Here is a 72089-nt window from a genome sequence, read left to right as displayed (position 1 = left end):
TTTATTAAGAGCAGTAAACCTTTTTGGTATTTTTTCAATGTACTGTATTGTGTTTTTATCACTGTTTTATATATATACCTGATATTTCTAGTATCTAGAATAAATCTAAGCATTTCCAGCACCAGCAAAACACCAGTAACCATTCTTTAATGCCAGTAATCATTCTTAATTTTCAAGAAGAAGAGTTTAGACTGCAAGCATGCAGCACAATGCTGGCCCCACGATGGCGCTTGCTTTAGAAATGCAAAAAAGAAACAGATATTGCCCGCTAGAGCAGGACGTTTAACACTGATGTCAAAGGTTTCTTTTAAAAGCTATACAAAACTATTTTCTTACGTACACGGTACAATTGATTACATATAATCGCCAGCACAGCTACACAGTTTTCAAACCGAGTTAGGAACTGCGGGCTAGAAACTCACAAGTCATTATTTTAGATTATTTTTATTATTATTTAGTTTATTTTATTTTTTCATTATTTTATTTATTTTAGATCTGACCAAAAAAGCGGGAGATTAATGGTAAAAGTAGTAGTTTAATCTGAAGCCTACATTTCTTTGTGAAGTTTTTTTTCTTCATATAGGAGGCCCTTCTACGATTTTACTCAATGTTCAGGTACTCTACTATTAATGTAAGGTCATGGTTGTTTGCCAACAATATATCGCAGCTCCATGTATAATCTTTGTTTATTGATAAAAACTGCAGAGAAAATCGTCAGACATCAATGTTGCTAAATCTAAATAGCCCAGGTTTTATGGCAAGCATACGGTTTAATAGCGATCTGTTTCATTGTTGCTAATTTTGTATGATGATGCAAGCTCACAACTAGTAAACAAAAGGGAAACGACAAGTAAAAAATTTAAACCACTACTTTTATTGAAAAAGCTGTGATTTTGTGAAAAAGGGAGACTGACTTAAAATACTGGGGGGTCCCGGCCAAACCGGGAGACTTGGCAAGTATGGAGTAGTAATCATATACTTGCTACTAATAAACAACTATGTATAAACTTATTTGTGGCATTCTCATCTATCAATAACCTCGACGACATGTGGTTTCTATAAGGAGTTATAGGTATTATCTTTCGCTGTGATGGTTTTATACGCTATGAAAATTTACCCCACTTATCAAATCCTCGCGTTTTCATTGCCCCCCCCCCCCCCAAATAGACGCTCACTCCAGGGTTGGCAGGTCTGGCTATAAACATGAAATAAATTGTGTGGCAGGCCCGAAATTCATTAAGTAAAAGTAAGAAGCTTACAGCTGATGAATTTTTATTTGTGTAACAGGCTAAAATACGGTTTTATGCTACATAGTTGATCTGTAAAGAGTATCGGAAGGTTCAGATTTTTTAAGAATGAATCGGTCGATACCGATTCAGATACTTGACACCCATATCGGCACCGATTCCGATACCAAAATCGGGGCAACTCTAAAAATCACTTGTAGCCGTAATCTCCTGTAGGCAAAATCACTTGTAGGCGTAATCTCTGGCTCCTCCTAATGAGACTACCGTAAGTCCTCATGCTCAAGCCGCGCGGCTTGTGCTCAAAAACGGATGACTCACGAAAGAAAAAATAATCCTTCAACAAGCCGCATATGCCCATAGACCGCGGCTAATGACTGAGGTTTTGTCGTCCTTGACCCCTTCGGGAGCGAGAGTGTTGAGACGGGTTTCGCTATGCCCCCGTCCTCTTAAATAAGAAAACAGACTACACCAGTACATGTGAAAAAAATTTTCTTTTACTTCCAAGTTCGAATTAAAATTCCTAGACCCTTGCATCAAGAACTTACTTTCCATGTCTCAGCTAGATTTTTATTGCGCTGTTAGAGAGCTTTGCGTTTATGGAAAGATGCCGGTCAAGAATGAATAAGCTATGACTGTGTTGAGTTGAACATGAGCGATAAATTCTTCTTTAGTCTAAAGTATTCCATAAACATGACCTTGAAAATAAACGAATAGGTCGCCAAAACACCATACATAAAAGTGTATCATGACTGCGATTCTATGGTTATAGCGCAGAACTAAGCAAAGACCGCATTTATCGAAAAGCCGCCTTGAGCCCCACGTAAGTTTTAAAAACTTGGCTTTAGCCGTGGCCTATGACCTTGAACCAGAAGCCGCGTCTAACGACAAGCCGCGCGGCTTGAGCATAAGGACTTACGGTACGCTTTCGATGGAATATTTTACGTAGTACAGGCACAACAACTGTGTTGAATTTGCTTAATTTTATTTATTTTGACCATGTTTGGTTTGTGCACTTTTGCTTAGTTTGTGGGAACTAATTTGGTTATTACTGGTTCAGGTACTACTGAAGGTGTTAAGCTATTATAAGCAATAGGCTACCGATATTTACCAGTAAAAGTTACTTTTTTTGTTTTATAAGTCAAACAATTAAGATACACAACTAACAGAATTCAAAACAATAATAACAATGTCGAAAAGCTAAAATAGCCAATAAAAGTTACACCCTTACTCGAACGATTGTCCATGTTTGCTTGCTTGTTTTCGTACGGCTGCTAATTTGGACAGTCAAACAACAATCATGGCAGTCCTTAAATATGTAGGCTCAGCAGTTGAAATAATTAAGCAAAAGAGGATCAGCAGATTAGGGCAAAATGAGGCTTCTTGGGGAAGAGAGAGGGAGTCTCCAAAGGAAGAGAAATGCGCCTCAGTAGGCAGGGGCAAGAGGGAGCCTCAGCAAACCCTTGAAAGAGGGGCTGAGTCATTTGAGTGGTTCTCTTTTATAAATATTTTCTGTTAGCCTGTGAGAAGGGGTTTAGATGCTTATGTTCTGTTCTATATGTTGCAAAAAATCGCAATTCACTGGACTTGTCTTAAGTACATCATGGAAGATTACTGTTTGGAAATGATGACTAACTCCAATTGTTCTGTTCGTTTCTAGTAGAGTTTTAATTTCTTTTTAGTGGTTTTCTGTCACATCAATTGATTTTTATTTTTTCATGGGCTACTTTCACGAGAGGTTTTTAAGCTTCTTGTAGATGACTATATGATGACTGTTTTATAGGTGGTCTTTTAATGTATTTGGTGTCATGTTCATTGTAATATATCTTCGGTGTTTAGGCATTTGTCTATTATGCTATTTGCTTTTGCTAATACTTCTATACAACAATATGAAGCAAAATGTCACATAAATTCTTTACGTTATCTGGAATTTACGTTATAGGAGTTATACGTTATATAAGGGTCCACTGTACATATCAGTTGCTTTCGTGATGAATATCAACAGTATATCTAAGTCTTGGTGATGTTCGAACTTTCCAATACATTTATGTGACCAAACGTTTAGTGAGAGAGATATATTGTGACAAATCTATACGTTTATCTATTCAACTGAATTCTCGGTAGGTAATTCAAGCAGCATTTATGTTAGTCGCATTGAAGTTCTAGGTCATTTTACTGTATTTTGTAAAATAATTTATTTTTTGTAGTTTAGAATGTGTATTAATCAGTTAATCAAAATAAACAGATCGTTTTTTTGTTTCACCACCAACCACAAAATCTGAACATAAACTATTTATTTACATAAAAGGAATAATCTATATTGCCTAACCAATATATTAGCTTGTGTTACGCTAATTAGTCAACAACCATACAAGTTGAGTGCCGGACTTATGCTACTCGGCTTGGTTGGATATTCAATTATTATTATATTATATTGTATTTGGTTTGTATGATTATTCCGCATACATCTGAGTTGAGTTTGCTTTGTAATCTTACATCTAATTTGTAAATGTAATCTTGCTATTTTTTAATGAGATAGTTTGTGCCCTTTTGCTTAGATTGTGTGAACTAATTTGATTATTACTGGTTTAGACATTAGTGAAAGTGCTAAGCAATATCAATATGTACCAGTCATAGGTACTTCTTCATGTTTGTAAATCCAACACTTAAAATACACAACTAGCAAAATTCTAAAACAATATTACTAATGACAATAGGTAACAATAGCCAATAAAAGTTACACTATTACGTGAATAGGGGTTCATGTTATTTTGCTCAGTCCCTTGCGTATATGAGTCTCGATAGTCAAAAGAGAGACACGACTGTCCAAATATAGTGAGGCTCAACAGCAGGGTTGGAAAAAACCACGGTTTTATGAAAAAACCGAAAAAAACAGGTTTTTTTGGTTTAAAATGGTTTTTATGGTTTAACCGGTTTTTATGGTTTTTATAATTTCACTAAGGTTTTTGCAATTTTATGTCTCATTAACATCACTTACTATAGCTGCATGATTGAATATTGAACATACATGTGGAATCATCTGTTAACGATGGTACTGTGGGAGTTTTATGGGGAAAAAGAGAGAAAACATGGAAATTTCAGAATGAGTCTTAAATCAAACATGGTCGATGAAATACAGAGCAAATATCTTATCACATAAAGTGAATATTTTACATACAGCTCTATGTATAAGTAGGAACCTTAATCTCAGGGATTAGTCGTGTGGTAGTGCAGAGCATAATGCAGATGCATTGCTAGTGTTTGGAGCAGTGGCAGATGACCCAACTTCTATCAATTGAATAGTAGCATCACTGTCTAAATTGGTGTTTTCCATAGATATATAAACGTAGATTGGCCAATAATAGCTATTCCCATCGGTTGCCTTGTCAGACTTGAATAGCATGACGTAAAGTCATTGTATTCTACCTCACGCTTGACTGCGCTGTTGTTAACAATGAAGCTAATGAGGAGAATTTGACAAAATCACATTTATTTTCACATAAAAACCTTCTTGGATACATAATCCAGTAAACTAAAGCAATTCTGTGATAATATCTGATAACCACCTTAGATTAAAACTCTAAAAGCTATGAATTGTTGCGAAAAAATCATGAGCCATCAGGGCTTTATTTGCCACCCTCTCCTATCCCCATTCTCTCTTTTCCCCTTCTCCAAAGAAGTGAGAAGGGGAAAAGAGAGAAGGGAGAAAGGAGAGGGGTGGGGCAAATAGCCCACCCACTCAAAGAGCCAGACCCTGGCTAGGTAAATAGACTAATATCATGTTGAACTAAACATGACTAAATATGATGAGTATGCAAGTATGTCTTAAGTCAAAAATGAGACAGAATGATTATTTTACAGCTGGCTAGGTCACCAAAGCTGAAGTGTAATGATTGTATCACTAGTATCGTGGATGTTACCAACTATGATGTAAACCAAGCAACGAATTCCCTAATCACAGTTAAGAATCGTAGTGGCTTGACTTTGTCTTCGCCTGTGAAGATTGAGGTTTGCAACCACAGTGAGAAAGCGACGAGAGTGTTGCTTAGTAGTGCTGGATTGGTGAAAAACTTTCCCAGGCTAGCACTAATTACTACCATGGAGGAGTTGCTGAGGTTCAACATCATGTTATTGTTTAAAGGTTGACTTGCAATAAAATTCACATTACAGTTATTTGGTATCAAAAAATTCATGTCTTACTCTGTTGTGTTGTAGGTGCCAAATATGTGAAATTGTGATTACAAGCTCTTAAAAGCTCAAAAACGAACAGTTAATCACAGCTACACGAGACCGCCGTAGTTTGGATTCGCTTTCCAAAACGGTTCAAATGGGACGTAGTTGTTACAGGATGGTTTCTGTTTACACTTTCATGCAACCTCATTCGTCAAAATATTTTCATAAATATACTTCACGCATTCAATAAGACCATGTCTATCGTTTTTACGCGTCTGTTGTATCGTCATTGTAATGCTGTCACTTTTAGCACTGATATCTTATAACTTACTGTAAAAAATTGTTAAACTTTTTAACCTTAGCTCGAAGGAGTACATATCATTGTTTGATAATCATGACAAGCCTGTTGGTCACCTGTGATAATCGAAAAGTGCTGCAAAATTATTTTCGAAGTCGCGTGACCAGATTACGACTGGACGATTGAATAATGCCGTAAAGTAGCGAGCATCTATATTTGATACGGGGTATTCGGTAAAACCCGAAGTGTTTGTCATAAACTAGTGCTACGATAAGTTTTATATTTAGCTTTTTATTGGCTTTTCAATTCACGTGAAACATTACGTGACAAGACGATAACCAAACTGTAATGATTCCAATCTACGGCGGCTTTTCGTTTTTGAGCTTTTAAATGCTTGTAATCACATCTCCACGTATTTGGCACCTACAACACAACAAAGTAAGACATGGTGAATATTTTGATACCAAATAACTGTAATGTGAATTTTGTTGCAAGTCAACCTTTAAGCTACAAAGAACGGTCCACCTCAATACTATTAAGGCATTTACAACGGGGGCATCCTGAGGAACTTAAAAGCGCGTCTAAGAACCTTCAATCCAGCAAATTTATTTTATTTTTAGTTTCTTTCACTAATCCCAGAAGTTTTAGGGAAGTGATGGATTTTTGCTTTCCACTTTGCTGGGTTATCTATTTCTATATTTGTAAAGTATTTCTTAACTAATCTCATGTTGATTATAATAGCAGTTGAAAATAAAATCTGTAATAAAAGCACTAGCCAAATCATGCCATTAATCTATCACCCATTGAATAGCATTGATCCACCAATGTCTAGCCATAAATTGTAGATTGCATCTATAAACCAAGCCACAAAATATAATGATTGGTGTGATAATGGTTTCTTTTATCTCAGTTTATTGATGTCACAACATTAGGCTGTAATGGAACTATCTTTTAACCTTAAATGAATAAAAAATCGTTTGTGCTGACCCGGTCCGACCTAATCTTGGCCCTCATTGCTGACCCTGAGTCTGGTCCGACCCTGCATTCCTTGGTCTCGTTCCAGCTCTAGCTAAGAAAGCCATTGATTCCATTTCCCTGATCAGATCAAAACTTCACAGGCTCATCATATTTAGTCATGTTTAGTTCAACATGATATTAGTCTATTTACCTAGCCAGGGTCTGGCTCTTTGAGTGGGTGGGCTATTTGCCCCCCCCCCCTCTCCCTTCTCTCTTGTCCCCTTCTCACTTTTTCTTTGGAGAAGGGGAAAAGAGAGAATGGGGATAGGAGAGGGTGGCAAATAAAGCCCTGATGGCTCATGATTTGTTCAAAACAATTCATAGCTTTTATAGTTTTAATCTAAGGTGGTTTTCAGATATTATCACAAAATTGCTTTAGTTTACTGAATTATGTATCCAAGAAGGTTTTTATGTGAAAATAAATGTGATTTTGTCAAATTCTCCTCATTAGCTTCATTGTTAACAACAGTGCAGTCAAGTGTGAGGTACAATACAATGACGTCATGCTATTTAAGTTTGACAGGCTTTTTCCCTATTGGCCAATCTAGGTTTATATATCTATGGTGTTTTCAGCTTGATATTTGGCTATGTGAGCTTTAAGCCTATTTGAGTGACCTCGTGTTATGACAGCACACCTATTACGCTTTGCCTTACAACCTTTGCCTTTCAAAACTTTTCAAAACACAACAAACTTGATAAACTGAATTCTAACAATCCAACGACTTTGGCTTGTGACCAATAAATGAAATATTAGTTTGCAAACTTAAAGCTTTTGCCTAAAAGGATTTTATTGTTTTAATTTCTAATTATAAGTAATCCTTTCTCACTGGCCAGACTTGAGAAAGTATTCATTCATTATTAGAGACGATGATTGGATTAGTATATTTCACATGGTTTTTATATTTCATCAGTAAAGAGATCATCATATCACTTGATAAAACCAATTGAAAATGAAATTCACCAATTCATGGTTGTGCTAGGATTTCATGTAGTTTCAACTTGAGCTCTACCATCAATTTACTACTGTGTCCTAAATAAACTTCCACAGCTGATAATTACATATAATTGCATTTCTACCGCACATGAACCACTAGGAGCTTAGAATATTATGTTTTTCACAAAAAATAATGAAAAAACCATAAAAACCGGTTTTTTTCGGGCCGGTTTAAACCAAGCCAACCCTGCTCAACAGTTGAAAAAAAAAAGGCTGAGTCAACGGAGCTGGCATCTTTTGTAGATGTCATTGTTAGCCTGTTAGAAGATGTTTAGGTGCTCCGGTTCTGTTCGTTATGTTGTAGAGGGTTAGTATTTGAATGGCCTTCTCTTGAGTCTGTCGCGGGAATGTACGGACTAGGAATAATGACTAACTCTTGTTATTTTGGTCATGTTTAGTAGAAGTTAGCAAAGCTGTGTATGTGTCTTTGCCTTTAATTTCCTATGGTTTCTGGCCTGCTGGCTGATAATTTTTTTTGATAGATCTCTTTCACTTGGAAGTTTTGGTTTCTGGTTTGCTAATATTTCCATACAACATTTTCGTATACTGGAATAATACCTAGTTGCTAACAGTGTTCAAATTCACCGTCCTATCTAAGCTTATCTCTCAACATTGCATTATTCTCTCTCACTTACTTTCATTCTCTCTCTTATTTTCACAGAACCAAAGAAATCATATCTTGTTGGAAGGAACCAAACCACTTCTTGAGTATAAAGGATTTATATATTTAAATGTTTATATATTCAAGTATATATGTATTTGAATTTATATATTTAATTATATATATATGTATATACAATTATATATACAGTATATGTATATATACCGTAAAGCCTCTAATTGAACAGCACCTCTATTTAACCACCACTATGAGACATGGGTCGAAAGTTAGAGCGCCACCCTTTATTTAAATGCCACCTCTATTTGAATGCCACCTCTATTTGAACACCACTTTGACAATGTTTGATATTTATGAACCAATAAAATCAAAGGATCACTAGAAAATTGTCCACCAAATCGTATTAATAATTAATCGTTTACATCAATAACTGTCAATTCTCTCATTGTCACACTTCAAAGCTTTTAGCTTGTTTTTTGTTTAAACTTTTAAAGCAACACCATAGAAAGATTTAATAATTATCTCAGGCTAATGGTAGTTCCTTGTTTAATGTGGTTTTGATACTTTGAAATACATGTAAATGTATATAAAAAACGGTTTACATTTGCGATGGTGCAAAGATTACGTTTGCACCATCGCTAGCAAAAAATTTACTTTTTGCATTTGTGCTAAACGCAGCGTGTCAAAGTTTTGCTCTGCCAAAAAATTGTTTGTACGTTAAAATTGACTAGTTCAGCAGTGCAGAAAAAGAGTTGAGGCCGGAAGATATTGTGGAAGATATTGGACAACTAGAAGATGTTCGTTCCATCGAAAGCAAAAATCAGAACGCAGCTATCCGAGCAAACGATGGAAACATTTTTGTTTTAAGGATGTTACTTTTTGTTTCTGCGTGTAATATAAGTATGGTTGATTTATGTCACTTGTTCATGAATAAATATTTGTATCATTCAATAGATTATCGTTGTATAACTTATAAATTCATGTATACAGATTTATAGCATGTTATTTAATAGCATTTTTGCGGCTATCTTAACAATAACGGCTTGCAATGAATTGATGCTCATAGCCCATAAGCTTAATTAAAAAAAAATTCTGTTTAAATTCAATTAAGCATTATATTACCAAATTAGTTTGATGATTAATTGGGATAATTGTTAAAATAACAAATCAGCTGTGTTATAATCCAAATTAAGCATTCATTAATAAATTGTTCCAACGAAGAGATACATTGATAATTCAAATATTTATTTAGTTTTTGTCGAAACTAAGTTATCCAACGTATTATCAAATTGCCGTAAAACCATTTTTTGAATGCCATGGCGCTCCATTTTAACCCTTTCCTTAAAGTTGTGCTTTATTAGAGGTGGTGCTCAAATAAATGGTGGTGTTGTATTTTTTCAACACCCCTGTCAGAGTGTTGAGAAGATAATTTCAACCGTTTCACGAGTGAATCAAATGTCACCCATATTTTGCACTCTCCCTCAAGCGGTGTGACATCAACCCTTTTGAATGCAAGAAATTTGCTAACTTACCTTCAACTTGTCGTAGAACACTAAATAAATATTCATGAGGAAGCTGATACATGACTCTACCAGGTGATATCAATTGCTTTCAATTAACCTTCGATAATAAAAATTGAGCCATAGGCCTTTTTGTAATCAATCCAAACCATAGCAAGATTGGTACGCTTTTTGCTGTTTTGACAGACCCTGCTTGGCTCCACAGGTGACGCTTTCAATCCCTTTCTGTGCACTTGTCATAGGCTAGCTCATGCACTCTTCCAGTTTGTCTGCGACTATTCTTGAGAGCAGTTTTCAAATGATGGATGCGCGTGTTACTGGCCAGTAGTTATTGAGAATTGGCACTTCTTTTGAGACTTTTCTCAGTAGTACAGTTTGTCTTTTGGTCAACCTTCCTGTATGGTCACTGATCAGGCATTCCATCTGCTTCGCCTATTTAATGTGTGAAGATGTTAATTTTGTCAACTGGGTGGCCTGGATCATGTCGGATTCGGGTGCTGCCCAGTTAGCTTTTCTAATCAATATATATATACGCATTTATATAATAATATGGGTGAGATGCAATAATGCTTAGCTACAAGTCGCTACAAATCTGTCTCGCTCAACTCCGCTCTTCAGCTGACAATTGTTAAAATATTTTACTCTGCGGAAATCCCACTTTTAGTATAGAATTCTCTTAAGTTAGCATTTTAATAATAATAACTGTATATATATATATGTGTGTATACGGTATATATATCATGAGTAGCATGAGTCTACGGTATATACATATATATATACATATACGGTATATACATATACCGTAAAACCTGTCTCTGAACGCCACCTCTATTCAAGCGGCACCTCTATTTAAGCGCCACATCTATTTAAACGCCACTATGGGAGAAGAATTGACAAATAGAGCGCCAGCCTTTAATTGAACGCTACTTCTGTTTAAATGCCACATCTATTTAAACGCCAATTTTATTTAAACGCCACTTTTAATTGACATTCCTAATCTTTATGAACCCATAATAGCAAGTGATCACTAGTAAGGAGTCTGTAAACCGTACTAATAATGACTCAATTACGGCAATATAGCAATTAAAGCATTCGTTTTTTGTGTTTGTATTAAAAGCCATTTTCCAGCATCGAGTCGTTGAGTTTTTCATTGAAAACTTTGATTGCAACACCAAAGAATTAATTAGTAGCTGTATCAGGCTAATACAAGTTCCTTTCTTAACCCAGTCTTCATACTTCGATGTATGTCAGAAAAAGTTTTCATATTTACGATGGAAAATGTGCTATTAAGTATTTTGAGGCTAGCGTTTTGAGGCTATTTTGGTTAAACGCGGTTTCTCTTCATTTGTGCTAGAAGTCCCTATTAAAAATGACATCACGTAAAATGTTTTGCTCTGCTAAAAAATTGTTTGGCCGCTAATATTGACTAGCTCAGCAGTTCGAAAGAAAATTTGAGGTAACAAGACATTGTGGAAGGTATTGAACAGCCAGAAAAACATGAAAGGTTTCCAAATAGAAGCAACAATCAGAACGCAACTGGCCGAACAAGCGATGCTAATATTTTTGTTTTAAAAACGTTAATATTTGTTTTAAAATGCTGATTTTTGTTGCTGTTTGTATTATATTTATGGTTTGTTTATGTCATCTGCTATTGAATACATATGGAGCATTTGATAAATTATTATTATAAAACTTATAAATTTGCAGATTTATAGCATATTAGCTGCATTACCCGTTTACGGGAACAAAATCACGTACAGCAAGCGGGTTTATTGAGAGTTTTTTTTTCATACTGTAAAACAACTCCAAATATGCAGTCTACTGAAATTGTTGCCCTGATCGGAGTATGTATACACATATGCAGTCATTCATGTCAATAATGTTGGGGAGAACAATGGAAGTCTGCAATGTGTTTTACAGCTAGATGCATGTAAAATCTAGTAAATATTCTAGATTCATGCGTCTAGATTCATGCATCCGTTCATACGCATCTATATTTGCAGTTGACAATCGCACGCTTGCACTCGCCTCGCACTCTATCGCTTTGCAATCAATCGAGTGCCGCCTTGCACTCACCTCGCAATCAATCGCACTCGCCTTGCGTTCCATTGCCTAGCACTCAATCGCCTCGCACTCGTTCATCCGGAGCGTTGCGCCTGAAGACCCTCACCGCACTCGGAGTGAAAAAGATGTCACTCGCATCTCCGAGTGATTCCACGGCCTTAAACCCGAACCGCTAGCTGCATTACCCGTCCATGGAAACAAATTCACGTACAGCAAGAGGTTTATTGAAAGTTGTCGTTCATACTGTAAAACAACTCCAAATATTCGGTCTACTGAAATTGTTGCCCTGATCAGAGTATGCATATGCATATGCAGTCATACATGTCAATAATGTTTGGAAGAACAATGGAAATCTGCAATGTGTTTTACAACTAGTCGACAATGTATCAGTCTTTAACCACTCAAATTGGAGTTGTCATTTTTTGTACAGAGAACTGATAATGAAATTGACATAGCTAGGCAAACTGAAGTTCTTCAAACTGGCAGTATTGAAAAATTTTGCATGTTTCAAGAAATTCTACAAAATATTTGGCTATCGCCAGCATTTATTGAATGGTGACTTCCACATGCTTAAAACACTAATCATGGCTCGCCAGTCCTTCATCTATAGCCTGTGTTTTGACATGGTATATACACACAGTGCAACAGTAATGTAGTTGTGTTGATAAAATTTATATGTATAACAGCACAGACAGTATGATGTCAAGGCAGGCACAGCATTAGCACGTTACAATAGTAATACAACGCCAACAGGATAGCCTTTTTATGAGATACAATGAGGAAAATAAATGCATGAAAATTAATATGCTGAAAAATATGTTAGAAAATGCCTCACGTGGAGAACATGTAGGTATAGCAGAGCATGAAGAACATAGCCACACATAACAATAACACAATGTTAATTCAATGCAACACTTGCGGATAGACAACATTTTCTGTTTTTCTGTCGGGTGTATGAACAAACAGTTTTCGGCTTGTGCCTGCTTTTGAGCAGGCAACATACAACTGGCTGTACGATGTACAATTGGTGACATTCGAGCAGGGTGACAGTAAGACGATACCAGCTGCTCTCTTTCTTCTCACCATCGCCTATCGCAACGCTCGGAGTACCTATGCAAGTTCTGTAGTAGCTGTAGTACTCGTAGCTGGAAAAAATGAAAGTAACTCAGCTGCGGAAGGAAATAAACACGTTTACTATCACCAACAGTGGCAAATGCAATGGCTTGAAGTAGTGGAGAAGTGACAATTCATAGACAATACAACATTGAATGAGAAGTGCTTACCTTTTTCAAGTAGAAATTCGGTAGGTAATTTTCGAAGCGAAAACAATTGTCTAGGTGGCCAGAAAAGAGGAACGTTCACCTGACCTCCCGTTGGCTGTAAACATTAATTTACTACTCACTTACTAATTAGTTTTACTAATTAAATCTACTACTCATTAATTTATTTAATGAGTTGTAAATTTTTTTTATTTTTTCGATTTATTTACTACTCATATTAATTCACCTTTGTATAGGCCGCAGAACTCAGGAGGGTGCTTTGTAACACGGCAGCAACTTTGTAGTGTAATACAGAACAGTGCCTAACGGCTCCGTTCTGTATTAACCGAAGCTTTTTAACCTAGTGCCTAACGGAACAGTACCGTTAGTCATTGTTTCGATTTTTCTTTCACCGTTAGAGGTGCACTAACCAGAGATTCTGGTTCATGCGCCCTAGCGGTGAAAGAAAAAACTACAGAATAGCCGCACCCTTATATAAGCCGCATGGCTCAAATCATCAGAAAAAAGTAGTGGCTAATAGTCCGAAAAGTAGGGTAATTCTAAAAAAAACGAGTTACTGGGATGACCTTCGCTTAGGCACACTTGTGCTGAAGCTGAGTCTAGATTAACACTTACTCATATTAATTCAGTTCGCTTCGTACGACCGAATTGAAAAAAGAAAAGACCTCTTTATAAGGGGGACTAACATACACACGCACACAAATATACAGACAGATTTTTCGTCCTTTATATACCCTACAGGATGAATTTATTCGCGGAGTTATATTTCGCGAAAATTGTCTTTTCATGCATATTCGCGGATGAATTTATTCGCGGCTGAAAACTGCCACTTTCTAGGAAAAGTTAACTCTATTGCGGCTAGTAATAATTATTACTACGCATGCGCACACCGCGTGTTCCGGTTTATATTTAGCTTACAACGGCGAGGCTATCGTGCTATTCTACGGTAAACGATTTTTGCTGCGTCCAGAGGTTTTCACGAATATTCATCGCTTTGGAGGCCTTTGATAAGCCAACAACTTGTGGTGAGTAATGAGTTTTTACATTTACTAAATTAGTTGAATTTTACTTTGGTTCTTCGGTAAAACGCAATACTACCGTATTTTTTTCCATCCCTACTGCTTCATTATTTGTTTTAGTGTGAGAGAAAGATTTTTCATCATACACCGAAGAACAATGATTGCAAGGGTGGTAGATGTCATTCTTAGAAGAACACCAATCATTCAAGGAGGTCTGGAGATTGAGGTTGAAGTGACCGCAGCTACTTACGAGAAGAATATATCTGTTTTTAAAAAAGGAACAAAAACGCCTTTACGAGCACAAATCTTTGGCCAACCGGCAGAACTTTGCAATAGTAAGCCACGAGGAGAGTTCTGATGATAACTTCCTTACCAGCCATGTAGTAGCGAGAGAATCGCCTTCAACACCTACCCAAGACAGTGACAGATCTGCTATTAGTAAAATAACTAGTCAGAAAGCACCATTACACGCTAGTATTCACATATCAAGAGTACCAGTTTAATTTTATTGCTAGACAACCGCCATATGGACTAAACTGTTTATATTTACTCCATTCATAATTTGTAAAATTTTATTTGTATTTGAAAAATTTTATTTGTACACTCAAGTTTGTAATAAATTATAATATATCTATACATGAAATAAAATATATAATTTAATTATGTTTGCTACAGCGATATCAAGGAGTTGTCGATGAAGGGGTCTAGGTTGACTGGTTGCCTTTCTGCCAAAATTCCTGCCTTGATGAATATTACTACTTGTCTCTAGTTTTCGTAATCGGAGTAGGTTGTTTCATTCTCAATCTGCAGTAAACACAATAAATAAAAAATATTAACGAGTGTTGAGGGAGTACAAAAACAATAGCTGAAGTATTTGATGAAAGCGATCAGTTTTTAAACAAAAGAATTAACTAATGCAGTTGATCATGGAAAAACGTATCTGCACTGCCAATCAAATACATACCATAATGTCCAGATCAGAATCATGATCGTCCTTGACTTCGGTATTAGAGATTGATGAAGTGGATTCTAATGTAGAGAGACTAGGAGAGATTTATTGCTATGCTGAAGCCATGCCGAGTAACTTGGAAAAACTTTGAATAATTTTGTAAAGTTTGACGCAATGGCAATAAAGCTCGAAGCCTGGCGATGATTTTAAAGAAGTTTTGGAACTCGGCTACGTTTAGTACTTCTGCCTCGCGGCTATTTTCGCGATGACGCCATTCTGCATATCTTGTGACAACCTCGAATAATTTTGTAAATAAATGTGATGCATTGCCAATGGTGTTAGCTCAAAGCTCAGGCAATGATTTTAAAAATGTTTTGGAACTCAATTACGTTTAGTATTTACATTAAAAACTAGGCTAGCGACTAGTTTTCAATTTGATGCAAGAGTTATTCTCTCTTGTGATTAAAAATAGCACTAATTATTCACTGAATTTAATAATTCGCGGGATTGACTGCTCGCGAAATCGCGAATTTTTATGACCAACGAATATTTTCATCCTGTAGGGTAGTAGATTCTTTGACAGTATGATTGCGGTAATCCGATCTCGGCTTACAATGGAACAACGCTTGTAACTCCTGTTCTATTGCACATGAAAAGTCATTTTCAGTTGCAAATTGTAGCAAAGATATCGATGAGACCAATGTGCTTTTATGCAACTGTGTTAAATATAGTTGTAAAATGAAAACATGCCTTTTAAATTTAAAATGAAGTGAAAACTGTAAATCTCTAACAAATTGCAATGCAGGCTACAAGATCATCATAAGTTAATTGCAAGCAATTGATATCAACTGGTAGAGACATGTATCAGCATATTCATGCATATTTATTTAGAGTTCTACGACAAGTTGGAGGTAAGTTAGCTAATTTCTAGCATCCAAAAAAGTTAATGTCGAGTTGCCTGAAGGAGAGTGCGAAATATGGATGACATTCGATTTGTTCGTAAAAGGGTTGAATTTATCTTCTCAACATTCTGACAAGGTGTTTGAAAACTACAATGCCACCCATTATTTGAATGACACCTCTAATAAAGCGCCACTCTAGGGGAAGGTTTGAAAAATAGAGCGCTGTGGCATTCAAATAAAGGTTTTATTGTAACCAGGATTATTTTTTACTAGATTATTTTTTACGTGATAAGCATACACAGTAAAATCTTTACTTGTGATTATTTCACCCATGAACTTCTCAGCATACAATATAGCTGTTGACCAAATATTTGAATTCGCATCAAAAGTAAGTATCAACATGCAAAGTTTCTCACAATGTTGCAACATAGTTTGCAAAAATTGGAACTATAATGTGAAAAGAATAAACATATGTAAACTAAGTTAGTTTCTTAACTATACCTAGTTCTAGTTAAAAAAAGTTATATTCATTTTTTATTAGACATTTCATAATAATTTTCTAGAAAAATGTTTTACATATAGTGATCCTACAAAATAAATAAAAAGAAAGTTATTGCCATGCTGGGTGTCATAAACGGAAAAACAACAATTTATACAATAAAGACTTGCAAGGTACACCTGTAACTCTACTATTACATCTACCTCTGAGCTTACGCATTGTTGAGTCTGCATCCTTTTTGCGTATATTTAAGGTGGAGTAGCAATAGACACCTCTCTTTATTTTTTACCACTTTTTTACAATTTGGTTATTGTAATAGTTTCATAAAATGATTTGGTTTGTTATTTGTAACTAGCCAAGGTAATTCTCTTAGGTTTTATGGGTTAGAGAATAAATTAAGCGAGTTACATTTATTTTTCTTGAGAATATTTGTTTTGACACATGGCAGTTTTAACATACTAGAAAAGTCTCTTAACTTACTACGTGCTGATTAGACTTGTGTGTTTCACAAAGAAACATGTTGAAATTGTATAGGTATGACTCTGAGGCTAAGTTTCAAGAGTGCTTGCTTGTCTTAAAAACATGCGAAATCGGTTTGAGGTGGCTCATCATAGAGTTTTTGGTAAAACTCTAGGCTTTAACTAAGATTGTGACAGTCAAATAAAGTGTTGAGGTTTGATTTCACTGGTCCTTTACAGTTTATTAAGCATCATGACCGTGAAGCCTGGCATAAAAGAAACATACAAATATAAAATAGAGAATTTAGTAATCAAATTATGCCAAGTTAAAATTATATGAGTGACACATTTACAAGCTCTGATACATAATAAAAGGTTCTAGCAATGGCAGCATATTAAAAGTTATATAATTCACAATTAAAACAGTTATAATTAATTACCTTTGCCTCCGTAGGCTGTCAAAATCTTGCTTTAGTGTTTGCTGTACAATATAGCTGTGTGCTTATGGCTGGGTTACTACTGTGAAACTAAATCATGAGGCTGCTGAAATGACCTGGTTGCAAAAAATACCTTTTTTAATTGTTCTGTCTGCGCTGCGATTGGTGGCCACATATCGGGCCATACTGCTATGAGTGGCAATTACCCTCATTCATGGCTGACAGCAGGGGGTCAATGCAAAAAACAATAATGCATATTTGGCAGCAAACAAGACCGTGTATTCCTTTACACTCATAAATTTTAATGATGGTAATGTTTTAACGAAGGTAAAATTATAAGGTAATTTTTCAACCCTTCCAAAGCTACTTTATAGCATGTGTATATGTGCCACACTAGGTTTTATTGCTATTTTTATAAATTAGTGTTCCAACGACTACAAATTGAACTTTCATACCTGTTCAGTTTCATGTTCACAGAAAAATATGTTTGTGCTTATTGTATAGTGTATAATCAACTTTGTTGTAGATAGTGATGGCTGAAGGTCAACACGATAATCGTGAGAGTGATAAAAGCTCATCTGGTAAGAAATTATTACATTGTTGTAACATTTTGCAAATCGCAGCTGAATGTTGATGTACAGCATGATTTACATAGATGATCATAGATGACTATCATATTAAAAGATATAATATTACAGTATGTATTATCTGCTAGAATGCTTGCCATTCCCGTGCACTGAGAAATTATCATATAATTGTACTATATTGTACTATTATAATATACTTTACATTATATAATGTAAAGTAGCAAGCATCTATATTTGATAAGGGTTGTCTGGTAGAACCTGAAGTGTTTGTCATAAAATAGTGCTACGAGACGTTTTATATTGAGCCTTTTATTGGCCTTTAATTTCACGTGATCAAAAACAATAACCACATCGTTTGACAACGTCATCAAAATAAAGAGATTCCCATCTATGGTATTTTCGTGATGGCTGTCGTGATGACGGCGATTAACTGTTCGTTTTTTAGCTTTTAAGGGATCAATAAGATTATCCCTTGAAGTGGTATGGTGGCTGAGTGGTGCTGTGGTAGTGTGTGTGTCTTTGAATCTGATGCCTCGGGGTTGATTCCTGTGTGAGGCATTCTTTTCACATACTGCTCTTAGCATAGCTTCGGAAGAACACAGCTTTTATTATAGTCAAGGTTATTATCCATATAAATGTAAGGTTTGTTTGTTGGTCTGTAGTATGTCCAGTTATCGCGAATAAAATACTTTGCACAGGAATTCACTTGGAACCACCAGATTTGAAGGCAGGCGCACTAACCACTACAACACAGACACATTGTCGTACTACGGAATAATTGTGGACATCCTATTACACCTACCAATCTTTAAAGGTTGTCTTGCAACAAAATTAACATTACAGTTCTTTGGTATCAAAAGATTCACCATGTCTTACTCTGCTGTGTTGTAGGTGCAAAATATGTGGAAATGTGATTACAAGCTCTTAAACGCTCAAAATCACCAGTTAATCGCAGTCATCACGACAACGCCTTAGTTTGGAATCCCTTTCCTAAACGGCTCAAATGGGATGTAGCTGAACGCGATGGCTTCTGTTTACACTTTCATGCAACCTCATTCGTTGAATATTTTCACAACTATACTTCACACATTCAATAAAACCATTTCTATTGTCCTTTCATGTTTATTTCATCATTGTTGTAATGCTGTTACTTTGAGCACTGATATCTCAAACCTTCCCATAAAAATTCGTTTAATTTTTTAACCTTAGTTTGAAGGAGTGCATATCATCCTCTGATAAACATGACAAGCCTGTTACTCACCTGTGATAGTCGAAAAATGCTGCAGAAATTGTTCGCGCCATTTGGCAGGAAGTATGGGTCACATGATCAGATTACAAATAGATCAGTGGTTCCCAACTGGTGGTCCATAGGAGGTTTTGAGGGGGTCCACAGGCTGGTGTCAGTATTGGTTTTTCTAGCTACCCTAGGACACTTAAGTATTCGCGGCATCTAACTTTCGCGTTTTCGCGGAGTCATCATCACGCGAAAAATTCATGCGCGAAGCTAAACTATCATAACGAACTAGCGAAAATTCGAAATTAAATAGCTATGTTCTACACAGGCCTGTATTCACTGGTTGCAAGTTAGGGGGCTAATGTTAGACGACTAGTTATGAACATCTTGGGTGTGGAGAAGGAGGGGGGTGCTGTAAGCTCCCAACAGGTTTCTCTTATGTAGGGCCTCAGCCGGGCCTCTCACGTGAAGTTTTAAAAAAATTTATTGGCAAGTATCAACATTTTTTTATTTTTTGAGATTTGCTTTGTTTTAGCTGATGTGACTGACAAAACGTTTTAAAATTAAAACAGGCAAAACTTGTATGCAGTTAAAAAGCTCAGAAAGAAGACATCTTTTTCTTTTAAGCGTTTTAACAAAGATCATTTTTGCCGATTTTATTTCAAGTTCATTAAGTAGGATATGGGCAAGCAGATGTTTGCTAAAACTTGATATTTTGCAAACCTTTATAAAAGTCGTTAACAAGAATATTTTGCCGCTGATGAATATAATAATGACGCCTAAGAACTACTAAAAGTTGATGTTTGTATCTATGGCTTCGAATAAAGTGATATTCTACAGCGATAAAAACCTTTCTATAGCCGTTGGACAATGAAATTCCTAAAAAGTTGGGGCGTCTTAGCCGGCCAGCTGTCCAAGGGAATACGGCCCCGTAGTTCATTGATATCTACAACAAAATCGTGATATTAGAAATGCAGATAATTTTGTGTGTGATTGAGCTCATCGGGAAATTTCTAGTAAATTCGTTAATACACCGAATGAGCAGCATGGCAAAGCAAATTAAGATAACAAGTTTTTTTGGAAAAGCCAAGACAAACGAAGAAGATGATGATATCAGTTTAGTCACCGAATTTGTAACTGATGAGGATGAAAGTCTGGTAGGTGAAGTCATACAATTAAATAATACTTATTGTAGTGATGAATTTTACTGCCAACCAAAAACGATAACAACCCTCACCAGGTCCAACCATGTTATACAGTTCTGGTTGTGATGTTGGTTGTTATCTATTTTCTTTTTTTATGAGACATGTACTGTATTTGATTTTTTTTAATTTGAAATATTGTGAACTCAAAACGTGCCATGGCCATCGCTTGCTATAAATACTTGAGATCTAATATTGGTACCATATCGGTCACGACGGAAAGGACCGAGACGTCATTGATAGTCCAAGAAACAAATGGCAGCAAGCGATCACGTTGAATTATCGATTTCTGCAATACATTTATACCAGCCGGTTACAAATACAAACTAGTCGCAAATATAAAAACTTTTTTTACTAGAGGACCGGACCTGAGGAATCTAATTTGTTTGTTCCACTGTATTTATTTTCACATCACTATATTTTCGCACTCATCAGAGCTGCGAAATTAAGTTGCAGCGAAATTTTACTCTGTGTGCTACTCACGAAACTAAATACTAGCGAAATATAAGTGTCCTAGGGTAGATATTTACAGCTATTTCTGTCATAGTGGTTGGATCAATGATATAAAACCCTAAAAAGATAGACGACGGCTATCATATGGGTGGGGTTTAATGATCGAAGTCTGCTGGGATAGTGCTAGCCTGGGTTTCCGGGCTAATGCAATTCCCGCGAAGTGGTCACGTTGTCTTGTTAGGTTTTTGGGTCTAGACTTTTATCACCTATGTGCGTCAATCGCTAGATAGTACCTGATTTCTGGTTAGTAGTACAAAACAACAAAACCTGTAACCAGCAAACACATAATTCTCTCTTTCCCTCTTCAATTTCAACGATATACTAAGATCCATGGAAAATAAAACATTTCAAATTACTTATTTTTACCAATTTTCAGATTGGTAGGGGTCTTAGTATATGCTTAAATTTAAATATAATTTACCCGAAATCATCCAAACAACGGCCTTTTTTCCCTAGTTTTTGATTAATATTTCTCCACCTATAATATAAAATGGCAGTCTTTTGTCATTGTCACATTGTTTGACCTGGCCAATAAGATGGGACAGCAGCAAAGCTGTGCAGTTTAGTTTTCATACTCTAAATCTAGATGTAAAACCAAATTTGGGTCATTTCACAATGACGACTATTAATATCATGAATGCTTGTGAATGGCAGCTGGCTGATCATAATTGTGACAATATTCGGCAACACATTTATTTGACAACAAAATGAAACCAGCAGATCGGTAAAATAACCAAAGATGTTTATGAAGATAAAACCATTGAAGAATTTTGGCCTTCCATGATTCATCCACAGACAGCCAAACACGCCCTTCAAACTCTGCTCCCATTTGTGTCTACATACTTATGCGAGTCTGCTTTCTCCTCCATAGTTGTTTTCAACTCGAAACAACAAAACCGACTGGGACTTGAAGACGACATGCGATGCACTTTGTCAACCATTTCCCCAAAGATTGAGAATTTGGTGAAAAACAAGAAGTATAATCTATCCCACTAACAAACTGAAAATTAACAGTCAAAGCAATTTAGTATAGCATTGCTTTATGTAAGTAAATAAATAGAAACATGTCAAATCTATTGACACTTATATTATTCTAATTTATAATGTACGCCAATTTAAACTGCTTTTTTATAAACACCATATATTATGATGTTTATAAAGGGGTCCATGACTTTTAAATAAAGAGCTCAGGGGTCCATGGCTCCAAGGTAGTTGGGAACCACTGAACTAGATGATTAGACCAGGCTGAAACGAAACTGTAAAGTAGCGAGCATCTATATTTGATAAGGGTTTTCTGGTAGAACCTGAAGTGTTTGTCATAAACTAGTGCTACGAGACGTTTTATATTGAGCCTTTTATTGGCCTTTAATTTCACGTGATCAAAAACAATAACCACATCGTTTGACACCGTCATCAAAATAAAGAGATTCCCATCTATGGTATTTTCGTGATGACTGTCGTGATGACAGCGATTAACTGTTCGTTTTTTAGCTTTTAAGAGCTTGTAATCACATTTCCACATATTTTGCACCTACAACACAATAGAGTAAAACATGGTAAACTTTTTGATACCAAATACTGTAATGTAAATTTTGTTGCAAGTAAACCTTTAAGAGGTGCTCAAGCCACTGCCATTTGATTTTACATATTTCTGCATTGGTACTTTGCCTTTTTAAGTCTTTTTATAGCCTTTCTGTAGGTACCTTGTTACTATGACATAGGACTTAATCTTTGCTATAATAAGAGCCGTGTCTGTCCAAAGCTACGATAAGAGCGTGAAAAAAAATATTCCCTCACATGGGAATCAAACTCAGGGCATCAGACTCAAAAGCGAGCGCACTACTACTGCACCACTAACTTGCCTTGTCACTTTGTAGTATAATTATGCAAATACTGATTACTCATGACGATCTCTCGCAGTGCAGGGGACAGGCAAGAGTACTAGACGTGATGTTAATAATTTAGTTTTTTTCATAAATCTATGCGCATCCACATTGCATACTGTTATTCCTACATTGTATGAAAGTTACATGCTAAAGTGGAGATGCAGTTAGATGCAAACTTATAAACACCAACAGTTGGCTCTCGCTGCTTGCCACTATATTTCCGATCATACCACTAGCCTTAGTTCCGGTCCACAGTTGCGGTGTTATGCTTCCCTATACAATCTCGGGGAGAGACTCCTCATTCAACTCATCTTCATCCCAATTACTGTTCTTAGCATTTATACATGCATTGTACATATATTGTACATACTTTAATACACATTGTCATATTTTCTAACAATCGCTGTAATTCAGTTTACTTTGCAAGATTAATGAATACTCTTTTCTGGCATCACGCTCAGCAGCAGGTAGTAGTCATCCATTATGAACTATCGGGCCATAAATATTGTCAAGATCCTCTGCAATAATATTGGAATACAGTTCCATGCTAAAGGAGAGCCCAACAGGCAAATAATTAAATGCAAACTTACCAAATGGAGGCATAAAATTGGTTGACATATTTAATTTGGAAGGCAAGAGAATTTGATAGAAATTAGGAATTACAACAAAGGACAGTAAACACCGTTTCATCTTCATGTTTGGATGCTTGATTCAATGTGAACTTTTCATCGAACAACACCTCCTTATGCCTCCTTTTTGTATTGATGTAGTAGTGCTAGTAAGTCATGGATTATTAGAATTCACTGAAGCTAGTTTGTCAAAATGTATATCATTGAAGTCTGAAGTCTGATTTCCTGTGAAGGTGTATTCTATGCCCATGCGTAGCAAATCTGAATCTCCAAATCAATATGTATTTGGAATGTACAGGTTTGAAGATGGAACTAGACTTTGATCTAAATACGGATGAAGAAACCAGTCCAACAGAAAGTGACCTACAAAGGACAGTCCATCCGGAAAATACTGTGGGAACGCTTGGTTAGTTGCAGTTCTATGTTTAAAGTTAGATTTGGAAAATATCACAGATGTGGATCAATTCTTAGCTCTCTTTAAGAATTACTCCAAGTGAACAAAAGTCCAGTGCAGGACTATTATATACAGTTATAATTCTATTTTGGTATTGTTATTATTGGGACGATATCAGGAGTGACGGTTTTTCGATATGTAGAAGTTTTGTATTTGCCTTCTGTCCAATTTCAACTTTATATTAAAGTGTGATGCTATTAGAGTCACCATTTACTATAGTTGGTCCATTGCTAGGTGCACCTAGCAGAACAATCTCTCTTTGAGCTAACTATTTATTATACTACTTGTATTATAGTATTCGTATTACACTATTTGCATAATTTGTGGTAATTTGTAGTTTTTCAGTCTACTTGTTAGTTGTTTATGTTTTAATCAAATTCTTTGTTGTTTAACAATTATCATGTTACCAAGATTGTATTGCCCTCTTGCTCCTTTTTGATATACTCTTTAGAATAAAGGCTCTTAGGCCTGGATGAGATATCATTCTTGTTAAGTTAAATAGCAAACCGATCACCTTTTTAAAGTACTTAAGCTTTATGTTGTAGCAACATAATTTTTGATAAATTTTATTGATTGAATTTTTGTCTTTGAAGTCTTTTGTACCATCATGGAAGTAAAATACTGCACCAACAATTCAGTTGAAAAAGGTATTTTACCATCTTGAGTAATTTATAAAAAAAGGTTTTGGTACAAAAATACTTACCTTTAATCGTTACTGGATCTACATGCAGTAGATACTCCTATAACGTATACCTCCTATAACGTATAACGTAAATTCTAGATAACGTAAAGAGTTTATAGTAAGTTTTTGCTTTGTACTACGTAAACAATTCCATATAACGTAAAGTGTCAAGTCTACGAGTTCTCAAATTTGATTTGAACGTTAATCTATGTTGCCGCACTTGCAAAAAACAATGACCGTATAGCGTTATATCTTATATATATGCAAATTTTGCAGCATTCTAGTTCGTCGTGATAGACCATCACATGTTTGACAAAACAGAAGCTAGGTAGCTGCGCAGTTTTTCATAAATCCTTAAAGGCGATCGATTAGTACAGATGTTACAGTGTTGGTCTAACAATCTGAATGTCACGATCTGGAGTATTGTTGAAAGTTCTCTTTTGTCCTAACTTTGTCCCTTAGAAACAGATTGACGACGAACAAGTAATACCACTTGTTTTAAATATTTTATTGTTTTGCTTTTTTGTAGATGTATAAAGTCTTTGTTATTGATTTTACTTTGCCAAATAGATTTAGTGGTTTATAAAAACAATAAGCAAATCATTGTTAATGAATGTCAAAGATATGCGCTGCCCATCAACGTATTGTAAAATTGTCGCAATAATCTACTATATAAACGGCAATCGTTGTCTGTCTGCGAGATTGAGTGTCCGCCTTATAGAGTACCGTACTTTTCGGACTATTAGCCGCTACTATTTATCTAAGGCGCATGAATGGGAATCTCCGGTAAGTACACGCCTCTATACAACCTATTCATCGTTTGCCATTTTCTCACAAAAATGACGTAATAATTACAACTCTACGGCTCTCTTTTAGCTTCATGACACGCGATGCTTTTTTTGTCCTCGACATATTAGGGCTAATTTGTTTTCGGCAAAACGATATTGACAGTAGACTCTCTCGATATTAGGATTTGGCGATTAAATTTTATTACCTCTATGAAACACGATGCCATTTTTGTGAAGCTCTATTTCTGGCTTTCCTTAAGGTTCAATTGCTAAATCGCTGTTCAGGTCACTACTTTTCACGCGGACAATTGTATTATCTCGAGCGGGAATAGCATCTAGGTTCTCTCACCTTCGATCAGACAAAGACACTACAATATTTTATTCTTACATAACATATCGTCGTACCAGTATCGTTGTATTCAGAGTTTTGATGGATAGCTGTTGGTGGAACAGTAACTTTTTTATACACACACTTCTATGCAAGAATTGTTATTATTAATTCAACATATTCACGGATTTTATTTTGTTTTCTCAGTTCGTACTAATTGTATCATTACTGAATCATCTATTATTGTAATCGCAGCAAAACAGACTCAGTTTCGGTATTACTTGCTAATTATTTCACTGTTACATCTAAACCTTTTTATAGTCGTTTTATTTTTAAAATTTATTTGACCTGCACGAAACATTTTTCTCATGATATGAAGTTTAAAAGTTGTTTGACAAAGTAAGTTTGAAAACCTTTACAATTGTTTTATTTAGAATGGCAAATGTTGTTATATGTTAAATACAAATCAATTTTCTGTGCAAAGACTTTTTTACTGCCCGGGCAACGCCGGGTAGCACAGCTAGGCTTGACCGTGGCGTCACTCGGGGATGCGTGAGCTACCTTTTTCGCCCCGAGTACAGCGAGAGTCTCCAGGCGCGGCTTTTCGGATGAATGAGTTGGCGAGTGCAAGGCAATTGATTGCAAAGCGCTCGATTGCGAGGCGATTGGTTGTGAGACGATTGGTTGCGAGTGCAAGGAGATTGATTGCAAGACGAATGTGAGGTGATTGATTGCAAAGCGAGTGCGAGGCAATTGAGTGCGAGGCGATTGAGTGAGAGGTGATTGCGAGGCGATTGGGAGATGATTGCAAGGCGAGTGCAAGGCGATTGATTGCGAGGCGGGTGCGGGCTGATTGATTGCAAGGCGATTGATTGCGAGTGCGAAGCAATTGATTGCGAGGCGAGTGCAAGAGCGCGATTGTTAACTGCGAGGCGGGTAAAGGCTGGTCAGCCGAGGCGGTGCTCAGCGGCAGAAGTGCGCGATCATCAACTGCAAATATAGTCGGGTATAAACGGATGGATGAATCTAGACACATGAATCTAGAATATTTACTAGATTTTACACGCATCTAGCTGTAAAACACATTGCAGATTTCCATTGTTCTCCCCAACATTGACATGTATATGTGCATTCATACTCTGATCAGGACAACAAGTTCAGTGGACTGCATATTTGGAGTTGTTTTACAGTATGGAAGACAACTCTCAATAAACCTTATGCTGCACGTGAATATGTTCCTGTACTCGGGTAATGCAGCTAATGGTCTATAAAACTAGTGGGATTGAACATAAAAAGGAGAAAAGTTGTGGATGTAAACTAATAATCCTGCAGTTACGGTACTGCCCACAAGTTAAAATAGTTTAGTCAAATCTTTCCTTTTTGTATGGCCAAAGAGTGTGTTTCGAAAGATCTTTGAACAGTTTAGGCAATTTACATGTATTTTACAGAACTTTCTTATTACGTAAGGTCCCTATAACATAAACATTCATGGAACGGATTATTTACTTTATAGTAGCGCCTACTGTTTATGAGTCTCGTTGTTTGTCTGTCTGTTCAGCTATAGCAATAAAGTTTTAGCACCGGAAAATTACCTTCTATCTGGATTAGAACTCACGACATTCAGATCACAAGTCTAATAACAAGTATGTGTGTAACCACAAGGTTAAGCCGTTCTTATCACTGTTCTTCTCACACCCTTCTCTTTTACCAGATACTGTATATCCTTTTCGCGATTGCAAACGCTAGAGGTGTACTTTCTATTATTAATTAATACAGTTCGCCCTCAGGTTACGATGCCCCTGTTGTAAGACTTTTTTGCCTTATTATATGGAAAACGAGGTTTTTCATCCTCGTCACATAGGGACAAAAATTTTTTGATTTTTCTCATACGATTTCAACAAAAATTTCTTTAGAAGTTAAAAATTGGCAGTCAGTGTACTGGTTACGGTGAAATAACGAAAATGCTGATATGCTATTTGCCGAAATCTCTCCCACGACACCTAAAAGCAATACGTTGCTCCCTAACTCAGTTCAGCGTCATTCGTTATAAGTTATAGCAAAAACGAAACCGAAAACAGTGAAGCGATAAAATTTTAGTCTCTGATAAAGTTGAAGTTTATTAAAATACATAATAAAACTTAGAAGTGTGTGCTAGTAGTAGTAGTGTGTGCTTAGTAAGCCAAATTTATGTAAGATAAATTCAACGTTTATGTTTGACGTCTGTCTCGAAAGTGAGAGCTCTAAATGGTACATACTTTAGTCGTAGCTTCCATTACTCAAATATCACTTATATATTGCCTACAGAATTTACTATAAATTTATCTTCTATTGGCATTTTCTTTTGTCAAGGTTTGCAGGCTGGAAAGTGGCATGTTTTGCAATCAAGCCTTTTCACCTTATACAGTGTATTGAAACATTTAATGTTGTAAATTACATCGAGTTTTAAAAGTGCATCTGTGATATCATTATTAATAATGAATATAATATTCATACAGAAAGAGAATGAAATGGAGTGAGTAGTTTCTTGTGTATATGTGGTTGCTTAAAGGTACTAATTATATTGTTTTGCATCATGCTTGCTTGCACGACGTTCATGTGAAAATAGTTGACTCGATACGGTTGCTACAATGTTGCTAGTTTTAAGACTGCTTCACACTATATTTCTGTCTGTCAGCATTATTCCCAAAATACATCGGTGGTCATCTGTGATAAGAAAGTTCAAACATTTACATCAGCGAATAGTTCACAGCATAGTATTCACATTATACAATGCAGTTGTTGAAACGATGAAAACATTAGTCCTGCAGTAATTATCACAAATGCAACTATAGATCACGCAATTCATGACAACCAATCACCAGCGCTAAGTGGTCCACATTGCACAGACTGTCTGGTATTTACGGCGAAATATCAAGAAAGTTTGACAGCCGAAATATTCCCAGACATTTCGAATTTCCTTGGCGATACCATCGGTTTACGGTGCGCATAGTCGGCGAATAATCAGCAAGAGATTAACCCTGACATACAGCGATATAGTGTGAACCGACCTTAGCCACTTGGGTATGCATTATCATATTGTTGTACACTTGTCTGTTTCAACCTGTTTTCTATAAGCACATAAGCCTCTTTGTTAACCACCCTACCTTTAATATTGTCCTAAATGGTAGCACAAATGTTTATATAACTACATGTTATATATGGTATATATATGTTATATATTATTATATTACATGTTATATACATGCTATAGTTACATATATTATAATAACCGTGTCAAGTCAAGGGTAGACATTTAGGGTACAGCATGTCAGTAATTACATGTATATAACTTGCCCTACTTGCCTAGTAGGTCAGTATATATTCGACTTAGTGTTGTTGATAAGCTTATATTCCTACCTTTACATTTTGTTTTCGTGTATCTGAAAGTAAATTCACGGAGCTTTTGTAATGTATTTGAGTTTATATAAGGCAAAGTTCTTCCGATGTTTATAAGTTGTAAATAAGTAACTTCGATTAAATCTCGACATACACAGCTAATCCGTTCAGATATTATTTGCTTCCTATGTTGGATCAGATAATCTTACAAGAATAAATTTTATTTTTCTTATAAGCCACAAAAAACATGTATCTATATATAGCAGTAAATTAAAAGTTATAATCAAATTATGAAAAAACGCAAGTTATTTAAAACAATAGCATAATAGAATATAGCAATAATAAATAAAAAGCTTTTGTTACTTTATCTAAATGCCTAGCGATGCATAGTCTGTGGTGAAGAGAATGGTATAAATACATGGTATATATTACTTTAACTGCTCATGATTATGGTTGATCGATACATGATTATGTTATTAAGAGGATTTTAATATAATAGTTAGTCGGGAGCTAATAGTTTTCATCAGTCTCAAAATGTTGTAGAAACTGCTATCAGCATTGCCTGTGCCTTGTATGGAACTCCTGACGTGCCATTTCTTTAACAGTAACATATGTGATTGGCATTCAGATCAAAAGCTTTATTTACCATAAAAAGGCACTTACTATCTACCTAAACTGTTACTCACTCTTTTACTTACTATCTTACTTACTATCTTACTTACTCTCTTACATTTCAACTGTATATTCTAAATATGAAATAGGAAGCTATTAGTGAGGTGAGTTGGTGTGAAGCTAATATAAGCATATGAAGGGTTATGCGGTAGAGGTATCTCATTGGAGAGCAGAAGTTACCTTTGCAGAAACAATAATGACTGCTAGAAATGTAAACCAAGCTTGATTTTTGTTTGTTGTCAAAATCATTTTCCGGCAACTAAAGTTTGGTTATCTAATTATTTGTAATCTCACCAGTCATGTTGTTATTTGTAGCATTTAGTTCTGTCGGTCACCAATTCATATTATAAATCATAATATTTACAGATCTCGGGATGGGTAAAGTTCAAGCATCAAAACCATCTGAAAGTGATCAGCTCAGACAGAATCAGCCTGAGAGTTTTCATAAAGAGGATGGTTAGTTATAATTTTACTAATATATCCTGCTAATATATATCCTACTATCCTTACTAATAGAGAAGCCGTGAATTCAAATGTAATAATACATATCGTTAAAGTAATTATAAATGCGTACAAAGTTATGTTACATAATGCACTGCAACTTCATTTGTCACACCTCGACGTATCATATTTAGTTTAGGTATATCGATATATATATATTATATCTATATATAAATGTGAGTCTCAGCCTGGCATTTGTGTGTTCAGTTATAACCATAAAATACACACAAACTAAACCGATTTGCATTGTAATTTAACTCGGTATCATGAGCTTTTTGAGCTTTTAAGAGCTTGTAATCACCTTTCCACATATTTGGCACCTACAACACAACAGAGTAAGACATGGTGAATCTTTTTTAATACCAAATAACTGTAATGTTAATTTTATTGCAAGTTAACCTTTAAACTATCTCAATGTGACAATGTTCCGAGATTCTTTTATTCTATTATCTATGGCTCCAAGACCATTCGTTTTTAGTTCTTTTTCATCTTTCATGCCACAGCTCATCATTCTGTTCGTTCTCACTGCCAGTATAAAACTTCTATCTACCTCTCAATTTCTCTATCAACGGAACACTGTAATAAAGTTGTCGGCGTATACTTTGTAGTTACAGTTTGATGGTAAGGTAGATGTCAAATTCAACACGACAATCGGTGCCTTGGCAATATTCGGTTCTTGTGCCTTATCCTCTCTGGTAAAACTCAGTCGTAAAGAATCTCTTCAGGATCAGTTCTAGCCCAAATCTTGAAGCCCAAGGATGTAGTTTGCCTGTTATTTATTGTTGAATGGAGCTAGTCTTGTCTCTGTATTGACACATCTCATCAATACATGCATCTTCGCGAGGCTGGATGGTCAATCATGCCTCTCTGACACCTTATAAAAAAGGTCAAAGCTTCCAGAATGTGTCTCTTTTCTCCTCTTCAGCTATTGTCAAATTGTTAACAAATTGTAGAAATGCGAGTAATAACTGGAATCTATTTCGACTCATTACACCCGCTACTAGTTCATAGTAGGTTTCTGCTTCTCAATATTGTTTTGCAGAGCTCCTTTTTACTAGTCCCATGCTACGAAACATACCAATGACTTGCTCAATCTCTTTCTTAGTTGTGCATTTAGTGGCACCAGACCTCTGTGTGGAATATAGATTGGTATTTTCTACAAAATTCTCTCGTGTTTTGTCACTCACGAATCAAAAAGTAACTCATGAAAAAGTACTCGTGTGGTGTATCAATAGCAGCACCTACTATAGTTGTACATCAGGGCCATCGAATGTTGAGTTGGCATGGTTAAAATGTTTCTTTTGACATTTATTTTCCTGGCCGACTTTGAGATGAGTTTTCATCAGTCTCACAGCGAGCATCAGGTGCATTCTGAACTTCAGCTTCACCCTCATGAACTTTCCTAGAATAATAACAATAAGGAAACTGCATAAATCTAGAAGCTTATAAAGCTAAAGTTTAGCCTGTAATTCATCATTAATTACTACAGGTGGATTAGCCTAGGTTCATATTCAAATCGCATCGTTAGTGGGTAACAGTTTCGAACAGACCTAGTAAAAAATATTCCGTGTTTTGTGGCAAGCCAAATTATGTTAATATAATAACCATAGTAAATACCTGATCTGCTCCGTGGGGTAATTCATAATCTTCATCATCGTCACTTTCCTCAAGGATCTCTCCATCACCACTTTCGTCACAATTTAATTAATCAAGCAAGTCATCTACAAAAATTCGTTGGGACATTTTGGAGTCTTTGTAGTATTTGTTATTCTGTTATGTGTTAAAATTATAAAAAGAATAATGTAAATTACATGTAGTTACAACTTACTGACTCCATGCCTTCATCAACAATGAAAACATTAATAACACTCCAATGAAAAATGTGCTATGTAACAAAGTGAGCACTGATGCCCAATGTTACCCTGGTGTAACAGTGATATTTATAACACTTTTTCCTGATTATACCCTATAAATCGCTAATAAAAGTGCATCCACCATATTCAACAACATTTAATGAGCCTATAAATGCCAGAAAAAATATATTTTACCCAAATTCTAGAAGTTTTATATCTTCAGTGTGATCACAGGTTTTCCATTTTTGAGATAAAAGTCACATGAAAGTTCAAAATGGCGTATCAAGGTCACATGACTTTTTCAGCCAATCAAATCATATATCAATGTCGTAGCACATGCTCTGAACTTGGGCCTATTGCAGTATTGAGTAATTATAGTGAGAGCTTTAGCTTTAATACGCTATGAAAAAGTTTAATACCCAATATGAATATGAAGTATTTTTCAATATGGGTAAGATTTTTTTATAACAATCATGCGTACAATTTAGTGAAGTTTTAAAAGTTGTTAAAACTCAAATTTTAGTATGTCATAATATAACATCTTAACTATTTAAATCATTAATATTTTTAAAATCGGTCTGTTGTTCCATGATATACTGACTATTTTGTGACTTCTTGTCAGAATGCAAGACTTGTAGACTTACGATGTGAATGTCGCAAGTTCTATTCCAGTGCCATGTGGATTTTTTATTGCAAGATTTTAATCGCAATAACTGGAAACAAAAACAAACCCGGAGATTTATATATATATATATACCATTGAATGTATATATATTACATATATATAATAAAATATACATGTATGTGTTTGTATATATATTACATGTGTATATATAGGTATATATGCATGTGTGTGTATATATTACATGTGTGTGTATGTATTACATCTGTATAAATACATAAAAAAATTTACCAATTGCTTGCCAATATTTTACCGATCTATACTTCTCTTGGAATTTACAGATCTAAGCCTGCGATTTGAACAAGACGAGGATGATGCGCCGAAACCAACAGAAAGCAGCGAACAAAGACAGGGTCTGTCTGAAAGTCACCCAACAGGGCTCGGTTAGTTATATTTTTATGAAAAACATATTAATCCTAAAGAGAAACTTCAGATGTGATTTAATTACAGTTACCTTTTGAGCAATTTGAGCTCAAGTGCCAGCACATTACGAATAGCTCTAGTTATGATGGCTTGCTTCCACTATAGTTGCTTACACTAGGTGGCTCGCTTCCACCTGTGGCTGTCATTATTGGAGGAAGTGCAACTGCAGTTTCTGCTATGTTCGAGTTACAAACACCACAAAATGGTGCTTGGGAGAATTTGCACAATAAGGTCATCACAAGTACATGTTTAGCTTTATGCTAATATGAAGTGTTGTGTTGGCAACAGTGAAAATACATATTCGGCCGCATTTGAGTTTACAGTACAAAATTATATCTATATATATCATATATGTTTAGTATATATATACTATATATGTATTTTTATATACTATATGCCGTAAAAACCTGTATTTGACTGCCACCTTTATTTGAACACCACCTTTATTTGAACGTCACCTCTAATGAAGCGATACGACAAAAAAGGTTAAAAAATAGTGCCATGGAGTTCAAATAAATTTTTGACGGCGTATACTATATATAGTATTACTATCATATAGTAGTAGTGTATAGTAGTATACTGTGTATACATATATATCATATAACTATATATATAATTATTGATATATATACATGTAGCTATATAATATAAATAAATATATATATTACATAACATCAGTATGTCATTTACACATGTAATATATTACATGTAATTTATGCATGTAACATACAGATACTTATATATATTTATACGGTATATATATATATATATATATATATATATATATATATATATATATATGCATTAGGTTATTACTTTGTAAAGTAATCTCTTTGTGCCGCCTATTTCATTCTGTGGTATTAAGTTTTTTTAAAGAATAGAGAAAGCATAATATTATTATGCTTTATTAGTTATCTTGAGGTGTTGACTGATGTTCTAAAAAAAGAATCAAGGAGATTGATCCACTAGAAGCTGAGATATAGACAGCCAAACACAGGTCTACCTAATAAAGAATCAGAGGAAAACCCTTCGAAAATCCCGAAAACTGTGACGTATAAAATCGACTTAATGGTCATGTGCCGGAGTTGCGCACCCTTACCGCCGTTATGTTTTGCAGAGCTCCTTTTTACTAGTCCCATGCTACGAAACATACCAATGACTTGCTCAATCTCTTTCTTAGTTGTGCATTTAGTGGCACCAGACCTCTGTGTGGAATATAGATTGGTATTTTCTACAAAATTCTCTCGTGTTTTGTCACTCACGAATCAAAAAGTAACTCATGAAAAAGTACTCGTGTGGTGTATCAATAGCAGCACCTACTATAGTTGTACATCAGGGCCATCGAATGTTGAGTTGGCATGGTTAAAATGTTTCTTTTGACATTTATTTTCCTGGCCGACTTTGAGATGAGTTTTCATCAGTCTCACAGCGAGCATCAGGTGCATTCTGAACTTCAGCTTCACCCTCATGAACTTTCCTAGAATAATAACAATAAGGAAACTGCATAAATCTAGAAGCTTATAAAGCTAAAGTTTAGCCTGTAATTCATCATTAATTACTACAGGTGGATTAGCCTAGGTTCATATTCAAATCGCATCGTTAGTGGGTAACAGTTTCGAACAGACCTAGTAAAAAATATTCCGTGTTTTGTGGCAAGCCAAATTATGTTAATATAATAACCATAGTAAATACCTGATCTGCTCCGTGGGGTAATTCATAATCTTCATCATCGTCACTTTCCTCAAGGATCTCTCCATCACCACTTTCGTCACAATTTAATTAATCAAGCAAGTCATCTACAAAAATTCGTTGGGACATTTTGGAGTCTTTGTAGTATTTGTTATTCTGTTATGTGTTAAAATTATAAAAAGAATAATGTAAATTACATGTAGTTACAACTTACTGACTCCATGCCTTCATCAACAATGAAAACATTAATAACACTCCAATGAAAAATGTGCTATGTAACAAAGTGAGCACTGATGCCCAATGTTACCCTGGTGTAACAGTGATATTTATAACACTTTTTCCTGATTATACCCTATAAATCGCTAATAAAAGTGCATCCACCATATTCAACAACATTTAATGAGCCTATAAATGCCAGAAAAAATATATTTTACCCAAATTCTAGAAGTTTTATATCTTCAGTGTGATCACAGGTTTTCCATTTTTGAGATAAAAGTCACATGAAAGTTCAAAATGGCGTATCAAGGTCACATGACTGTTTCAGCCAATCAAATCATATATCAATGTCGTAGCACATGCTCTGAACTTGGGCCTATTGCAGTATTGAGTAATTATAGTGAGAGCTTTAGCTTTAATACGCTATGAAAAAGTTTAATACCCAATATGAATATGAAGTATTTTTCAATATGGGTAAGATTTTTTTATAACAATCATGCGTACAATTTAGTGAAGTTTTAAAAGTTGTTAAAACTCAAATTTTAGTATGTCATAATATAACATCTTAACTATTTAAATCATTAATATTTTTAAAATCGGTCTGTTGTTCCATGATATACTGACTATTTTGTGACTTCTTGTCAGAATGCAAGACTTGTAGACTTACGATGTGAATGTCGCAAGTTCTATTCCAGTGCCATGTGGATTTTTTATTGCAAGATTTTAATCGCAATAACTGGAAACAAAAACAAACCCGGAGATTTATATATATATATATATACCATTGAATGTATATATATTACATATATATAATAAAATATACATGTATGTGTTTGTATATATATTACATGTGTATATATAGGTATATATGCATGTGTGTGTATATATTACATGTGTGTGTATGTATTACATCTGTATAAATACATAAAAAAATTTACCAATTGCTTGCCAATATTTTACCGATCTATACTTCTCTTGGAATTTACAGATCTAAGCCTGCGATTTGAACAAGACGAGGATGATGCGCCGAAACCAACAGAAAGCAGCGAACAAAGACAGGGTCTGTCTGAAAGTCACCCAACAGGGCTCGGTTAGTTATATTTTTATGAAAAACATATTAATCCTAAAGAGAAACTTCAGATGTGATTTAATTACAGTTACCTTTTGAGCAATTTGAGCTCAAGTGCCAGCACATTACGAATAGCTCTAGTTATGATGGCTTGCTTCCACTATAGTTGCTTACACTAGGTGGCTCGCTTCCACCTGTGGCTGTCATTATTGGAGGAAGTGCAACTGCAGTTTCTGCTATGTTCGAGTTACAAACACCACAAAATGGTGCTTGGGAGAATTTGCACAATAAGGTCATCACAAGTACATGTTTAGCTTTATGCTAATATGAAGTGTTGTGTTGGCAACAGTGAAAATACATATTCGGCCGCATTTGAGTTTACAGTACAAAATTATATCTATATATATCATATATGTTTAGTATATATATACTATATATGTATTTTTATATACTATATGCCGTAAAAACCTGTATTTGACTGCCACCTTTATTTGAACACCACCTTTATTTGAACGTCACCTCTAATGAAGCGATACGACAAAAAAGGTTAAAAAATAGTGCCATGGAGTTCAAATAAATTTTTGACGGCGTATACTATATATAGTATTACTATCATATAGTAGTAGTGTATAGTAGTATACTGTGTATACATATATATCATATAACTATATATATAATTATTGATATATATACATGTAGCTATATAATATAAATAAATATATATATTACATAACATCAGTATGTCATTTACACATGTAATATATTACATGTAATTTATGCATGTAACATACAGATACTTATATATATTTATACGGTATATATATATATATATATATATATATATATATATATATATATATATATATATATATATATATGCATTAGGTTATTACTTTGTAAAGTAATCTCTTTGTGCCGCCTATTTCATTCTGTGGTATTAAGTTTTTTTAAAGAATAGAGAAAGCATAATATTATTATGCTTTATTAGTTATCTTGAGGTGTTGACTGATGTTCTAAAAAAAGAATCAAGGAGATTGATCCACTAGAAGCTGAGATATAGACAGCCAAACACAGGTCTACCTAATAAAGAATCAGAGGAAAACCCTTCGAAAATCCCGAAAACTGTGACGTATAAAATCGACTTAATGGTCATGTGCCGGAGTTGCGCACCCTTACCGCCGTTATGTATAATGATTGTTTTGGCTACGAGATGTGAAACGCTTCTCGCGATAGTAAATAATTTACATACTAGCTCTGGTTTCTCAGGAAAATCATCCAAACATTGTGTGGTAAAGGCATTTGCCCACAACTCCTCGCCATGATTTTTTAAAGCAGAAGAGCAGATTTTGACTATTGTGCTTCAAATTTTATCTCGATCTCCACGGATATGCTCCGAAGATCATCTGTTCAACGAACGGCCCGTGTATAGTCTATATGCGATATCCGCGAGTTGCAGTTTGTTTACAATAAGAAATAGGAATGGGACTTTTTGTTCCTTCATCATTTTTCTACTGTGTATCTACTGCAGCATTCTTCTACTGTGTATCTACTGCAGCATTCAGTTGATTTTCATGATTATCGTCACTATTAACAGACTGGAAGTTCACTACAGCCTTAATCTTAAAAAGACTAACTTGACCGTGCTGCTCTTGCTATAAGAAAAGAAAACGATAACTTTTGCTTTGATTTTTCCATTGATCTATTATCTTATCTATGATTATTTTTTATGATTTATATAATATTCATAATGCATATTATACAAAATAATAATATAACTGCGTATAGAATAAATGATGTAACTAATATAATTTGTAGAAAATTTCAAATGATAACCGAGATCGATGATTGATTTAATTGATTCTATTTATTAGCTATAGTTAAAAAATCTGAACAACGCTAAAGATGAGTCTGAATAGGGAAGCTAAGTAGGAGAACAACAAAACTGAGCTGAACTAGCAAGATAGCGAAATGTTGCGAAATAATAGATGCGTGTAATTATTTTATGCTAAAACTAATCTACACGTCAGAGGGACTGGTTCGGAATTCTAGGAACGATGATTGTTAGGCCCAATTTGATTGTTCTATACTTCCAGGGATTAAACCAATTAAAACGCCGTGATTGTTATAGGAGAGCGCATTAGTTGGCTTAATTGACCAATGGCACACAAGTCGATTTCATACGTCATATATTGATGATTACCAAAACACTTTTGTTTTTTGGTAGACCTGTGTTTGGCTGGCTATATCTCAGCTTCTGGTTGGTCAATCTCCTTGATTCTTTTTTAGAACATCAGTCAACACCTCAAGATGAATAATAAAGCATAATAATATTATGCTTTCTCTATTCTTTAAAGCCTGGTCTAATTCATAACAAAATTATTTCCGCTTTCCTTAGTTGTAAACAATTTTAAGCTGTCATTAAAATAACCTTGTCATCCTAGCTGGTTATCATAGCTGAGTTAACATACTGAGACCACACCTTGCTCTATTTTTTTCTCATTATCATAGCATTTACTCTGCTACACTATTACCATTTTTCTTGTTTCTCATGATGAGATTGTATTCGTTAGAAGGTTTGTGGTGATTAACACACAGCCTACCTTTTGTAGCATGCTCTATCATCAAGCACTTTTACCTGCTGCGGTAAGGTGGTTTATACATGGCTGCTTTACAAACCCAAATCCCTGTCCATCTCACCACAAGCTTTTATTTTTATAACCCCTGCGCACAGTCATCATGGATGTTCTTTAAAAAGTTTACTTCATTCCAATCCTCATTACTTGAAGATATCCGGTCATGTATGAAAATTTATTCTCGTACATTTGGCGGTTTCCTTTTGTATTTGGTTTTTGCACTAACAATTATTATAGCCATAGTGACCTGATTTTGTTACAGCAATTGCTAATTTCTGTTAAAACCATTTTAAGTGGAACTTTTTTGGCAGTGCTTGTGTTGGGCGGAGCTTGTGCTGGGAGTTTCAGCTCAGAGGAGCTTGTGCTGGATGTTCAAGCTAAGAGGAGCTTGTGCTGGGCCGAGTTTTTATTAGATGAAACTTGTTTTGAGAGAAACTTGTGCAGCATAGACCATGCTCTGGTCTGAGCTTGAGCTGGATAAAAATCCATTGCGCTTAAGCTTGTGTTTACAGAGCACCTGTTGGATGGGGCTCATTTTAGGAGAAGTTTGGGCTGTGCGGAGCTCTGCCAGCTCTTGTGTAAATTTGATTGGTGAGAAATTGTATATTTTTAGAGCACAAAGTGATCAATGATAATTTTCATGTTGCAGACCATAATCTTGAAAACAACCTAAAATGTTGCTGTGAGAATGTCCTTAAATATTGTTATGGAAACTCTCGAGACAGTTTTTCCATAATAGTTCAGAGCTGCTTCATCTTTTACCATCTGGGGTCGGCAGACTAGCAACAATGAACAATGACTCAGGTGTCCTCTCTACACTATGAGTCAATTATATATGAACTTAATGGCAAATAAAATGGGAGTCACTTTTTTGACTATAAACACGTTCACCTTTGCTAATATGGAGAAATGCATAATATTTACTAGAAATTCAGTGAATGAAGTGGGTAGTATATACTAGTAATTCAGTGAGGGAAATGGGTAATATATACTAGTAATTCAGTGAGTGAAGTGGGTAGTATATACTGGTAATTCAGGGAGGGAAGTGAGTAGTATATACTAATAATTCAGTGAGTGAAGTGGGTAGTATATACTGGTAATTCAGTGAGTGAAGTGGGTAGTATATACTAATAATTCAGTGAATGAAGTGGGTAGTATAAACTAATAATTCAGTGAATGAAGTGGGTAGTATATACTAATAATTCAGTGAGTGAAGTGGGTAGTATAAACTAATAATTCAGTGAGGGAAATGGGTAATATATACTAATAATTCAGTGAATGAAGTGGGTAGTATATACTAATAATTCAGTGAATGAAGTGGGTAGTATATACTAGAAATTCAGTGAGTTTTATAACCTCGTGTTCTCTAAATACTAAAGACTGAATAAAAGCCCTGATATATGGGGTTTCTTTCATACAAACGACTTTTAAATGTAGTCTTTTCTCTGGCTAATTTCCCAAAATTATCTACCTTCAATTTTATGGCTTGTGTATAAGAAACAGTGCTGAAAGGTTTATTGTTGTAATACAATTGAACTTTAATAAGCCAGGTTGTAGATTTGTTCAGTCAATGTATGTTTTCGTTTTTCTCGGACCATTTAAAAATTTTGTTATATACATGTAGTTCTTAGGCAATTGCAAGTCAATTTAATGAATGTTGAAAACTTTGGTAGCTGCATCCAAAATCAATGTTTTCCATAGAATTCTTGTAATCAATCAAACTAGTAGAGCTTTTATTAACATTAACACTACCACATCACAACTATTGATTTTGTAATTACAGGTGTGTGCCATCACAATCAAAGCTTTTGCCAATCAAATCACGGTATAGTGAGTGATTAATTATTCAAAGGAGACGTTTTGTTGATGGTTACAATGTTATTCACTTTGCTCCTTTAGTTTGGATTTAAATGTCAAGTTTTGGTTCCATGTGAGGCTTCTGAAAGGGAAGTTTATCCCTTGTATATATTATATTAGTTGTATTATACTATATCATATATAATATATACTAGAAATTCCACTGTCATACAGCTCACGACCAAAGTGATATTGGAAAAAAAGAAAGGGTACTGATGGTTGAGAAATGCAATATTAGCAGTCAAATGGCACTGCAGCGCAATAGGATAACTGCAATGGTAGCTGTAATGTACTGGGTGTTATTATATACAACAAACAGCAATAATGAAAGGAAAAGATTATATGTTTATATCTCTCCCCCTGCAATAGGAGAAATGCAATATTGGCCAATATTAGAAGTAAAATGCACTGATATTATTAGAATAACCAATATTATTAATATAGTAATACAGCAATAATAGAAAACCAATGCACAATTTTGTTTACATTTCAAAACGCCATAGCTAACAATATCACGAAGTTGTGATCTTTATATAGATTTTTAGAAAATCTGTACTACGTAGTCATTGTTCTGTAGTCATCCAAACTTATAATTAAATATTGTAACAATCTCATAAGAATCATTAGAAAAAATATCATCGTCATTTCCTTTACTTACACTGCGTTGGACATCAGTTAGAATACTTAAGTACTCAAAAGTGTCTAAAATGTCAGTTACTTTGAAATCGGCAAAAATGAAACGATTTCAGTACTCCTACGTTAATTACATAAACCTTCGGCAATTCGACAATGCTGTAGACTGGTGAAATGTGCACGTTATTTTTTCGTGTAATGCACACGACTTAATCGTTCTATTCTCTGTCGCTCGGCGTTTCAATTTCCGGTCCTAATTTTGATAAAAGTAAGGCTTAGCAAGTTTTAATAGCGATTTTCGGCCAAATAAATCTGTCTATTTGTGTATAATCTGTTCAGATGGGTAAGTTTTAAGATACTGTCGACACTTTTCAATGGCCTGGTAATATATTTAAATAGGTTTATATGTGCTTTGTATCGTTATTATACTTAAACGACTCTACAAAACGATGGTTAAATTTGTTGATGAGATTTCGAAACAAGGGTTTGCGACGTTGTTGATGAATAATTTTCGTAAGTTGTGTGCACATGCATTTATCATAAAAACTCTCAAACTTCGCTCCGCTCATTTGGTCGTGGGATTATGTTATATATTTTGAAATATATTATATATTTTGTATATTGGTTATGTTATATCATCGCCTTCATATTCATTCTATATTTGTGTTATCTCCAACCAGTTTTTTATTTATACATCTTCATTATATATTTATACTTTTTGTATATATTTAAAAGTATGATATTCAGAAGCCAATCTGTCTTTGATGAGAGGGCAACCTATATGTTTAGTCACCAAATGATATTCACAATTTTTGACTCAATTAAAACAACAGGACTGGAAACCAAACATAGGTGAAAATCTTTTTTACGTAAACAACCAATTGTTAAAATTTTCTCATGTGCTGCCACTGAACACCAATATAACACTGAATGAGAATTGATAAACCATCATTCACTCACCTGTACGTGGATTAATTATTAAATGAAATATTTTAGGTGCTGACAATTGGATTTCTGCAAGCAGCATAGCCAACTCAATACAGCCATGGCAATCACCAGATGGTGGGTGTTTCTAAAATTTAGTCTATTGTATGATTCAAATGGTATTGTTTTGTGTAAGAACTTTCAAAACATTTTTAAACAACAAATTATTTTATTGCGCTAATAAATGAGAAAATGCGAGGTTTACTTGAAAGAATTCCCAGTTTTTCACTTTACGCATATTTAAAACATCTTAATAGTTCCTTGCTCCATGAAAATGTTTGTCAAAACTGACCAATCAAAGTAAAAACCAAAATGCTGTTTTATAATTATTAAAGATCAGAAAAATATTCTTTAGCTCAAAATCCCAGTCTTCACTATAATAGGAGTGCTGTCTGCTCGTCCACAGCAAGAGTTATAGATCAGGATAAACGATTACATTGTACGAGGTTTGAACTCATCACATTCAGCTCAACAGTCCAACACTCTAAAGGGTTTTCTTTTGTGTAGAATAGAAGTAGATATGTAGAAGTAATGTCTTATACTCATCCTGATGAAGAATCGTTGACTGATTTATTTATGTAAAACCACAGTACTATGAAAAGACTGTTTTTGTTTGTTATGTACTCAGCATAGAAAAACATTCATATGTTAACAAAAAATATAATTTTGTTGATGGGAAGGGTTGGCAAAATCTTTGTATCGAGTGATTTATTTTGAGCGGCTGAACGATCTTCTGATAAATCTGCTGCGTAATTATAATTAATAATTGTTCCGCAAAGTTTTTTGTTTACAATAGAAATATTTAGCTCAAATACATGAAAACTACCAATAAAACAGTGTTCTGTCTCCATGCGTATGGTATCTAGGAAGCGAAGTGACTTCGGATGCCGTGTGACATGTGGCTTAGCTGAACCGAACCAAAACAACCTCCGAACCAAACCTAAGTCGGTTCGGCCCTCCTGTGACCACAGCTTTACACTGTCGCCTTCCAGCTTTCAAAATAATTTTGCAGATCTTTATTCTTTGTACTTTATCTGTGCAACGGATTATTTTTCATGGTACACTAGACTGCCAGGGTAGTAGTATATATAGACACACTAGACTGACAGGGTACTAGTATATATAGACACACTAGACTGACAGGGTACTAGTATATATAGACACACTAGACTGCCAGGGTACTAGTATATATATATAGACACACTATACTGCCAGGGTACTAGTATATATAGACACGCTAGACTGACAGGGTACTAGTATATATAGACACACTAGACTGCCAGGGTAGTAGTATATAAAGACACACTAGACTGACAGGCTACTAGTATATATAGACACACTAGACTGCCAGGGTACTAGTATATATAGACACACTAGACTGCCAGGGTACTAGTATATATAGACACCAGCTAACTCCACACATATATTATGTATATCATGTATATATTGTATATGCATGATATATATATAGATATATATCTGAGTTTATGTAAAACCTGTTTAGGGGCTGGAAAGGAGACTTCCCTACCCATATCACCAAAAACATCAATGCATTCATTGTCTTCGATATATCCTTTACAATTATTGGAAGAACAGGATCCCACTGGTCAGTATCACGCATGTACATCTCAGTTTCACTCACTCACTGTATATTGTGTTTGTGATCATTCTTATTGCATAATCAAACATTCTAGTTCTGATAATTCTGATGCCAATACGTTTTGATTTTTCTCAAACAAGGTCGAATGTTGGTTGTGTGAGACCGTGTAAACTCTGTTTGGACTGATTCCCATGTTTGAATATCGATGGCATGACTATGATGAGAAAATATGTCTTTAAATTATTTTAACCTTTGGTCTACGCCATCAGTTTTTAGGGTTATTTTACAGTATCATTTTCAGATTAATCCTCATATTCTAGTTTTGTTTCTATGATAGCGAGGAGTTGTAGTCTCCTGATCTAAATTACCTGCCCTGTGAACAGCCGATTGTGGTTCATATCTTATTAAAGTCTCCTGTGGTAATAGGAAGGGTGTCCGACCTTAAATTACTTTTTCTGTTAAATCTACTTTTGCAGTCTGACAAATTTTTATCATATTTTTTGTATCTGTGCATAGCCACCAATAACATAAAATTTGTTTTAGTTTACTAAGGTTATCAATGATGTTTGTGAATTTTTAATGTTGAACAATTTTCCAAAGCAATTTGAAAGCAAAAAAATTTTGTTCATCGTTGCCATATGAAACACAGCTAATTAGAGCATATGACCATAGCCCTGTCATTCTTTAAGTCCCAAAAATCACCATATTATGTAAAATGCATAACCGACACTAATAATGGTAAACCTTAATACTAAGAATCATTAAAAATGACTAAATGAATTCAGAAGTTTAACGTCAAAATGTCAAGTTTAATTTAATGATACTGTTGTATACACGCTCACCACGATCTGCACTAAATGGAAGAAGGAAGGTCTCTCATATGTCCTGGCATATATACTTGGGTGTCCATCAGCCAGAAAGGCTGCAGAATCATATAGGCCTGTTTTAGAGGTGTGGGTTCCTAACACTGATCTTGGCGTCCTAGCGATTTTAAACATTTCCAAGTTCCTGAAGCATAGTCAGACCCACGAGAGTCACATGCATATCCAACAGATATTAGATTGGATAGGTGGTAAAAACAAGTGGTAATCTCTACTAAAGTGAGGGCTCTATAAAGTTATTTCACAATAATTAGATCTTACAAAGAGAATATCAGTAAACTATCATTTTTGATCGATTTACTTTTTCAAACATTTCCATTTTTATTGTTACCGTAAGTACAATGTATGTGTGTAGCAGCAATGGTGAATGCCAATCGACGATTGTCAATTGAATGAGCACCTGCCCTCTCTGTCAGTCTATATTTACTAAATTAGTATCTTATTTCACCTTAAGGATGATTTTAAGGACAGTTTATGACCAGAGTTAATACCAGAAGAATCAGACAACTACGGTAGCTTCAACGTTTGATTTTGTGAGCATATGCCTGTTCGAGCATCCTTGAAAACTTTGACCTAATATTGTTATAAGTATTCGATGTTTGCAGGCTAAGAATGCTTCTCGGTATGATGAGCAGGTTTGAGATCCGGTTCACTTATCTCGGGTTCGAGATAAGTGTTTTTGAACAAATTGTCTGCAGAGCCATCCTCTAATCAATAGAGTAACTATCAGATAAAAAGAGACATGGGGAGGATAATTTCCAAATTTGTAGATTAGTCTCTACTATATATTCGTTTGTCCAAAGCCACACTTAGACTACTAGGAGAAAAGATTATCTCGAAGGCTCGAACTCAGGTATCCCATTTTGCAGCCAAGCATGCTACCACCCGCGCCACTTGACCATTTTGTGATATTAAAGAATAATTGTACACATAGTTATTACACCTGATGATCTCTCACGGCGCACAGGGCTGTCAGCATACTAGTGTAGATAAAGAAGATAGCAGTCAAGATCTAAAATTTATTTTAGCATGACTGAGAAGACAACTACCGGTTTCAGTTATGTTCAGATCAAGTGCGTCTGTAGATGTTGTATTTGATAAATAATTTTCTAGATCCGCAACTGCTGCTTTACGATGTTCGTGTAAATATATACACCTTGTACAAAAATTGATGCAATACTCGTAGAAACTTGATGTGTCAACTCAGAACATGTGATGACATAGAATGAACATGATTAGAGTGACCCAGGTTTATGTGTTAGTGACCCAGGGCTATGTTTTAGTGACTCAGCATTATGTGTTAGTGACCCAAGGCTATGTCTTAGTGATTAGTGAGCTCAGGATATCTCTTGGTGAACCAGGGCTATATCTATATAGTGAGCCAGGGCAATATCTAATTGACCCAAGGCTATATCTTGGTGGTCCAGGTCTGTCTTGGTGACCTAAGGCTAGGTTCTAGTGAGCTCAGCAGATCAAAGGTTGCTTACCGGGCCAAGGTTATGTCCTAGTGACAGGTCTATGTCTTGGTGAGTCAGGGCTACATCTTAGGGTTTTGGGGATTCAGGGTTATGCCGCAGTGGGCAAGGACTATGTCTTAGTAAGCTAAAGATGCATAAAGAGTTAGATGGGTCGTGAAAGTACAATATAACCATGTTTCGTTGTAGTATCATTTACATGAATTGTAACACAAAATATTCAACTCTCAAAATCATAAAATCTCACATTATCAACATTAAGTCTTAGTAGTTAAGACTAATCTACAAATTTGGAAATTATCCTCCCCATGTCTCTTTTTATCTGATAGTTACTCTATTGATTAGAGGATGGCTCTGCAGACAATTTGTTCAAAAACACTTATCTCGAACCCGAGATAAGTGAACCGGATCTCAAACCTGCTCATCATACCGAGAAGCATTCTTAGCCTGCAAACATCGAATACTTATAACAATATTAGGTCAAAGTTTTCAAGGATGCTCGAACAGGCATATGCTCACAAAATCAAGGTTGAAGCTACCGTAGTTGTCTGATTCTTCTGGTATTAACTCTGGTCATAAACTGTCCTTAAAATCATCCTTAAGGTGAAATAAGATACTAATTTAGTAAATATAGACTGACAGAGAGGGCAGGTGCTCATTCAATTGACAATCGTCAATTGGCATTCACCATTGCTGCTACACACATACATTGTACTTACGGTAACAATAAAAATGGAAATGTTTGAAAAAGTAAATCGATCAAAAATGATAGTTTACTGATATTCTCTTTGTAAGATCTAATTATTGTGAAATAACTTTACTTTATAGACACTAGCCGAAGGGTGGTAATAAAGTAATTACCCTATGAATTTTAGTAACTTAGCTGGTAATCTAGTGGCCTAAATCTTTACTAAACCGATAGCTGTGTTTGAAGCGAGTTTAAGAATTGCTACTTTACGCGTAATGATCAACAGTGCTAGCTAATAACCCCAAGTACTTTAAGTGTGAGTATTTTAATCGATGCAGTCACAAGTATTTATGGTTTGGGTATCGTAGCGTAGTGGATTAGATCGCTGGACTGCAGATCGAAGGTTTTGAGGTCATATCCTCTGCCATGCAGACTTTTCATTCTTAGATTTTCATCATTATAGCTGGAAAGCACACAACACTCAGACTTGGTGTTTTATAAACATGATTAGATGGCCTGGTTATGGTCTTGTCTTTTTCATTGTCTCAGCTGCGATTCTCATCAGCGTACGATTCAGCCGCAATATAAAGGCTCTGATACCTAACCGATCTTCTCATGCTTATAATAAAACCCCGATTTATGATAACATTGAAAAACAACAGAGACTGGAAGCACTAATTCTGATAAAACTTTGTTCAGTCTGATCGAAAATCGGAATCAGCATATCTGATTTACATATGAAAAAAACAAAAACACTGTTCGTGGCAGTTATGGTTTAAGGTCCAGTCTACTCAGCAAGGTCAGCTAGCTGTTGTTCCCAATTCTGTTGACCCGAGTAGCGCCGCCACTCCTGCATCGACAGGTGCAACCAATCCTAATCAAATGAGTTCAAGCTTTTCCTCAGTTGTCACTAGGTTGGGACGAGTATCCAAATCACCCAACCGCCTAGGCTTCTCTTGATTAGGACAAATTATTGTAAGCTACATCCACCATATTTTTGTGATTTTCTATTTAAAAAGTCATGTTGTGTTCTTGTGGGGTTTTGGACAAAGAATCAGTTTTTGTACAATTGTGTTTTTGCAATCAACTTCTAGGGTTTATGCAACCAACTTCTATTATTTTAAACTATTATGCAGATATGGTATTTTCTTATGAGTGTCTGACTTGTGATATATGAGAGCAGTTTGAATTGTAACAACGACTAAAAGAGGCATATGTCACACTGAGTGATGATGACTTTACCATCCTACAGTAGCGGATTCAGCTCATCCTCATATTATGAGATTACCTATGCCAGCTATGTTTGTGCTAGATATGTTTATGCTAGCTATGTTTGTGCTAGATATGTTTGTGCTAGCTATGTTTGTGCTAGCTATGTTTGTGCTAGCTATATGTTTGTGTTAGCTATGTTTGTGCTAGCTATATGTTTGTGTTAGCTATGTTTGTGCTAGCTATGTTTGTGCTAGCTATGTTTGTGTTAGCTATGTTTGTGCTAGCTATGTTTTATCAGTCACTTACACGCATCCTAGGCATTCAGGTGACACTCAATATAACCTATTACACTGACAAATGCTGGCTTTATGATATGGTGTCAGGACGGGATTTTTGAGGAGAACAAAAAGGAAACATGGCAGAGGGAAGGTTGAAACCGCTGGCACGCTATGTAAATTCTACAGACAATCCCAGTGAGACTAGTAGATGTTGGAAAGCATGACTCGAATAATATGAATTTTACATGATAGCGACAGAAAAGACTAAAAAGGATGAAGAGATACAAGTTGCGACTTTATTGACACTTCTTGGCGCACAAGGCAAGAAATATTCTAGACACTGAACATAGCGGACCGAAAAGACATTGCAGAAGTAAAGAAAGCATTCACTGAACACTTCAACCCTCAAATAAAAACAGCCTTTGAGCAATTCAAGTTTCTCAGCAGAGTTCAGAAGCAAGGTGAGCCATTTGAAAGCTTTGTGACAGCGCTGAGAGATCTCATTACAATTTGCGAATTCCATGCTGATGAGAAAGACAAAGCGATAGTGGACAGAATCGTAGCAGGTATCTCATCTAAGTCGGTTTGTGAGGATATATTCAACTTGCCAGGCAATTCTACATTACAATAGGTTAACTCAGTATGCTGTTGTAAAGAGGCTACAACACAGTACCTTAAAGAAGTGAACCCCCAACAGATGCATTTAATGCCATACGATGTGTCGTGCCTCCGCAACAGGAAGTATCCTTGTCACAGAGCAAGAGCCCAAACCCACAATCGGATAGACAATATAGAACTGGACCATTACAAACGATAAAGAACTGTAAATACTGCACTATGGAACATCAACGAGGGAGGTGTCCGGCTTATGGAAAGGTGTACAGAAAATGCTCCCGTAAAAATCACTTTTCCACTGCATGCTTGACCACACGAGATGACAGTAACAACATGGCCAATGAGGTATCGGAACCTGACAACGTTGATACCGGAGACATTGCATTTGCCATCAATGATGGAAGAGACAATCAACGCTAAGCGCTGCCATCAGTTGCTTACACACACTAGGATGTGTGTACGCGACTGATAAAACATAGCTAGCACAAACTTAGCTCGCGCAAACATAGCTAGCACAAACATAGCTAGCACAGGTAATCTCATAATATGGGGATGAGCTGACTCAGCCACTGTAGGCTGGTAAAGTCATTAGCACTCAGTGTGAGCACACATTGTGACAAAGATTCGATCTTGGACACTCTAGTTCGCCACTCCGATGCCTTACCAGTTCAGCAACACAAGACGATGTATTCATTAGACTATATATGTCGCTTTAATGGAGCAAATAGGCTATCGCTCTTCATAATGTCAATAAAAGCAGTAGCTTTTATTAGTGAGCTCACTCAAATTATCCATTGGCAATGGGTCAGTGCAAGTGGCAGGCAACTCTCATTACCTCTCTTGTTTATAAGCTGATTTTTAATACCCGGCCAACGCCGGGTAGCACAGCTAGTCTACTATAATCTATATATAAATCAAGTGTTTGTCTGTCATCTGTCTGTCATCATTTGTATGGCCAGTTAATAACGATTGGTTAAAATAAGCACGCTTGCACTTTTCAGCAATCTAGCGTACCGTGAGAGATCATGTGTCATGATTATTTGCACAACTATTACGAAGAGTGGCAAGGTGGCTGTATGGTTTAGTGGTGGTGCACTTGGTTTCACATCTGTACATCCGAATGTACGGGTTCGATTCTTGTGAGGTACAATTTTTTTTAACGCTTTTAACTGGCTTTGCACAGACGCAGCTCTTGTTATAGTAAAATTACTCAATTTCATTGGGTAAAGAAACTTAGCCAATGGCAACTAAATTACCTGTGACTGTTTATAAGCTATTATAAATCTGGAGCAAATATATAGCATGAATTGTGAGAAATCTTTTTCCGCAACTTATTTTAGATACACTTTGAGCTTTAAAGATGTGGTTGCATCAAATTTGAGTTGATCTTAAAAGAAAGCATTTTTTTTCTCTATCAGTTGATATGTTGTTTGTTGTGTTAGGCGATCTCATTGCCAAAATATTTGCAGATTAAAATCGAAAAAATCTGATCGCCGTAAAAACGCTCAGACCAAAAGAACATGCCCAGACTTGCCCAAAATGATGTCACGCGGTATTTATCTTTCAATATATCTCGTATTCACATCGGCTATTTGCGATAAAAGTCTAGTCCTACGCGGCTCTATTGGCATATATCTTATTTTGTATTTGCTCATGTTGGCTAAAATAAAGTTTTAAATCCAGCTACAGATGCATTATTATGACTGTTCCAAAGGCCTCAAATAACGAAAATTGAAAATTTGTCTTACTCACTTTCTCCAAATGCTGTGGAAACATTTGAGTACCGACTACCAATTCTAACGGTCTACAGTAATTCTGTCAAGCAAACTATGTAGAATAAGGTCTTTGTATCAGCACAGTTCCGCCGCTACCCACACTAACGATATACAGCTTCCCAAAAGCCCCGCCCACATTATGTCCGTCGCCTATCCTTGGGCTGTATATCATTGCCCACACCGAAAACTAGTTTCTTACTACCGTAAGTAAAATAGGCAGCGCGTCTTTGAAAAGAATATACATAGGGATAGAGAAGTGTGGGGTGAGAAGTCTGCTGCAAATGGGATTTGAACTCACATTCTCCAGTTCTGCGGACATCCATATACCGTATCCAATTCACTACAATAATCTGCAAATCATGTTTTGCATTATCTTCAACAATATAATTCTATTATATAATTTTTACAAGCAAAAAGATTTTCATCTCGGCATAAAGCTTTTATTAAAAATATTCATCAAGTCGTGGCCACTCACATAGTTTTAGCTGATACAATAAGACAAATTCATCTACTGCAACAACTCAAACAAAACATCATGGTTTATGAAGCACACATTCAAGTCTCTCTTTCCCCTTCATGGCAGTTTCCACACTGACAAAGCTGCTTCGGCTGGTGGGACGACATGAACATCCTGTAATCAATAAAACAAATGCAATAAATATATGTCATTCATAGATATGTCATTCTAACACGTATCTACTGAAAGCTTTCAAATTGGGAGTTTGATAGATTGCGAGTGTAATTTTAAAAACAAATATATGTTTAACAAAGGCACAAGTACGCCAAGCCAACGATTCGAAGCTTTGGTTCTGTATGTTAAAGATTTGCATTGATCAATCGATTTTCTTCACTTTCTATAAGTGAAAAGTGAACATCTAAAGTCAAATCATAAATCTAATTTACTAGATAAAACTGCCACAGAAAATTTGAAGCAAATGTAGCTAGGTGAATTGATAAAAAATATAAAACGGTGATTAGTGATAGCAAAAAGTTATAATTTTATTAATTAGTACATGTATTAGTGAGTACTAAAATATTGCCTTTAGTATATCCATCAATCTAAGCCATTGTATTGCTAGATGCTAAAGATTAAAAAGAAGCCGTCAAGAACTCACTGTACATACGTAACTCGCATGCGCAGGAAATTACATTTTAGCCTCAAACAGGGAAATATAATCTGAATGTAAACTCAACAGGAAACTCTATAGGAGACTCAAAGTAAAAGATAAATTTACCTCCATTCTCCGATCTTCCTCCGTAGAGCTTTAACTACCAGAAGGCAAGAAAACTCGGAGTCACCTTCGCAGCAATTTTTACGATTACAGTATATGTTGTTTGCCAATAAAACGTGTCGATCGAGTAATTCATTAAAGTAACGATGTTAATTAATTTAGTAAATGTCGATGTCCATGCGATTTAATAATAGAGTAAAATCCCTAAAAGTGAGATCACAGACAACGCGTTTTACGAGCAATAACATTTATTACGGCCTATATAAAAATTTTGCGCTGATGATTGGCTAAGGAAGCGACCTCATATTTATGGCTCGTGGTTTTTTTTCAGATGTATTGCTTGTGACGTCACGAAAGAAGCACCCGCTGGAACGTGAGCTTTTTAAAAGAGGGCCTCATTCAAACGCATATATCTCTGGACAGGGTTGGTCTACAAAGACAAAAATGGCATCAAATTGTAGCTGATGTTTTAGCCTTTTATGGGTCTTAATTTCATTAAATTGAATTTTTTGACGCAACCACATTTTTAAAATATTTGAATTATACATGGGCTGGACATACACAGATATGAACAAATACCTTCATTTAAAAGTTAGGATAGTAAATGTTGTATATATTGATTAAAATTAAATTTTCCATGCAAAAACTTTTTGTTACCTGTGCAACGCTGGGCATTCATCTAGTCTCTACCATAATAAGAGCCGTCCATCCGAAGCCACACTAAAAGCGTTAAAACAATTGCCTCAAACGAGAATCCAACTCTAGTATCCCTCTTTGCAGACAATCCTACCAACTCAACCACCTTCCAACTTGAAAAATAAGTGTACACATAGTTATTACACCTGACGATCTAGCTTGTGTTTTGGGACAGGACATTGACTCCACCTATGGCTTTATAATATTTACTATAATAAGAGTCGTGTCTGTCCATCTGTTCATCCGGCCGAAGCCACGTTTAGAGGTTGGGAAAAAATGGTCACATGATGCAACATTCAAACTTAATCCGAACAAACACTCCAAACATTCACCCACTATATTTGCTGGATAATTGTACACAGTTATTACACCTGGCAATCTCTCAGGGCTTCCAGGGTACTAGTTTTCAATAAATACTCGCACATTTCTCTCGCATTATAGCCTGTTTTAATTATTGACGTTTTAAAACATGAATTAAAATTATCATATTATTTGGGCATGATTCAAAAAGGTCATTGTAGTAATTTTCTATATGATGTTTTTTACACTGTTGGTCAAGTGATAAAACACCATCTCTCACACAATGATTATTACATGTTATGAAATGTTACTATTAAACTAGACATTCCCCTGTCATACAGCCCACGACCAAAGTTATAATGGAAAAAAGAAAGAGTATTGCTGGTTGTTGAAAAAGTAGTTGTCAGCAAGAATTGACAGAGTATAGTGTTGTAAAGGAATTTGCCGGCCTTTACTTGGCACGATCTAGGCTATTATATAAAGAGAAGAGAATGCGTGTAGTTTCGTTCAGTTTTTATTACAGAAGGAAATTTCGCTAGCCGAGGAACGTACGGCTATCTGCTTTGCCCAACTGAACGAGCGCGCTCCTTTATATACAATAAACTCGCCCGTTCCAGCTAACGGAACCGAGTGAAAACCATACAACATTAGTAATAAACAGAATCGCTAATCTGTTGGCATGGTTATAATAGAGCGATAAACGACGACATAATAGCGATATAATATGTGAAGAAATTAATAACGATATAATAAAAAGAAAAACAGCATGCACGATATTAAATAAAAATATCTACACGAATTACAATGTCACGGCCTGGCGTCCACCACAGTGTAAATGAGAGTTGTTCGAGATAATATAAAATAAGTTTGAGGGAGCATGACCCCAAAAACGTGCAACTAACAATTTATTTTGGAGGTAAAGTTCGGTTGAAACCAGGTATATGAGTAATTGGTTAATTGTTGATATTACAGTTGTATTTGGTAGTGTAATATAAATAGATATATAAAGGTGAAAAAGTTCTATTTTAGAAAACAGTGTAAGTATAGAAAAATGTTAGTAATGCTGTTAATAGAAAGTATATGGGGAATGTAAAGTTGTATATAAAGTAATAGCAATGCAATAATGGTATATGATATAGAATAATGTTGTAAATAGATTTATATGTAGGCCCTATATAAGTATATGTAAAGTATTTTGTATACGGACTAATAACAAAGGAAATATATAATAACTTGCTGTGCCACCCGGCATTGCCCGTGTAATAGAAGAGTATTTGGACAGAAAATTGATTTGTATTTAACATATAACAACATTTGCCATTCTAACTTTCAAACTACATATCATGAGAAAGGTTTTTTGTCTTATAAACAATGAGAAGTAGTGAGAGTTTTGCTATTAGAAAGTTTAATAATGTGAGCGAACAGCTTCTCGTGACGTTATGCTATGACCCGCGTCTCATGTAAAGCAGTTACGTATATTGCTCTCATATAATGACTTATATTGGCAGGTTAGCAATTCGACTTCTGTAGTCTTGTGGGCAAGGCATAAGACTGGTGAACGGCTTGGTCAGAGATCGAATCCTCTTCGGTACGGAATATTTATTCCAAGATTTTAAGATCTATAGCCCGATTTCTGATGATGACATACGGACTTTGAGAAATGAAGATAGAAATATAGGAAAGAAAACATATAAAATATTTAGAAAAAGTTCATATAGAAAATAATAGAGATAGTTTTGTTAGATAAGTGCAGTGTTCTGTTAAAGGTCGTGCAGTCTAGTCTCCTCTCTTTTACGTTGTAGGACTTGGCCATTGATAGCTAATTGAGTGATGCGCTCCTTAGTGAAGTTGTTAACAAGTAAGTCATTAATGTTTCGAACTCGAGAGAGAGCAACAAACGATATTCCAGCAGTAATTTCCGCCATAGGATGGTGAAATGTGCATGTTTTTTTCGTGAAATGCGCACGACTTTGTGGTTCTACTATCTGTTGCATAGCTTCATGAGCGTTTTGTTGGCCAGTCTTAATTTTGATTAAAGTGCTTGTCAGGTTTTAATGGCGATTATAGGCCAAATTAATATTTTTAAATATGTATTATCCGATCAGATGAGTAAGTTTTAGGATATTGTCGACAATTTTCAAAGACTTGGTAACATATTTAAATAGGTGTATAGGTGTTTTGTCTCATTGATGGGATTTCGGTACAAGGGTTTGAGTATGGCCATTGGTGGATACCTTTCGGGAGTTGTGTGCACATATGCATTTATCATAAAGCTCCCAAACACTCGCTTCGCTCGTGTTTGGTCGTGGGATTATTATTAAATATGTTACTAATGATTTATTACATGCACTAATGCTGTAATCAATTTTAGCTGATGGAGATATTCTCATTAGCAAGGAAAATGCTACCACAGGGGAGGGTGGAATTGGTGAGTCAAATTTAATACCTGTAAGCTCATTAATTCTTTACAACTTACAAAGTGTCATTATTATTGTACATCCATGTCTATGCGCCTCATCATTGTGTATCCATGTCTATGCACACACACAACTTATTTAACTTTTGTAGCTAATTATCCTAATGTAGTAGGGTTTAATGTTTATAGCTTGTCTGCTAAAGAAGATGATACATTTTGTTTATTGTAACTTATTTTGTTATCAGAAGTAATCAAACACTTTGAAAAGCAAAGAGTAAATTTGTTTAGTTTATTTCTATTTTTTCCAAAGTTTAAAACCATTTTTAGGAGGTTTCTCAGTTCAAAATATTTTTACTATCTAGAAGCAGAATAAAGTTTTAAAAGAATTTTGTTTTACTTCTACAACTAAATTATGACTGGAAAATGAACTTCACAACATTTTAATAGATCTATCCGAAAGTGTCGGTATTTATCTATTGTTTGCGATTGTTTTTGATGTTTGAGATGATCTGACTGCCAGTATATTGATGATCTGACTGCCAGGATGTTTCAAGATTAAAATCGGCAAAACTTGCTCGTGCTTAAAACATTCAGACTTATACAAAAGTGTGTTTAGGACATCTATAGTTGCACTTTGGCTAAGAGACCGACAGAATAGAGATGCATAATGCTGCAACTTAAAACGCAATAGTCACTATCAATAGGCAGCCGCTCATTTTGATTTAGTGACGTCATTTTGGCACATGTTTTTCCTCTTCTGAGCTTTTTAACCATGATCAAGTTTTGTTGATTTTCAATCATAAAACATCCTGGCAGTCAGATCACCTCAAACATTTAAGACAATCACAAATAATAGAAAAATACCGACACTTTCTGATAAAATTTACTAAAATGTTGCGTAAATTCATTTTAAAATACATTTGCTCTTGTTTTGACATCTATAGATTCTACCCACAACTCTCGGTCGCAGATTGAATAGTCATACGACAGTTTTGTAATATTTGGGCATGTTGAACAAAATACTTGACATTTTCATAGCTATTTTGACATTGAACTAACTTTTAGTAAAGTTTATCTATTAATAAGTCCATTACGATGGTTTACACCACGTTTTTAAACAGAAATAAATCAAGTAGGACATATTGTAAAAGAAAGTTACAAAGGCTGCTGTCTCAAATTTTTATAAACCTGCTCAGTAATGGATTCCAATGATAATTTTTTTATTTAAAAATATTCTGATTGGCTTTAAGAAGTGCTTAATTGATTTGCAAGGGTTATTAAGTGCTAAATCAATCTGTCGCACAAAAAGTACAAAGTTGTTTTCTGTACATCAACATCTATAAAATTGAAATTTGCACAAATTTCCGGGTTTAGTTCTGGTCTCACTTCTAGTTGTTTGACAAAATTCAATTTCCTCACCACATTTAGAAATTGTATCTTAGCTCGTTGAGTGAGTTTTAAGTCCTTGAATACCTTCAATCCAAATGTAAGATATTCAGGGAAAATCTATCGTTTTCACATAATTACATATTTGTTATCATGTTAAGTTCTGTTTTGTTGGACAATAAAAAGTTGAAACGCCTGGGAATGCCGCAAGCAAATCTCATGTTGAAATAGAGCGTTCTATCACTGCAATCTCGAGGGGTTGAAGGCATTAGAAATAATTCATTATTTTAACCTAAAAGGTAGCAAATTGTATATTTTTTGAACTCTCAAATATTTTCCCATCAACTCTGAAAATTCACAAACCTGTAAATGCTTATGAAACATTCAGCCTTATAATATTATTTTTGGATTCATCCTATGCAGTTGTAAATGGACGTACCCATAATGCAGTGGCTACTCAACAACCAATTCAAAACATCTGAAGAAAATAAACAAATTTAAATTTACTCTCTACTTTTCAAGGTATTAGATTACTTCTGATCACAAAATAAGCTCCAACAAACAAAATGCTTTACCTTCGTTAGCAGACAAGCTACAAGCATTAAATTCTACTACACTAAGATAACTAGTTACAACTGTTAAATAAGTTGTGTGCATGCATAGACATGGATACACAATAATAAAAATACTAATAATAATAATGACACTTTGTAAGTTTTACAAAAGTAATGAGCTTGTAGTTGTCACATATTCATAAATCTCTGTCCAGTTCGTGATAAAGTTTTAGTAGCGAAATATCAGATTTCCAGAGGATTTGATCACAAATTCTGCAGTTCTGGAGGCGTTGATCTTACCCATTAGACTACAGCATTCAACTGACCATAGTAGTCAATAATGTTGAAGATATTCATTACATGGATTGAAATCCGCATCACGACATAGCATCACACATAACGATTACCAGCTGGCATCATTTTATGAATGCTCTGCATTGCATGGGTAATAAAAACAGCTTATAAACAGTTGCAGGTAATGTATTAGGTAATGTAGTAGGTAATGTAGTAGGTAATGTAGTAGGTAATGTAGTAGGTAAAGTAGTAGGTAATGTAGTAAGTAGGGTAATATAATGTTTATAAGCTGTTTTTATTACCTGTGCAACGCAGGGCATTCATTAATCTTTACATATATTATATTTCAAAACATATCTCAGCCAAAAAAAAAGTTTGTGTTAATGCTGCAAATGAACTTACAAACTTAAGCCTTTAAGTCTATAAGTAACAATGAATCAACAATTTGTAGTAAAATAAATAATGTAATGGCTAAAAATATCTTGTTTAATCAAATGCGAGCTTTGGTTGGGTTGGGGGAAACAAAATTAAGTATCACCAAAACCAAATACTGTTCTGCCTGTGAGCGTCAAAGCTTGTCGTCATATTTATTGTCATATGGCTTTATAGCAGGATCAAAAGAAATGCTTGAAGAGGAGACTAATCGGAAACAAACATTAGAAAATTTGATCGCAGAGAACAAGTTCCTACGGGAACAGAATCGCCGTTTGAAAGAAGAGTCGGAATGTAAGGATTCAAAAATTGATGAACTCAAAACTGTAATAAGTAAGTAAACTAAATTTTTGAATTTTTGTATACATTGCTTCTAACGCTAAAGCTTCTGCGAGAATATTGTCTCGCTAATATTAGTTTGTCAAATATGTTCAATTTTATTTTAAATGAGGCTTGGTTCTGTTAGGAATTTGGTATCTGTTGGTATTGTAGGAGTAATGTATGACGAATAAAGAAAAGTTCTTCTGTTCTTCCACATTTTGCTCACATCTTAGCCAACCTATATAAATTTGTACTTTCTCTAGATGGTCTTTCTATAAACATAGGTTTAACTTGCTGTAATCTGAAAAAGTATGTTAGCTGTTGAGTGCATTTTCGTTACTCCATTTTTGCAAGCGGCTGATATGCCCAATAAATAGTGATTCACCCATTCATTTTTATATTTTAGAAGACTTCACCTGCTTTATGAAATCTATTGGTGAGTATTTCTATTTCATTACGTGATGTTTAAGTTATTATAACCAATTTTTTTAACCATTTTTAGAAAAATAATTTTTATTTTTGTGGATGGCTGAAAATGTTCAACAAGAAGAAAAAAGTTGTTATTGTAGTTTTCTTATTTTACTTTAATGATTGACAGATGAAAAACTGGCGCAAGTTTTAAAAAACGACGATTCAGCAAAAGCGTTGATGGAGGAAAATACGCTTTTAAAAGAACAGAATAGGCTTTTACAAGAGGAGTTGAAGAGTCTAAAGAAGATATCTGAAACGCACTCTCAGGAAATTAGAGAGTTAAAAGGTATCAAATCCTGGTTAATAATAGTTATGAATAGGAGTTAGAATGTGTTGCCTCTTGTTAAATATACTTTTTTCATGAAATGGTAGCAGCTATTTCTTGTTCAGTATAGATTAGCAGGTGATTACTAGTTTTATATAGTAATTCTAGTCAAAAACATCTTAATCTACTATATAAACGGCAATTGTTGTCTGTGTATCTGTGTGTGTATTTATGTGTCCGCCTTATAGAGCGGTCCTTCCTTTTTTTATCGTATGAATTTCGGTCGTACGAAGTGAACTGCATTGATATGAGTAGTAACAGTAAATAAATTTTAGAGCGGTCTTTCTTTTTCCATACGGTCGTTTGAAGCCAACTTAGTTAATATGAGTATGTAGTAAATATCGTTGTTTCGGACTATTAGTCGCTACTTTTGTCTGAAGATTTGAGCCAAGCGGCTTATATAAAGGTGCGGCGATTCTGTTGTTTTTCTTTCACCACTAGGACGCATTAACCGAAATCTCCGATTAGCACGCCTCTTTACAGTGCCCAACGGCACTGTTCCGTTTTAAACAGCAAAGTTGTTGCCGTGTTAAAAAGCACCGTCCTGAGTTCTGCGGCCTATACAAAGGTGTCTATACAGCTATACATATGTACTATTCACTAAATAAAATAAATGAACGAGTAGTTATTTACATGCAATTAATATTTACTGCCATTGTGTACCGAGAAGGTCACGTAAACGTTTGTTTCTTAGAGCCACTGGAAAAACGCATTTCTCGCCTACTAAATTTCAACATCAAAAAGGTGAGTGCTTCTTATTCAATTTTGTATTGTCTATGAATTGCCACACTTTCAATACAGAACCCTTTCACTTGCGTCCATGTACAAATTTAGCTATTGGCCTACTACTGCCAGCCATTTTGCCGATATTGCTTCATATGTATACATTTTTTTTCAATTTCAAACTATCTAGAACGTTTGTTGTTGGTTATATATTTCCTTTTGCCAACATATTAATAAGCACTGCTATGCAAAAAATTCATTGTATCTATACTTTGTGCATTGATAAAGCGATGTGAAGCTACAAAGCTAAAACGATCCTCTACATTGTTCCTTATTCTTACAAAACCATTACTTTCACCATCATCAGAGTCAGTGCTGCTATTGCTATTTTAATTATCTGTGTAATTATAATTATCTGAATCAGCTATAACGTCATCAACATAAGTAGTTATTTGCTTTCTAGCTCGACGCATTTAATGAACTTGCACAAAAAATCATCGTTTTTAAGTTGAAAATTCTCAAACAAAGATTTAAAATTAAAAGTTAGGCTAATTTTATAGAGAAATTTTAGGACAACACTGTCACTACTATAAAAGTCCTAAAAACCGTTGGTTATGTTATCAACGAATAATAAAATTCAGTTTCTAGCAAATGCTGGTAAAATCGCAAAAATGCGTTTACGCGGTCGACCATAGAAAGCGCATAAATGAGTCTACTTCAGTGAAAGGGTTGAAAACGTTGGATTTGCCACTGTTTGTGATAGTACACATGTTCATTTCCTTCCGCAGCTGAGTTACTTTTACTTTTTTTCCAGCTACGAGTAGGCCTACTGTAACTTACTACTACAGAACTTGCACGAGTACTCCAAGGGTTGTGATAGGCGATGGTGAAAAGAAAGGCAGCAGCTGGTATCGACTTACTGTTACCCTGCTTCAGCCATGACCAGCTGTACGTCGCCTGCTCACAAGTAGGCACAAGCCGAAAACTTTGTTCATACACCCGACAGAAAAAACAAAAAATGCTGTCTATCCGCAAGTGTTGCGTTGAACTAACATTGTGTTATTGTTATGTCATGATATGTTCTTCGTGTTCTGCTATACCACATGCAGCATTTTCTAACATATTTTTCACTATATATATATATATATTTTCATGCATTTGTTTTCCTTATTGTATATCATACAAAGGCTATCATGTTGGCGCTATGTTTTATTATTGTAAGGTGCTAATGCTGTATCTGCCTTGACATCATACTGTCTGTTCTGTTATACATATAAATTTCATCAACACAACCTCATTACTGTTTGTATATACCATGTCAAAACATAGGCTATAGACGAAAAACTGGTGAGCTATGATTAGTGTTTTAAGCATGTAGAAGTCTCCATTCAATAAATGCTGGCGATAGCAAAATATTTTGTATAATTTTGTAAACGATGCAAAACTTTTCAATACTGCCAGTTTGAAAAACTTCAGTTTGCCTAGCAATGTCAATTTCATTATCAGTTCTCTGTACACAAATAGGGCAACTCCGATTTGAGTGTTTTGAGACTGATGCATTGTAGACTAGCTGTAAAACGTATTGCAGATTTCCATTGTTCTCCCCAACATTATTGACATATATGACTGCATATGTGTATGCATAGTGTGATCAGGACAAAAAATTTCAGTAAACTGCATATTTGGAGTTGTTTTACAGTATAAAAGACAACTCTCGATAAACCTTTTGCTGTACATGAATCTGTTCCTGTGGACCGGTAATGCAGCTAGCGGTTTGGAGCCATGGCGTCACTCGGGGATGCGCGGGAGACCTTTTTCGTCCCGAGTGCAGCGAGAGTATCCAGGCGCCCCTTTCTGGATGAATGATTTGGCGAGTGTGAGGCAATTGATTGCGAAGCGATTTAGTGCTAGGCGATTGATTGCGAGGTGATTGATTGCGAGAGCGAGGCGATTGGTTGCGAGTGCGAGGCGATTGATTGCAAGGCGAGTGCGAGGCGATTGAGTGCGGGGCGATTGATTGCGAGGCGATTTTTTGCTGGTCAATAAGTCATAGGTCAATAGGTCACACTTTTCACAGAACCCTCAACCAAACCAAAGTAAGGGCGTGTTGCGATTTATTGCGAGGAGATTTATTGCAAGGCGATTTATTGCAAGGCGATTGATTGCGAGGCGGGTGCGGGCCGATTGATTGCGAGTGCGAAGCGATTAATTGCGAGTGCAAGAGCGTGATGGTCAACTGCTCGGCGGGTAAAGACTGGTATGCCAAGGCGGGGCCTCAGCGGCAGAAGTGCGCGATCGTCAACTGCAAATATAGACGGGTATGAATGGATGCATGAATCTAGACACATAAATCTAGAATATTTACTAGATTTTACACGCATCTAGCTGTAAAACACATTGCAGATTTCCATTATTCTCCCCAACATTATTGACATGTATATGTGTATATTCAGGGCAACAATTTCAGTAGATAATTTACATAATAATAAATTAAGGCAACAATTTCAGTAGACTGCATATTCGGAGTTATTTTACAGTATAAAAGACAACTCTCAATAAACCTTATGGTGCACATGAATCTGTTCCTGTAGGCGGGTAATGCAGCTAGTAACTTTAAAAACTGACGAGAAGGTGACAATATGCTCAAATTGATTCTATCTAATGCAGTAGTGGTACATGGTGTTTGTTTAACCGACTCACCTGATACATCAATGTACAGAAACTTTACAGGAATAAATCTAGTTTTATGGATATAAAAGGAAGCTTGAAGAGGGAAAAAGAGTTAATAAAATTAAAACATTTGTGAGTGTGTCATTTGTTTTAAAAATAATTGCATTAAATGTAAATTATAAGTATGGAGGCAAATTAATGAAGCTTGTCATTTCATTCTTTTGTACTCCCATTTTATGAGTTCGCCAACAACACATTGGTCAAAGTCGCCAAACACACAGTTCGCCACCAACACATTAAATAAAGTCGCCAAACACGCAGCTCGCTACCAACACATTAGTTAAAGCCGCCAAGCACACAATTCGCCAACAACACATTAGTTCAAGCCGCCAAGCACACAGTTCGCCAACAACACATTAAATAAAGTCGCCAACTACACAGTTTGCCAACAACACATTAAATAAAGTCGCCAAACACACAGTTCGCCAACAAGACATTGGTAAAAGCTGCTAAACTGCGAAATGTTATTGTTGGTGTAGACTAATGCATAAGTATGCTGTCAAACTTACTGTTAGAGTTGATTTTAACTTAATTTCACCAGCCAATGTCGACTAAAGCAGATCGAACCAAATGACCAAAAAATGACCTCAGCATCCGAGTTTTTCGACAACAAGCGTATAATTTGTGAAAATCTTTAGTTTTACATCCAAAGTAATTTCTAATGGGCTATGTTTGAAGTTTCTTGAAATACTACAGTTTTATAAATAAAGAGGCTGACGGAAATTATGAACAAAAGAAGTACAGTCGACGCTTCTACAACCTATACCTCCTGTAACATAAACTCTGCATAGCATAAAGAATTTACATGTATGGAAAGTTTTTGCTTTGCACTACGTAAAAAATTCCATATAACGCAAAGTGTCAAGTAAGTGCAAGTTCTCAAATTCGATTTGAATAATCGTGATCTTGTGAATAACCTTAAAATTTCACATTCTGTCTTTCTGCACTTGTGAGAAAAAACTATCATTATACGCAGTTTCTTTGCAATAACCAGCTATGTCAGACTCGAGGCTTCACAACTTGTAGATCAATAGACTTCTTATGATTTTTTATTTATTAATAATACTCGTGATATTGTTTATATCATTTCTAACAGTAGTAATAATAATAACAGTAATAATAATAATGCCGTAACTCTCAGCTTGCTCAAGTCTTACTCATGGCAGTAGAGGGAGGGACCAAACAAGAGTCCAAGCTTATTCTGCTACACATTTGTAGACTTGTTTTACAACACCACCTGATGTAATATTTTATGCTAATTAGTTTGGTGTCAGAATATTTTTATAGCCATTTTGGTTCAAAGGTCATGACAACTACGCATGACTACTTATATGTGCCCTTGTGAATTTATTGCGCCCTTAAAATTTTATTCTGATTAATTTGGTATCAAAGCCTTATTCATGAGCATTGTAGTTCAAAGGTTACGGGAACTTGTATTAGGTTTTACTAAACATTAATCATGCTCCAATGAACAAAATGATTGGGTAGTGAAAGAGCTAAGAAAAAAGGCATAGTTTTACTATTCTTCATCAAAACATCGGGCACTCGTGTCAAATTGCATCATTTCTTTTATTTTATTGTATTTATTCCATTTTCTCTTTATTGTAGACCAACGTGATGATGCTCGTAGAGTACATCTAGTACAGAATCAAGATAGTCAGCTGCGCAACAGTTTAGCTAGTAAGTATGTCACAAAGAACTTTAATATCATAGCTGTAGTTGAGTACTGAGGACTTCTTTATTCTATATTTCTGGTGTGCTGGCAGTTTAGCTAGTAAGTATGTCACAAAGGACTCTAATACCATAGCTAGAGTTGAGTACTTAGGACTTCTTTATTCTATATTTCTGGTGTGCTAGCAGTTTAGCTAGTAAGTATGTCACAAAGGACTCTAATATCATAGATATAGTTGAGTACTGAGGACTTCTTTATTCTATATTTCTGGTGTGCTGGCAGTTTATCTCTTAAAATTGTAACCGTTTATCATTCGTACATGCAGCAATGGATTCTCACATTTAATTGGCAAATATAGGTTAAACGCATTTTCCCTCACCGCAAGGTTTTCATACTTCACATGAAGTATGCTTGCTTTTAAAAGTGGGAAAAAAATTAGAAAAGAATGGCTCGATTCATCGTTGTTAAGATGCTTATGAATATTTTTCTGCCATAGGTCTGTTCAGTCAAACATTAAGCATATATTTTTATTACCCCTTCACTTTATAAGTAAAATAAAGGCTTAAAATAAGTTCAGATAATTTGGAGCTGTTACCGTGTCATCAGTTATCGTGTCATCAGTTGCCGTGTCATCAGTTACCGTGTTATCAGTTACCGTGTTATCAGTTACCGTGTCATCAGTTACCGTGTCATCAGTTACCGTGTCATCAGTTACCGTGTCATCAGTTACCGTGTCATCAGTTATCGTGTCATCAGTTGCCGTGTCATCAGTTACCGTGTCATCAGTTACCGTGTCATCAGTTACCGTGTCATCAGTTACCGTGTCATCAGTTACCGTGTCATCAGTTACCGTGTCATCAGTTACCGTGTCATCAGTTACCGTGTCATCAGCGTTTGATAGTAGTCACCGTGTCATCTGTGTTTGATAGTAGTTACTATGTCATTAGTGTTTGATAGTAGTTACCTTGTCATCAGTGTTTGACAGTAGTTACCGTGTCATCAGTGTTTGACAGTAGTTACCATGTCATTAGTGTTTGATAGTAGTTACCTTGTCATCAGTGTTTGACAGTAGTTACTGTGTCATCAGTGTTTGACAGTAGTTACCATGTCATCAGTGTTTGATAGTAGTTACCATGTCATCAGTGTTTGATAGTAGTTGCCATGCCATCAGTGTTTGACAGTAGTTACCGTGTCATCAGTGTTTGACAGTAGTTACCGTGTCATCAGTGTTTGACAGTAGTTACCTTGTCATCAGTGTTTCAACTCATAAACATGAAAGCTGCCGACTGTTTTGTAAGAGCAGCTCATTCGTTTTTCAAAGCTGTTTCTGTGGTTCTCATTAACAAAATTAAATATTTGTTCAAAGGAGTGGTCAACAGACATAATCGGGAGATTGAAACCAATCAAAATAACATAACAGCTGTTCGGAATACTGCTGACGCTGCCAAGAAGAGGGCTGATGAAGCAGTGGAACTGGGCCATACCAATGCCACTGCAGTTAACAGTGCAATTGAAGGTGAGCATGTGAGGCTTATATACCTTTCAATATACTTACATATTAGTCGACTTTAGAGGTTACAAATTATTATGCTAATTTCACACAAACAAAATGACAAGGCACCACTTCTCACATTAATATAAGTAGTATTGTTGATAGTGTCATTAATTCTTCTGCTACCAAATTGATTATTTTACCAGGACATAATTAAATAATCAGGAAAACCTAATATTTGACTGGCGCATGACAATTGTCATAGGATTTAAACCGCACAGTTTGTGAAAAGTATTGTGGTAGCAAAGTATGAAAGTGTACATCAGCTGGTGCCATAAAATTGCTACAAATGTGTTACTGAATGAGCTCAGACACTTGTTTAGCTCCCTTGCCTACTACCCTGAATAACAAGTTGAGTTTGTATCGAGTCGGAAAAGTTATCGATATTATTACAGCTTACGGCATTATTACTGCTAAAAATAAAATAACCACTTTCAGTATTACTATTGTTCAATAAATAAATCATTAGGAGTCCATTGATTTACAATTGATGAAACCTCTATGTGTCTAACACAGCTGGTCGTAGCTGAGAAGAAATTGCGATAAGAAAATTAAGTGTGTTTTTCCATAAAACAGGACTTTCTTAAAGTCTGTGAAAGTTGCCTCACAGACTTTAAGAAAGTCAATGCGCTGACACCAGATTGATGAGCTTTGCACCAAGGTCAATAGGTTCACACTTTTCACAGAACCCTCAACCAAACCAAAGTAAGGGAGTGTAATACTCATGCTACTGACGGTACTTCCTTGGCTGTTTAAGCTTCATTGGCGCAGCTCAGAACTTGCAAGGGAGATAACTCCTACAGTAAATATTTAATGCAAAGCATTTCTGGTAACAAACATCAAGATGTTATATGTGTACTGTACATGTTAAAAATTATTAACAAAACCGTTTTATTAACCTTAGTAACTATAGTTACCTACAGTAAATTTAATGTATTTAGTGGTTATGATCTGCAATAAAATGTAACATTACTATGTACAGTATGTACCGTATGGAACTCTCACCTTCCATAAAGATGTAGGGCTAACGGCTGTGCGGGAGAGATTTGACAGTATTGCTTTTGGTACACTAGACTTGTGACGCTGTGTAACACAGCACAAACTTGGAACTTAAATTATTTTAGCTTACTAAACACTCACGCTTGAAGCTAAATTTTAATCCTTTTACTAAACTTAACTCTAATGTTGTCATCGTCTCAGTCTTTACTATCTGTTTCCAGTTTCGCGCTTTTTGTCTCGCTTATACTTTAACTTTTAACCAACATAACTAAAACTTTTTTCAATCTGATTTGACAAGAATGATCGATCGATGCTGTTCTCAAAAGCAGCCTCTTGCCTGTTTGGCCATTTAACAGCCATCGAGAACCGGCTCGCATGTCGTATTTCAAAGGTTTTTTGCATCTCAAAGCATTAACTTGCTCGAAGTGTTGCTTGTATCGCGGGTTTCTCATATGTCGAGGTATGACTGTATATATACATGTATATATACACTTGAAAATCTGGAGTTGTCCACTCACTTTTACATAAAAGCACTTCAAACTCCAGCTAGCTTGATACATGTTGTAAGCGAATGCACATTCGAATAATAAAATGGTTATTTTTAGGGATAATACCAATCGGTGGCAATATGAGTTGTGCTGCCAAAGCACAATGTTCCATGTTTGCAATATTCATTTGAACAGTTCACTTTCGAGAACTCTGGTCAAGTGAAAGATTTTTGTGTTTGTGGACAATGTCAAATCAGTTGTGGTCTTCAAGTAATACTAGAGGAATGCATTACAAACAAAAGACAACTCATGATGTGGTGTTTGCAAATATTTTTATAAATTTTACTTGATTTCTGCTTCAGGCCTCAATGAGCAGATGATGTCGGGTGCTGGTGGACTGCAACAAAGTAAGTTTTTTATGGTTGTAGAAAATAAAGTGCTTGTGGGATTCTCCTAATAGAGGAAGTTGACTATGTGTATAGCATGATTTTTTGTCTAACCATAAGCTGCATGTCTTTCCGCATAGACTGTCAACATTCTTTCATTGATCAAGGAGGATAACAATACAGAGGGTAATTATAATATCAATAAGAACGACAAAAGAATAACAACAACAGAGGGAAATACGTAAACTCTTAATGATGTTAATAAAGGTTTTCTCTCAAGGGCTAGACTGAGGTCTCTATTAAACCAATTGCGCTATCGATTCTTTTGCTGACCCTAAATTGACCAAATTTGTTATTGTGTATGGAAATCCACTACTTTGGTTAATGCCCTATCATGCTGCCAAACCTTTGTCATATTATCACCTCATGAAAACGATTGTCTTCAAGAAGATTGCGCGCATAGTGCCTTTTGCAAAATCCTGCATGTAGTTACTTGTAATTCAGTTTGTTTATGATACTGAGTAGTGCCTTAAAGCTTTGCTCCTATGATTGTATGACTGATAATTATCAGTTTTACAATAATTTCTTCTTCCATGGTAATTGTCACAATGTTTTATCAAAATACTAAGAGGCACTGAAATAGACAATTCATTTCAAGTTTCCTTACATTTATAAAATTTTAAACAGCTGAATAGATCAGTACCAGCCAACTAGTAACTATAAGTGACATGGGCACTAAGATACCCGCTTATCTTTTAAAGGCTGACTTGCAACAGCATTCACATTACAGTTATTTGGTATCAAAAGATTCACTGTGTCTTACTCTGCTGTGTTGTAGGTCCAAAATATGTGGAAATGTGATTAAAAGCTCTTAAAAGCTCAAAAACGAAAAGTCGATCACTGCCATCACGAAACTGCCGTAGATTAGAATCTTTTTCCAAAACGGCTCAAATGGGGCCTCAGTTGAACTGGGACGAGATGGCTTCTGTTTACACTTTCATGCAACCTCATTCGTCAAAATATTTTCACAAATATATTTCACGCATTCAATAAAACCATGTGCATGGTTTGTATGCGTCTATTTTATCGTCATTTTAATGCTGTAACTTTCAGCACTGTTAACTTATAACCTACCGTGAAAATTCATTTAATTCTTTAACCTTAGCTTAAAGGAGTACATATCATTCTCTGATAAACACGATGAGCCTGTTGGTCACCTGTGATCATCGAAAAATGCTGCGGAAATTGTTCGCGCTGTTTGGCAGGAAGTATGGGTCACATGATCAGATTACGACTAGATGATTGGACCATGCCGAACAAAACTGTAAAGTAGCGAGCATCTATATTTGGTACGGCTCTTCGGTAAAACCCGAAGTATTTGTCATAAACTAGTGCTACGAGAAGTTTTATATTGAGCCTTTTATTGATCTTTCAATTCACGTGAAAACATCACGCATCAAAACAATAACCAAATGGATTTACTATGGCGGTTTCGTGATGGCGTCGATTAACTGTTCATTTTTGAGCTTTTAAGAGCTTGTAATCACATTCCCACATATTTTGCACCTACAACACAGCAGAGTAAGACACAGTGAATCTTTTGATACCAAATAACTGTAATGTGAATTTTGTTGCAAGTCAACCTTTAAGTACATGTAAATAAAGACTATCGTACCAAGGCTGCCTGCAGTCTTTTATGAACAGCAACTCTAAGGCTCCCTAAAGGTCATTGCTACAAGTCACCTTCCTTACAAATAAATTTTCAGTGATAAATAAACCTCATAGCTATAAAAGCTGGAGTAGCCTTGAAATCACCACACTCTTTCAGATACTACTTCGCATCTCAACAGCCTGAAAAAAAGTTTTTGAGACTGCAAATATAACGAAAAAATCTCACCATGTGCAGTGTGTATAAGTATATTCGTACATGTCATCATGAAACATACTGTTCTTTACTACCACGGAGGTGTTTAACCCTACGACATTACAGACACTTACATTGATCGAGTGTAATACACGTAAAATCACTTTACATTCACGAGAGCTTGCACTAAACATCAATAATTATCTTTATATGCAAGTCTTCATTTAGTCCCATATGTATCGATAAACTTGGAGCTATCCCTAAAGGTATAAACACTCTAGGCGATATTTAGAGCGATATCGCGCTGCGTGGCGCTAATCTGCGCTAGAATTCACTCAGCGTGCTCATGCAGAGCGATAACGTTAGACTTTCTTTACACGACTTAATCGCTAACGAGATTCATTTCGATTCGTTGGCTTTTAGCAGAATGCAATTTTATGGCGGGTAATTATTTCGTATCGCTGTTAACCAACGTACAGCAGCGACAATTTGCTATTTTGTTACGATTGAAACATCTTCAGAACAAATACTGGATTGTTCATAAATTTAATAACAGCACTCTCAGTCCTGTACACCATAACAAACAAAATTACAAAAATCAGAGTTGAAAACCAACATTTGGAGTCGATCGTTGCGCAGGTTGACCATCTTGAGAACAGTAAATATTTAATATATTAAGTATAAAAAACCACTATAAAATAAAATATGTATAAAAATAGTAAAAAATGTTACAGTTAAAAATACAAGAATCGTTTTTTCTTATGTCCTCTTGTGAAGTAGGCAGTGTACAATCCGTAAAAGTGAGATAGGTTTAATAACAAATGCATAAGTTGTTTACGTTGTCGCCTAGACGGCGCCATATTGACTAACCTAGATTTATTAACATCTCCGAAAAAACTAATGATACGGAATTTTATTGGCACTTTGTGGGCGCGCCAATTATATCGTTTGCTATTGAATCGCTCAAGTGTGTTTATGCACACGCCAGCGATATATTCGCCCTCCTCATGACGCTCGCGATAAAATCGCCTAGTGTGTTTGGACCTTTACACTCGTGGAACCTTTACACCTTACACCTTTTACTCTCATAAACTTGGAGAAATTCCCTTGTAAACTTTGAAGTTATCATCTATACTCATAAACTTGGAGTCATCATTTGCTCTCATAACTTGGAGTTATTCTCTACACTCATAAACTTGGAGTTATTCTCTACACTCATAAACTTGGAGTTATTCTCTACACGCATAAACTTGGAGTTATTCTCTACACTCATAAACTTGGAAAAAAAACAAGATACTGTACTCATTTGTTTCCCCATATATAATATGAATTATATATAACATGTAGGGTGTGTATACCATATATGGAATAATTCATGTACCATTTTCATATCATATATCATTGCATATCATTTGCAGATCAAGATGGTTGAGCTGATGTTGAGGTGACAAAGGAATTATCACACAAACATTAGAAGGTTCCTGGAAGCCAGCAACTATTGCAGCAGTTTTCACTTTTGTATTTGCTGCTGTGAGTTGTGAGAGGTGACATTGAAAACTCAATGACTGTATGCATTCACACAATGGAGTCAACCTTCAATATAACATCCCATGTGACCTTGAACTCAAGCTTTAATATAATATACATTCTGTCATCATAAATCTTTTGCTACGGGTTTGTTATATTTTTTATTGTATTTATTATCAGGTAGTAATACTTTCTATTACCTAGTGCTAAAATGAATCTTATTTTTATTGTATTCAGTTCAGATGGTATTACTTACCATCTACCGCTACTTTTAACAGGCTGATATAGAGTGTTTACGCTGCGATAAGAATAGCAAACAATGGTATTAGTTAACCACGGTGTCATTATATGATGTGAGATGTGCATTATAAGCATGTGTGTCCATTTATTACAGCTATTTTATCATTTATTAGGCTTTATAATGTATTTTTGTAACTTTTTGCTTGAATTAGCTGCTTATGGTACACTAAACTACTGCTGGGAGTATTTTTCTATGTGTAAAAAGGTTTTATACGTGATTGGATGATTGATGCTATATAAAATGAGACTATATATCAGATATGTACATTTTTATTTGGTATAATGACAATTCCTTCTAATTAGAACATTTTATTCTATAGGCAATGTGATTATTTTCACAGTCGTGAAGGAATACGACTAACTATAGTCATATTCTCAGCTGTGAAGGAATACGACTTCCTAGTCATGTTATCAGCTGTGAAGCAATACGACCAACCAGTCTTTTTATCAGCCGTGAAGGAACACGACTACCTAGTCATGTTCTCTGCTGTAAGGAACGCGACTTCCTAGTCATGTTATCAGCTGTAAAGTAAT

The 72089-nt window shown here is 35.4% G+C and overlaps 1 protein-coding gene across 1 annotated transcript; it reads left to right on the top strand.

The window, feature by feature from the left end:
- Positions 1-36229: 36229 nt before the first annotated feature.
- LOC137391500 (uncharacterized) lies at positions 36230-71797 on the top strand. The gene is made up of 12 exons (XM_068077999.1): positions 36230-36277; positions 38866-38899; positions 42376-42441; positions 43868-43969; positions 55487-55543; positions 58375-58530; positions 58925-58954; positions 59117-59275; positions 64376-64447; positions 65806-65955; positions 67841-67885; positions 71147-71797. Exons 4-12 carry the CDS (start codon positions 43912-43914, stop codon positions 71158-71160), a joined length of 741 nt encoding a protein of 246 aa, XP_067934100.1. The 5' UTR covers positions 36230-36277; positions 38866-38899; positions 42376-42441; positions 43868-43911; the 3' UTR covers positions 71161-71797.
- Positions 71798-72089: the final 292 nt, after the last annotated feature.

This window comes from Watersipora subatra, chromosome 3, assembly GCF_963576615.1.
Source record: "Watersipora subatra chromosome 3, tzWatSuba1.1, whole genome shotgun sequence".
Taxonomy (NCBI): Eukaryota; Metazoa; Bryozoa; class Gymnolaemata; order Cheilostomatida; family Watersiporidae; genus Watersipora; species Watersipora subatra.
This window is presented reverse-complemented; position numbering and strand designations above follow the sequence as displayed.

Excerpts from the sequence above, each read along its gene's own strand:
- LOC137391500 (XM_068077999.1), top strand. The coding sequence starts at position 43,912 with ATGCATTCATTGTCTTCGATATATCCTTTACAATTATTGGAAGAACAG. Across the intron at positions 58,531-58,924 it reads TGAACTCAAAACTGTAATAA|AAGACTTCACCTGCTTTATG; the intron begins GTAAGTAAACTA and ends TTTATATTTTAG. Across the intron at positions 58,955-59,116 it reads CTGCTTTATGAAATCTATTG|ATGAAAAACTGGCGCAAGTT; the intron begins GTGAGTATTTCT and ends AATGATTGACAG.